The sequence below is a fragment of the Pimephales promelas genome, chromosome 11 (genome assembly GCF_988280905.1).
Source record: "Pimephales promelas chromosome 11, fPimPro1.hap1.1, whole genome shotgun sequence".
Taxonomy (NCBI): domain Eukaryota; kingdom Metazoa; phylum Chordata; class Actinopteri; order Cypriniformes; family Leuciscidae; genus Pimephales; species Pimephales promelas.
In genome coordinates this window covers 2,536,735-2,588,258 of record NC_142779.1, presented here as the reverse complement: position 1 = coordinate 2,588,258, position 51,524 = coordinate 2,536,735, and the positions used below count along the sequence as shown (strand labels likewise).

General features: G+C 36.9%; 1 protein-coding gene across 1 annotated transcript; it reads left to right on the top strand.

The window, feature by feature from the left end:
* The first annotated feature begins 7,148 nt into the window (after positions 1-7,148).
* On the top strand, positions 7,149-48,151 carry foxn2a (forkhead box N2a). The gene is made up of 6 exons (XM_039659031.2): positions 7,149-7,273; positions 34,780-35,330; positions 43,263-43,387; positions 44,516-44,565; positions 44,953-45,021; positions 47,315-48,151. The coding sequence occupies exons 2-6, from the start codon at positions 34,794-34,796 to the stop codon at positions 47,740-47,742; spliced, it is 1,209 nt and encodes a 402-aa protein (XP_039514965.1). The 5' UTR covers positions 7,149-7,273; positions 34,780-34,793; the 3' UTR covers positions 47,743-48,151.
* Positions 48,152-51,524: the final 3,373 nt, after the last annotated feature.

Here is a 51,524-nt window from a genome sequence, read left to right as displayed (position 1 = left end):
ATCTGCATAGCAACACTCTGACAACAACACAAAACTCCCAAGCATCTGCATAGCAACACTCTGACAACAACCCAAAACACCCAAGCAGCTGCATAACAACACTCTGCCAACCACCCAAAACACCCAAGCATCTGCATAGCAACACTCTGACAACAACCCAAAACACCCAAGCATCTGCATAGCAACACTCTGACAACAACCCAAAACACCCAAGCAGCTGCATAGCAACACTCTGCCAACCACCCAAAACACCCAAGCATCTGCATAGCAACACTCTGACAACAACCCAAAACACCCAAGCAGCTGCATAGCAACACTCTGACAACAACATAAAACTCCCAAGCATCTGCATAGCAACACTCTGACAACCACCCAAAACACCCAAGCATCTGCATAGCAACACTCTGACAACAACCCAAAACACCCAAGCAGCTGCATAGCAACACTCTGACAACAACACAAAACTCCCAAGCATCTGCATAGCAACACTCTGACAACCACCCAAAACACCCAAGCATCTGCATAGCAACATTCTGCCAACCACCCAAAACACCCAAGCATCTGCATAGCAACACTCTGCCAACCACCCAAAACACCCAAGCATCTGCATAGCAACACTCTGACAACAACCCAAAACACCCAAGCATCTGCATAGCAACACTCTGACAACAACCCAAAACACCCAAGCAGCTGCATAGCAACACTCTGCCAACCACCCAAAACACCCAAGCATCTGCATAGCAACACTCTGACAACAACCCAAAACACCCAAGCAGCTGCATAGCAACACTCTGCCAACCACCCAAAACACCCAAGCATCTGCATAGCAACACTCTGCTAACCACCCAAAACACCCAAGCATCTGCATAGCAACACTCTGACAACAACCCAAAACACCCAAGCATCTGCATAGCAACACTCTGACAACCCAAAACACCCAAGCATCTGCATAGCAACACTCTGACAACAACCCAAAACACCCAAGCATCTGCATAGCAACACTCTGACAACAACCCAAAACACCCAAGCAGCTGCATAGCAACACTCTGACAACCACCCAAAACACCTAGCAACATAGCAACACTCTGACAACAACCCAAAACACCCAAGCATCTGCATAGCAACACTCTGACAACCCAAAACACCCAAGCAGCTGCATAGCAACACTCTGACAACCCAAAACACCCAAGCAGCTGCATAGCAACACTCTGACAACCCAAAACACCCAAGCATCTGCATAGCAACACTCTGACAACCCAAAACACCCAAGCATCTGCATAGCAACACTCTGACAACCCAAAACACCCAAGCATCTGCATAGCAACACTCTGACAACCACCCAAAACACCCAAGCAGCTGCATAGCAACACTCTGCCAACCACCCAAAACACCCAAGCATCTGCATAGCAACACTCTGGCAACAACCCAAAACAGCCAAGCAGCTGCATAGCAGCACTCTGACAACCACCCAAAACACCTAGCAACATAGCAACACTCTGGCAACCAGAGATGAAGGTGATTGTATTCAGTATTGTGGATGCAGAAAGAGGAAAAGCCTAAACATTCAGGATGGTGTGGAGGTCAAGCAAGTTTGCATGTGAGATGATGAGATGGGTCTAATGTGATACTGAAGACTGCAGAGATGGGCTTGCAGACTAGAGTACATTAAAGAGCTGGTTTAATTCAATAACCCTCCACTTCCAGATACCATGTCACGTCTCGTTTTGATGAAGTACAGCAACAAGCGTATCCATGCTCGCACGAGAGCAAGAGGATAGCACAGCGAAGTATCTGGTGAGCAAACCGTGCTGCTCATTAATGGAGTGTTTTATTAGCTTAAAGCCACCTGGAACGGAGTGGAGGGCCTGAGAATTGGCTGGGCAGAAATGCAGTGTGTGTGCGGCGTGGAGCGAGGCATTTGTGCCTACTTTCCAATGGTCTGATTCATTTTCTGCATGAAAGGCTTTCAGTGAGCTGACTACAGCCGCCGCTAGCCTGCTCAGATTTATGGGCTATTAAAACAGCAGGGTATCTGACCACTACACCAGCAGCACACACACATATGAATATCATCCACTCCCAGACTGCACGGACACACCATCTTAAGGAACGTCCATCTGCATCTCTCCATCCTTTCCTTCATCACTTTCACTTACACTTCCAAGATTTATGATTTTTATTTGTCATGGCTCTCTGATGAATTGCTTTTTTCCCTCTCTTGTAAGTCGCTTTGGATTAAAGCGTTTGCTAAATGCATAAATGTATGTAATGAAATATCAATAAGGCAATGAGTAGCCAAAACACCCTTTTCAACTAAAAAACGTAAAAAAAATGTATGCATTTTGGCAGTTTATTTACACGACAACAGACGCCTGAAAAATGAAAACTTTTGAAAACGGGTTTCAAAGTGCAAGTTTTTGAAAACGATCCTGTTATCGTCACCGTGTAATCCACAAAAACATGAATTTGTGTAAACAGTGACGTGATGCGTACTGGCCTGGCATGAATAATACAGTGTTTTTAGTTGTTTTTCGCGGATCCGTGTGAACTGGGATCGTTTTGACATTGGTGTAGTCTGTACACAAAACTTTTCAGTTTTTACATCGTTGTCGTGTGAATGTGCCCTGAATCAACTCGCAACCTATTTTACTTAAAGGAGAACCCCAGCACAAAATGAACCTATGGTCTAATAACGCATCTGTACCTAGTCAACCGTTCTCTGAGATTTATTTTCATGATAATCGAATGTAAAGTGTTTTATCTCTAAAAACTGTTTAGTGTATAGTACTAAGTAATGGGGGCATATAAATGCAAGTAATGGGGGCATATAATAAGTTAAAAAGAAATCACTAGTTAATATCACAAACAAGGCTCAAAATAGCCCCACACTAACACAGTAACATAATGAGGGTCCAGACATGCAAAACGAAGAATTAAGATATTTTATTGGACAGTCCACTTTGTGTATATGGGCAGGAGCCGTCTTTGGAAAACAAGTCGAACCACAAACTACGTTCATACAGTTCAGCTCCGTGGTTCGACTTATCCATCCGTGACGTTAAAATGATTTTAAAATTTAGGATCTGTGTTTAAAGTGTGTTAACTCTAAGCGGACCAGGAGAACCGAACTACAAGCGTGAACACACCTTATACAAGCTCATCAACCAAGTCTGATATAGTGAAAACGTTAAGGATGTTGCATAGAAACGTTATTCAAGGACCATGTCTATTTGTGGATCATGTCCTGCATGGCAAATGGTGCTCAAACACCAACCCCAATGGCAAACAAGTGGCTTCTTAACACACTCTTTGTCCTCAGAAGCAACACAAAGACACATTTATTCTTATTCGAGTCTATTTACATGATTGCTCAAAAGCTTCCTATAGGCCAAAACATGTCGTAACTCAATTGCTCCGAGTCGGTCTCCTTCAATTCTTTTAGTTCCTCAATCTGATTAGATTGGACCAGTCTTTTTAAAAGGCTGATCTCCAATCAGCTCTATTGGCAAGTTTAGTGTTATATCTTGTCTCCCAACCACTGGCACTGCAACTTCATTATCTCTGGGAATTATGGCAGGGCTTGTGGGAGAACGGGGAATCTCACAAAGTGCCTCTTAGCTCTATGAATAGCTCTGATCAGGAACATAATGCTACAGTAAGGACTGAAAGGACGTAAACGTCCTCCGACACTTCACAATAATCCTTCTCGGTGACTTTGATTTTGCTTCGGGCGAGTTCCTCGATCAATGCTTTTTTTTTAAAGTCCCCGTGAACCGGAAGTTGCAAACGACTTTTCTCCAGTGTTGTGACGTATTTCGGAGAGAAACGGAATACTAAATGAGGCAAAATAGTGGGCGTGGCTTTTTTTTCTAACTAGCACCTGATTGGATCTAGAACGCAAGTTTACACACGCTGTCAATCAATGCTCGCTCGGCGCTCGCAAACACACAGCAGCTGTCAGTTGGAGGGGTGTGGTTATGGATGTTAAGGAGACGCCCAAACCGTAAAGCCTACGTCATCGGGCAAGGTCCTCCAATGCAGAGGGGAGGGGCATTTTCAAACTTTGATTAAAGATTACGAAGCCAAAAAATTTTTTTGTGTGGATTGACTTGCATGTATGAATTGTTCACCACAAAACGATCAATTTAGGCAAACAAAGTAAGTATGGTCAATTCTGATTTCATAGGGACTTTAAAGCAAATATGAAATAATACTTCCAAAATGTAAAATATTATTTACTCAGAACCACATGCTTTTATTTCTCTGTGGAAACTTTTTATAAAATCATTTTTCTCAAATCTAAGGCCCTGTTTTTCAAACAGCATATTTGGATTATTTGGATTTGCATTGAAAAAAGGTGTGAAGCAGTAAAGTTAACTGATGCTAAAACCATTGGAAACCATTTGTTTATAATAAAATAAACAGTAGCTGAAATGTAATACTTATTTTATTTCAGCTAGTCGCCTTATCAGCATTTATCATTTTCATTATCATTTTCAAACGACCGATAGATCTGTGAAATCCCTAGAAATACAGGAAAAAAAAGAAGCCAAGATTTTCACGAAAGCCCAATCCGGAACCCTAAGCCTAAACCAAACACTACAATCTGATTGGCTGACAGGTATGTTGTTCCAGGAAAAACATATACGTGTCCTAAAAAAACAAAAGATCTTTTATTTTCAGCATGTAAAACAATATCTCATCTGCAAAACACATTAAAGAATCTACGCACTTTCAGTTTACCACATTTAATTTACGAGTGACAATGTGTTGCATAGACACACACACTGAATCACACGTGCAGTCCTGTCACGCAAGATGTGAGAAAATACATTCAGTCCTCTTTAAGTGTTTAAAATGAACAGTAATGCAAATAATAAAACATCATATGAGCCAAAGACGGCGCGTTTGATATGATATCCCATGATACCAGCGCCTAAAATAAACTGCAACAACAGAAAGGGTTCGTTTCCATTGCGAAAGACTCGAGAAATCCTGTTCGTCCAGTTAAACGACTAGATAAGTGTCGTATTTCATAAGGACAGACTGTTACAATGACCTGAATTCCTCTTGGTATAAATCCCCCCGGGATTATCATTAAACTATGGGTTTCACAGCACGTAAGTACTAGGCTAGTGGTGCTTGAAACCTCCTTATCATCAATCATCCAATCAACAATACTGTGGTTTTCTTTGCCTGCAGTGGCTCGAATAGCGGAAATCCAGACGTCTTGCCTCCATTTGAGGCGATGCTAGCGTTCTCGCTGCATGCCGTGAGTGAGAAGCCTTTGCAACCCTGTGTGAGAACAGCACTTTGGTGAGATGAGGTCATCCAGTTGTTGTCTCCTCCAGCCCTGTTGCTTAATCCTCTTGTACGCGTTTACGGGTTACAGTCAGTCTGTGAAATAATTTCCCCTGGAAAACACTGCCTGTTTCATAAAGTCATTTACGGTTGATTAAACAAGCACTTGAGGGGTTTACTGTGCTTTTAACCTTTAACACCGGGGCTTTTTACAGTGTGCTTCACCTTGGGTTAAAGTCCTGTTAAAGCTTGAGTAAAACAACGTTTCACACTTGTAATGTGCACCAGCCAAAGAAATGTTATTTAGTTGTTTAGGTTCACGGTTCACTTTCAAAGTCACCATGAAATTAAAATAGATAATTCTTATTTTTATGCAATATTATTATTATTATTTTGAATTAATGTGCCTCATAATGTTTCATCAAAAATCATTTCCCCTCTCTCGAGCGACATCTTTTCTCTTGAGGGCGGGGCAACCTGTCACTCACATGATCAACCAATAGCAAACCACAATCATCCACATTAATTCCACATGGGCAAAATCAAGCCCCGCCCTACATTTATTCTTGTTCGAGAAGCCATTTCTTTCAAAGGCTGACTGAAGTGCCTTCAGCATTATTTAATGTGTTGGTGTACTGAAACAGGAAAATGGGGCGGGGCATATTGACAAGCTCCTCCCCTTTTTAAAGATAGCCAATAGCGTTTGGTTTATATCACAGATCCACCAGAGCCGTTAATTTCGGTAAAGCTTCAGTTTCCTCCTGATCTTTAAATCGTTTCTCCTGATCTCCTCCATATCGCTTTAAAATACAACATTCAGTGCAGAATATCAAACAGGTCCGATCTGTTTTCTGGTCTGAGCGACTCGATATGATTCGCTCTGTGTGTCTTGTCTCCGGAAACCAGACTTCATTCGCCTCAATGGAAAGAACCCTATCCCCTATATAGTGCACTATGTTCACCATGTAGAAAATAGTAAATGTGTGAACAAGTGACTGATTTCAGCCGCAGGTTCAGAGTCTATTATAATGTAGGGGGTGGGGCTTCAGATTCTAGAGTGCATTTGATTGGACAGAAAAGCTGATGAGAAGCTGAAGTGCAGAGTGATGTCATCAAAATCATTGATCCATATTGGTGGAAGTGAGAAACGTGAAACGTCTTCTAAATGTGAATTTTGTCATTGTTTTGGAGCACACAAGCATATAGATAACATCATGGGGACTGAAAGTCACAACATAAGAACACTATCACAACTTTCGCTTCATGCCTACTTTAACAGTGCTTACCTCGTTAAATATTCACACGCCCTGTATCTGTTACAGACACTTTCACACACACTGTGTTTAGTTTCACCATCTGAGAGAAAAATAGTACCAATAACTCAGTTTACAACATGAAAGAAGATTTCATGTTAATAACATTTTAATAATCTGAAGAACCTTTTGCACTTTAAAGAAGCTTTTGTGCAATGGAAATAGTCCACGTGTGTCCTTAATAGATCCATTGATACCAACAACAAAAAGGAACCTTTATCTTTAAGAGCGTGTGAAAAGGAAAAGCCCAAATTAGTTTACATCAAACTCAAACACTAAGTTTGGAAATATTTAGGTTTAACTACAAATTAAATGGAAAAGAACAGAAAACAAACAGCCGCTGAGATTAAACAGCGGATTCGTATTAAGGAAGAGAGGTGGAAAAAAGGTGAAAACACATTAAATAGAGTGGAATGGCGCGCGCCAAGAAGCTTCACCACTAGCGCTCGCGCGCGCTGCTGCAGTTGCCAGGGGATCTCGAAGGGGAGGGGTTATGATTGGCTGAAGTGGGTCTGTTGCCTTGGCAACGAGAAAGGGGTTTGGTAGCGTTGCTGTGCGGCGTGATCTGTGCGCAGCGCGGATGGAGGAAACAGTTTGAGGCTGAAACACTCTCCGACTACTGACGCGCTTCAGCGGAATACGGGTCCGCGCGCTTGCATGTGAGTAACCAAATCCAGTTCGGCGCTTTCTGTGGTATCGATGGAGTTTATATGTGTGTGACTAGCGCAGAAAGTTAACATTCTACAGACAAGTTCACGTGAAAAAGCATGGGCGGATATCAGGCTGAGCTTCGGAATCGGTTCCTGTATTGTTTCTCAAGTGCTCTTGTTTGTTGTCGTTCACATGTCGAATTTCACGGCATTCTTAAACGGAATCGTTAAAACGCGCGAGCATTCCTTCGCTTCTGCCATGTGCTCGAATCCAGCAAACAACTTCTTTTGTGGTCGAGGACACTTGCTCAAGTGTTCTCACGCACTTCTGAGTGGAATACCGATATGTTAAATCATTTTGAGCGTTAGTCTTTGTCTTTGCTTCTGAAATCGAATTCGCGCGCAACAACTAATCGATTTAAAATGTTTCAACGTTCCATTCGTTTTGTGACGAGATTCTATTGTCTTTTCATATTTGTATATGTGAGTAGGTGATTAATAACCTGAATATGAACTTTTTTAAAACATTTTTTTTTTACTTAAAGACCATAATATGTGATATATTTGGGTCTAAAATGATTCTAATGCGCATCATAATGTTACAATTATATTTATTTGAATTAATAAGGGAAAGTGTATATGCTTTAGATGCTTGCCATTAAGTTTATTTTAACTAACGTTAGTTTAATCAACTTATTAAATAGTGCTTTGGTGAGACCATTTTTTAAACCCCATGTTGTTGTTTTTTTTTAGTTAAAAACATGCATAATACTTACGGAAAATCACGGTTCTTAATGTCAGCTATTAATGCTTGATATTTGCCATCATGTAAATATTTTTAATTGGAATAAAGTGTTTTAATTTAATGTGGTTTACATAAAGATGTTAACTTAGTAACACAACAGCAAGACTCTTAGGGTGCTTTATCAAGGATGGTTGGGTTCATTATTATTTAGCTATTTTTTAGATTATCACCATTGGGCCGTAACTGTGATCAAATAACAGTGTCTTGTTGATGAACTGTGCACATTTTCTATTGTCAAATATTGTTTTGTGAATTGGATGAGTAAATAAGTGTTTAGTTGAATCTGTAGCACTTCCTCATTTCTAGATATTGCCACTGGCATTTATTATCAAAAATAATAAATAAATGCAGATGATCACTGCTGTTTTAGTGTAAATGAAACTATAATGTGTTACAAACATTGTACTGAGTCACTGTCATGGGTTATGTGAGTCATAACACCTACACTCAGTGTCAGGGATGTTTTTGACAGGAAACATTTGAGTTAACTTAACTGGGTAAATAACGTAGGGCTAGTTCCTCTCAGGTCTTGGTAAACATCAAGCCATTCTTGCAACGCTTTGAAAAGAAGCCAGTCCGTTGCCTGCTGCGGCGTCCATATGAGCTCCATTCACTGGAAGCTTGACCTCATTGACATGATGCAATCTGTTCACTGGATAATCGCTTTCAGATCAAGTCTACTCATTGATTGAATATCCTTTGCTACTTTTCCCCAAGGCTCAAGTCACGACAACTTATTATGTCAATGATCACATCTCCAATTCATAGCCCGTTTTTCTCACATCATTCTAAAGTGATTTTGAATCCCTTAAATGCCGAAGCTTAGGTCTTGGCATGGCATTACTTCAGGAGAAAGTTAACAGCTGTGGGAATTCTCATCTCAAGATGTTTTTATGACGCTGTGGTCGCATGCATTGTGTAGAGGTTAATGTTTGACACCAGTAATTGCAAAAGATTGTCGGCTGGAAAAGTAAGAAACCCCAAAATATTGAGATTTACCCCCAATTAAATTCCTTTAAACTGGGGCTGTCAAACGATTAATTGTGATTGATCACATCCAAAATAAAAGTTTGTGTTTTGTTTACATAAATATATATGGGTGCACTGTGTATAATTATTTTGAATGTATATATGAAGAGTTCAGATGCAAAAGCCTCTAAATGCCATTTGAAATTTTCTTCTTTAATGATGATTTTTATCAAACTTGTATATTTAAGTTCAGTAATTTCACTTAAATGGCAATGATAATTACCTATTAATTGTTATTTAAGTGAAATTACTGAACTTAAATATACAAGTTTGATAAAAATCAACATTAAAGAAGAAAATTTCAAATGGCATTTAGAGGCTTTTGCATCTGAACTCTTCATATATAAATACACAGTGCACCCACATATATTATGTAAACACAAACTTTTACTTTGGATGCGATTAATCGCAATTAATCGTTTGACGGCCCTACTTTCAACTGAACAATTTTGTGTAGATGGGATTGGTTGTGTATTGGTTTCTCATTGAATGGTATTATTATAACGCTCAGCCCTAATTAAGAAGTGGTACCTCATGGATGTCAAATAGATTAATTGAGTTAAATGTAATTGTGAGGTTAATAGGGTTGAGGGTTGGTCAGTTTTCCAATTTCAATAGACGTTGTTTACAGACGTTGGCGTTGCACACAAAGACGACACTATAAAAGATGTTGTTTAACTGCCAGCTGAACAGACTCCCAGTGGTTTTTAAATTTGCAGTGAGTCTTTGGTTTACTTTTGGAAGTTAAAAGGTTTTAGTCTCCTAAAATTTAAAGGGATACTCCACTTTTTTTGGAAATAGGCTCATTTTACCACTCCCCCAGAGTTAAACAATTGAGTTTTACCGTTTTCAAATCCATTCAGCCGATTTTCTGACATTTAGACAAATATCAGTAACCGGACAGTTTCTGGTCTCATTGACTTCCATAGTAGGGTAAAATATACTATAGAAGTCAATGAGACCAGAGATTGTCTGGTTACTGATATTCTTCTAAATATCAAAAAATCAGCTGAATACATTCAAAAATGGTAAAACCCAACTGTTTAACTGTGGGGGAGTGGTAAAATGAGCCTATTTCCAAAAAAAAGTGGAATATCCCTTTAAGTTCCACGATATTTTTTTAATTGTGTAATTCTTTAGGAAACGAGTGCTTTAAAGAACCCAAAAACCAATGCACTGATCTGAAGAGCCTCTAATGAAACATCAAGTTCTTTGCTCTCCAAAGAGCCGTGAAGCTCAAATCGCAGAACCGTACGAAAACGTATGGAGAAAGTGCAAAAACCTATTTATTTTGAGAGTGTTATGGTCCGATTTAGCCTTCAGGTCAACATGAAATCAAAATGGACACGTTTTTACTTTTTTTTTTTTTTTTTTTTTTTTTTTTTTTTATTTAACAGTCAGACATACATACAAACAAACCAACATAGTGCAGTAGTGAGCAATCTTGTAAATCCATAATTCCAGCAGTGGCAAGAGTGATTAAGTGTTTGATCTAAGTGTGTAAGTGAGCGTGTATGAGCGTGGGTATGTGTATGCGTGTGTACACAAAGTAACCATTTATTATTTATTACCATTGTCATTACCATCACTCCCCACTACCACCATACTGCCCATATTGTTTTTGTAGATTTTTATTTCCATCCTTCCTCCTATGTAACAATTGCCATTGTCAATCCTGTACAAAATATGATAATATAATAATATAATATAATAATATAATATAACATAATATAAGACAACCTTCCCCCACATCTCATCAGTCCCTATCTTTTCTATATTTTTCTTTTTTTTTTGTGTGTGTGTTATGTGCAATGTCTAAAGTGCATTAAAAGAGGGAGTACAGTGCGAGAATGTCTCAAATTGGGCCAGAGATGCTGTCCCGTTGAAACTACTTCTCGCCTGTCTTGCCTGCCTTGGTGTTTGCGATGTTTATCCAAATATACTTTTTTTTTTTTTTTTTTTTCCCTTTTCTATGTTGTGGTGCATTAAAAACCCATGAAGAGATAAGGGGGAAGTTATTGCATTAGTGATGACAATGACGCTTAATTCTAGTTCTACATTCTAATTCTACAGCATTGACAATGGCAATATTGATGATGATAATAATAATAATAATAATAATAATAGTAGTAGTAATAATAATAATAATAATAATAATAATGAATGACAATGATGATGGCAGTGGTGATCACAACGGTGAGAGCAAAAGACAGCAACAACAGCAATTACAACAATGAAACAACAAAAAATTAAATAAAAGTGAAAATAGTAATCATAACAGTGACAGTAAAGATAGCAATAACAATGATGACAAAAACAAGTTCGAACAACTAAAATGCACAAATATTCGTGGGTTGGTTATAGTCTGAGTTAAAAACAGAGAAGGGATTCATAGCTGTAAGAGGTCAGAAAGTGTTGGACGGTAGAGGTCAGTTTCAGATGTGTAATTATGAAGGGGAGATGCGAGTTCCATTGCAATGAAGTCTGTAATAAGATTTTTCCAAATGTTAATGTGTAATTTATTTCTGGTTTTCCAGTTCATGAGGATAGTTTTCTTGGCGATGGTTAGCGCTATGAGGAGTATTTTAGAGTTTATAGTTTTATCAGTGATTATTGTAAGGTCCCCCAGCAAGCAAAGGGAAGAAGACAATGGGATGTGGCAGCCAACTATAGTGGATAGTGATTGTGTGACCTCTTCCCAAAAGTGTTTGATTGGAGTGCAGTGCCAGGTTGCATGGATGTATGTGTCTGTAGAATTTTGATTGCAATGTGTGCAAACTTCTGATGTGAAACCCATTTTAGCTAATCTATTGCCTGTGTAATGTGTTCTGTGGAGTATTTTGTATTGTATTAACTGAAGATTCGCATTTTTGGACATGAGATAGACATTTTTACAGATTTGGGTCCAGAAGTTGGCATCAGTGGCTATTGAAAGATCATTTTCCCATTTTATTGTTGGTAAGTATATAGTCTGAAGTTGATTTGAGATAATTTTGTATATTTTAGAGAGCAGTTTTTTTGGAAAGGAAATGTTGACCATGTCTGATATTGCCGGTGGAAGTTCTAAATTTGTATCTCTGATGTTTATTTTTGCCAGGACAGAAGATTTGATTTGTAGGTATTTTAAAAATTCGTTGTTCCCGATGCCATACTCCTGAGCCAGTTGTGGAAATGGTTTAAATGTGTTGGCTTTGAAAATATGCTTAATGTGGGTGATACCCCTTTCCGCCCATGTGTGAAAATTCAATGTTTTTTTATTGCTTATAAAATCACGGTTGTTCCATAGTGGAGTGAGGTTAGATGGAGCTAATGTAGAGTTTGTGATTTGGTGAAATTTCCACCAGGCTGTCAGAGTGGAGGCTATAGTTACTGCATTAAAACATGTGTGTTGTTTAATTGATTTGGTGAGGAACGGTATGTCAGCTATATTTAATTCTTTGCATAGTGATTGTTCTATATCTAGCCATATAATATCAGATTGGGTGGGGTGAATCCATTTGTATATGTATTGCAGTTGGTTAGCCATTGAGTAATATTGGAAATTTGGTGCTTCTAGTCCTCCTTGAACCTTACTCTTTTGTAGTGTAGTGAGTTTTATCCTTGGTGTTTTATTTTTCCAGTAGAAGTGAGTTATAATGGAGTCTAGTGATTTAAACCAGGTGAGTGTGGGGTGGGTTGGAATCATTGAGAATAGGTAGTTAATTTTTGGTAGAATCGTCATTTTTATTGCTGCTATCCTGCCGATTATGGAGATTGGGAGGTTGAGCCACCTGAGCAAATCGTCTTCTATTTTTTTTAGTAGTGGTGTGAAGTTGAGTGTTACCAACTCTGACAGTCTGGAGGAAATCTTAATGCCTAAGTAAGTGATGTGATCCTGACAAATAGGTATTGGTGATTGATGGGGTGCCACATCCCATTTGGTTTTATGTAAAGGGAGGATGGAGGATTTATTCCAGTTTATTGCATAATCGGATATTTTTGAGAAGGACTGGATTGTTTTAATTATTTCTTGAGTAGATGTTAGGGGTTCTTGTATATATAGTAGGATATCATCTGCATAGAGTGAGATTTTATGTATTTGTTGTGGTGTTTCAATACCTTTGATTGCTGGGTTTTGACGGATAGCTGCTGCTAAAGGTTCAATAAAAATGGTAAATAGGGATGGAGAGAGTGGACATCCCTGCCTTGTCCCCCTATGCAGTGCGAAGCTTTGTGATGTTAGTCCATTCGTTGTGACTGTGGCCGATGGTGATGTGTATAAAATCTTGATCCAGTTAATAAATGACTCTCCAAAGCCGAATTTTTGTAACGTGGTGAATAAAAATTTCCAGTTGACCCTGTCAAAAGCTTTTTCGGCGTCTAATGTGGCAATGAGAGTATCTTTCTGTTGTGTTGATGAGTAATGCATTAAATTGTATAATCTGCGGGTGTTATTAGATGCATGTCTACCTTTTATGAAGCCAGTCTGATCAGGATGGATTATATATGGTATAATTTGTTCAATTCTATGGGCTAATGCTTTGCTAATAATTTTTATGTCGACATTTATGAGTGAGATAGGGCGATAGTTGGATGTGAAGGTATGGTCTTTGTTAGGTTTAGGAATGAGTGATATAAGTGCTGTATTCATGTGGGGAGGGAACTTTGCATTGTGTTTTATTTCTGTTATTGTTCTGCTAAATAGTGGGTATAAGGTTGACCAAAAATGTTCGTAAAACTCAGCAGGGAAGCCATCTGGACCTGGTGCTTTATTATTTTGCATGCTTTTCAGTGCGGAGTGAAGTTCTTTTTCTGTGATTGGTAATTCTAGTGTGTTTATTTGTTCCATGTTGAGTTTTGGTAGAATGATGTTATCGAGGAATTGGGTTATGTCTTCTTGGTTCGGATCAAGATCGGATGAGTATAATTTAGTATAGTAATCTTGAAATGTCCTGTTTATCTCAACTGGTGAATTGGTTAGCTTCCCTGCCGAGTTTCTGATGGAGGTTATAGCTGTTTTTTCTTTATTTCTTTTAATTTGACTGGCTAAATATTTTCCGGATTTATTGCTATGGTGAAAAGTTTCTTGACGGAGCCTGTGAATCAGAAATTGGTTTCTTTTGTTTATTATTTCATTGAGCAAAAATTTGTTTTCTCTAATTTCTTTATAGATGCTTTCTGATTGATTATTTGCGTGTAAAATTTCTAGTTCCTTTATTCTTTCTTCCAGTTGTGCTTCTTTTTCTCTGTCCTTTTTCTTTTTATGTACTGAATATGATATAATTTTCCCCCGTAAAACAACTTTCCATGTTTCCCAGAGCAGTGATGCTGACGACTTTGGAGAGTCATTTATTTCATTAATTATTTTTTTAATTGTGTAATTCTTTAGGAAACGAGTGCTTTAAAGAACCCAAAAACCAATGCACTGATCTGAAGAGCCTCTAATGAAACATCAAGTTCTTTGCTCTCCAAAGAGCCGTGAAGCTCAAATCGCAGAACCGTACGAAAACGTATGGAGAAAGTGCAAAAACCTATTTATTTTGAGAGTGTTATGGTCCGATTTAGCCTTCAGGTCAACATGAAATCAAAATGGACACGTTTTTACTTTTTTTTTTTAAAACACATTTTTGGTTTTATTGAAAAAGATTCAAGTGCACATCATAACGCAAATTGTTACATTTCAACTTAAAATATAACTATTTGCATCATAAAGACTCTGAAACGGCTTTCCTTTTCCGCTGACATCATCAAACACCATCCAATCAATTCTTGATGCATATATTTAATGCATGATTTTTTCTTCATTCAATAACATGTGTCGCTCAAAACGTCATATTATGGAAGAACGTTTTGTTATAGTGTCATCTTCATGAAAGGTGAATGTATCAAATGATAGTGTTCATTTCATTCAATACATTCTTCGATAACAATATTGATTGTAAATACCTCTGCAGGAATTTAGAGATAAGATGACGGGTCGATCTATGAATTCTGGGATTTTTTTCAGTCCCGGTCTCGTTCTCGAGTGAATGTTGAATGAAACCCCTCACTGGTGTGTTTTAATGGGTCACTCAAGTTAGTTCTGCTTTCATTTCTTTGTCGCCTACATCACTGAGGCACAACACTTTTGAGATGCATTCAGGAATGCCTGTAGAGAACGGAAGTGTTCACTATGAGGATGTGAATTGGCTGAATGGGTATTTTTTTCCGGATGGGTGTTGCAGACATTATGGGATGTCCTGTCTTAGAAGTGGAACTAAACACACAAGGGAAACTCTGGGTCTGTCATGACTCATGTTTCACCCAAAGCAAAATATGTCATGCATGTTGAGAACTGAAACAATGGCGAATATGCCAGATGATGATTGGAAACCATAATACGTGGTTGCATGTTAAGTCAGTGACGAAGACAAGCTTTTGTGTGGCTCACTTAGCTTTAGAGATGATAGACGTTTAATTCTTGATGTGCGTTTATTGAGCTTATTCTTTTTTCCTAGTTTAAATTATCACTGAAAAAAATAAAGCGTAATTTTACTTTAAACTTTACCGTCAAAAATACGGTAGCAGCGTTATTGGTTTTACAGACTTAACTTAAAATTTACAGTAATAAACTGTATTTCATTATCTGATGTTAATTTACCAACCCATTGAAGTATTGATATCTGTTTTGTACCATTGTAATACACTGACAACCAACAATCACAGCAGATATGAGTCACATGATCAATCAAAGCTCATCACAAGCAGCTCTGCCATAAGAAGGTTAATACTTATATAAAATATAGTTTCAGCACACAAAAGTATAGTAAAAGTACATTAAACACCATCATGGTAACACGCATGCAATAAACATTAAATGTAACAAAACCCAAATGTACAACAACAAAAAAGATAATTATGAGGAACTATATCTCAACAAAAATTCATAAAATGTGAATTGTCACTCAGGGAATTGTGGGAATGTCAATTTACGTTTTTTCACTGTAAATTATACAATGAGTTGTTCTTTTTCCCTTTCAAAAACGGTAAATTTAACGGTATTTTATAGTAAAATTACATTAAATGTACCATGAGATCTATCACAGTTATTTACCGTATATAGTAAATGTAAAAAGTAAAATTTTTATAGTAAAAATGATTATTTTTTAGAGTGATGTCGTTGACTCGGATTGGGAATCCCGTTCTCAAAGTGAACTGGAATTTTAAACTGAGCATTTCTAAGATTTACTTTATCAGAAGCTTTTAAAGAAATCCCAATCGGAGTCGTTAAGTAAATTGCGTGTGTAATTCTCATCACTAGTCACGCCTCATCCACCCAGTTTGTTGAATGCGTCACCGGCCGTGTGTGTCGATGGTATCTGGCCTTTGTTTGCAGGTGACTGTGTAACGCCTGCAGCTGCTCGTCACTTATCAGCTAGACGTCTCCTCCTCCTCATCCTCCGCCTCCCTATTATCTGTTTTCTTCTTTCCACCCGACCAGGAGGAGGGAAATACCCCAAGATCTCCAAAGGCCGCAGTTGTCTTGGTTACATGTGGCACTAATCCAATAGGTGGATGCTCCAAAACTGGGTTGCAAATGTAAAAATAGTGCTTTCCTCTTGAGCTGAAGTACTTCCAATCTTCCTCGAGCTCCATTAGAAAGGCAGGTTCTTACTTAGAAGTTACGAAATATTAATTATGATGTGTTTTTATTCAGAATGCATTGGATACTTACTTTGGGCAGGTCCATATTTCTTCCTCACTTCCCGACAAAGACAGGAATCTTTTTAACCGTGAATGAACAGCAAATGATGTGTTTCTGCTGACACTTCAAATATATTGTATATTTCATACGGCTGTCATTGAATTTCATGTGCGATTATTCATTTGGATTAATTGCATATCAATATTAGCTAAAAAAGTGCCGAAATCAAGATGATTTTGACGTTTGAGTAAATCATTGAATTGACAAAAAGTCAAAACTCAAAATCCACAGCAATCCATTTTACCGTTGAGTCATTCACACAGTTTTTTTTTTTTTTGCATTCTGGTGGAAATATTTGTTGCTTTTCTACATGCATAATTTTTTTTTTAATTATTTCGCATATTTTTAAGTCACTAATCATGCATAATTTTTTTTCATAATTATTTTGCATATTTTTAAGTCACTAATCACACTAAATTAATGTTACACTTACAGTCCTAGTGTTTTATCATTTATTAGTGAATGATGGGAAATGTAGTTTGGTCACACACTTGAAAAATGGATGGAATGAGAAGTATTTTCAGGCAATAAAATGTTTATACAGTAAATATTCACCTTAATTGACACACTCCTTACTCAGAAAGAATGAGTTTTTCCGCTGATAATTATGACATTCGGGTGGCGCTCAGTGAGCTCATAAATACGATGACTTTAAGGCAGCGTTAGTGCATTTGATAGATTAACTAGCAGGTTTAGGACGAGTCATCCATGGCTCATTAAATTCCTAAGGCTGTTTATCTGGGATGAGAGACGCTTTGGTAGTCAGTTGGTTGCAAACGGCGTTGTTTGCGGAGAATCCCACGTGGCGGGCCCTCGCCGTGCATCTCCCTCCCTCTTCGATCGCCGCGTCTGTCGTGTCTCTGCGCAGGGGATTTGATACATGCTGCCATTAGTGGCCGTTCTCCCATTGAAAGCGATGCTAATGTGACCGTTGGCCTGATTGCGAGGGAGAAAGTGAGGATCTGGACGTGTCTTGTGTGTCACTGGTAACAATGGCCCTTTGTGTAGGTCAATCCTTGCTGAATACATGGGTTTTTTTTAATTGAGATAGCAATAGGACAGGAACGTTAGTCTCGGACGAGACTGGATTACACACACCGGTGCAAAAACAAGAACTACCGGATTGGCAGATAACAGTTTTTGTATTCTTCTCTGTGCAACAGTTTAAGAATGAGTGCAAGAAATGGGATGGGATTCACAAGGATTCATACTTTAAATTGCAATGTAAAAATGTCACAATCAACCATTAATTACATGCGCTGATGCAAGTCTCAAAAGCCTTAAAGGAGTAGTTTGCTGATAATTTACTCACCCCCGTGTCATCCAAGATGTCCATGTCTTTCTTTCTTCAGTCGAAAAGAAATTAAGGTTTTTGATGAAAACAATCCAGCATTTTCTCCATATAATGGACTTCAATGGGGTCCAAACAGTTCAAGGTCCAAATGAGAGTTTCAGTGCAAACTGCAAACTGTTCAAAGGGCTTTAAACGATTCCAGACGATGAATAAGGGTCTTATCAAGCGAAACGGTCATTTAATCGCTCATTTAATAAATAAATAACAAAGTTTAAGTTTTATAAGCTCAAATGCTCGCCTTGCTCTGCACTGTGTGACTCTCCTGTTCAAAATGAACTAATCTTTTTCCGAGTCAATTCGTTCGTTTCGACTCGGAAAAAGATGAACGAGTCCGAACAGGAGAGTCATGAACGCTCATCACAGAACAGAGCAAGGCGAGCATTTGAGCTTATAAAACTTAAACTTTGTTATTTATTTTTTAAATGGCTGATGGTTTCGCTAAATAAGACCCTTATTCATCGTCTGGAATCGTTTAAAGCCCTTTGAACAGTTTGCAGTTTGTACTGAAACTGTCTTTTGGACCTTGAACCGTTTGGTTCCCATTGAAGTCCATTATATGGAGAAAATCCTGTACTGTTTTAATCAAAAACCTTAATTTCTTTTCGACTGAAGAAAGGATGACATGGGGGTGAGTAAATTATCAGCAAAAGTTTTTTTTTAAAGTGAACTACTCCTTTAACTTACCCAATATTCATAATGATTCATCTGTTTGAATCAAGCTGCTCTAGTCATGCTGAATATTTGCACAATATAGATACTAGATAGATATTGTTTGTTGTTCTATTATTTTGCTATAAAATAATACATTTTAAGCGAAACTGGTTCTTGATTCCAAACCCTGTGTTTACTGGTATCAATATTGCAAGAATGAATTGCTGAGATATGAGGAAACTTAAATGCTGTTGACCATTGTAAAAACAGTGAACAAACACTTTTGTAAGGATACCAAACTGGATCATTTAAGTGAGCACTGAGGTGACTTTAAGGTCATCTTTTCTGCTAGGGTCAAGAAGTGGCATGGCAAGTCTATTGTCTTTGGGATTTTAGGGCACGGTGTAAAGTTCACACTCTTCTAGCTGTCAAAGCAGAATTATTTTTGTGAAATGGTTCACAGTCACTTCCTCTTGTAGTTGCACTGAAGCTTGTCTTGTCAGTGCAGTCACATGTAGATTCATGTTTCCAAAACAAAGTCGACTGATGGATGGCAGGCACTCAAAATACAGGAAGTTACTTGAACCATGTTCATTTCACAAAAAAAATCACTACAATTTCAGGACACCTTTTAATATCTAAGCTTCTTTGCTCTGTGTTTGAACTTAAGTGGGCTCGGTAGGTTTAGCCTACATACCCAGTGAGATCATTTAATATTTCCTCTTGATTCATATCTCTCTACTTAACACATTGAGACTGAGAAAAAATCTGATCTGAAGAAATGACTCATTTCCAGAGAGCCTTTGAACACTCATTGTAGGACTCATTTCAGTATTGACAGCATTAACATTTACCATCTGCTTTTATTCAAAGTGATTTACATGGCATTTAATATATGCAGTTTATGATTTCATGGAAATTCCCTGTTGAAATAGGTAATGCTTCAAATCAAATGTTCATTGTTGAGATTACATGTGTTTGTATGTTCAACAAAATACTGATAAAAAGCAATGTTTGTTGCTAACTAGCTCAAAGTATGTATGTAAGTATCGTGTACGTACTGTCTTTGACTTTGACTTTTAAAACCCTTAGTGTTGAGTTTTGGGGATCTTGCACATCGTGAACCCTACTCGGAAATTAGTTAAATGTATTTAATTTTTCCTTTGCAAGTTTTTGCACAGATTTTTTAAAAGTAAACTTCAAAAATAAGTAGGGATGCACCGATATGACAATTTTGGCCCATACCGATAACCGATAATTCTTTGTATTTGAAAGCCGATAACCGATATTTTGGCCGATAAATCTAAATCCAAATTTTTAGACAATTTTCGATTTTCCTCATTGAAAGCCAAGATACAAACACAATTATGATGTTCTTATTTTAATGTTGTGTAGCTGATATGACACACATTTTGCACTTTAACTGGATTTTCCTTTTTTAAAGTGATTTCAATCGTATTTCAAGCAATTTAAAAGCATCATGTTGAACAGTGCACATCTAAAGTGCCTCATAAATACATTATTTATCGGCTTTTAGATATCGGTTAAATGTTCTTATTGGGCCAATAATGATAAAATTAAAAATGATCATATATCGGCAGATACCGATAATGTGGCCGATATATCGTGCATCCCTAAAAATAAGTAACTTTAACGTGGCCAGTTTGAGTAATTTCTACTTAGTTGATGTTTACTTTGCAATTCCTTTTTAAAGTACAGTATATTTTACTCAAACGATATACTGTAACACTAGCCACGTTTTCCATTATCCTTCACATTGCGCAAATTGAAATTGTGAATTGAAAATACGCACAATGGAAACGCGCCAATTTCCCGATTATCGCAAAAAAGGTTGCATGAGGTGGTTTTTCAGGCAATTCGAAAAAGGAATATTTCACAAAACTGCAATGGAAACCGTTTTTGCACGTTTACATTCACCTGACGTAGAAGCCGCGGTGTGTTTGGACAGAATACGAGACTAAATTCTTTATTAAATTCATAAAAGACAAAAAAAAAAATACAGGAATACTGTATTCCTCTAAACCTCAAAGAAATGCCACAGAAATGAGGGAGAAACACATTTTATTCACTGAATAAAACCATGGTTTTAAAGTGTATGCTCTATTAAGAACATCTAAGTAAATAATACAGATAATGTAGACAACAAATATATAGATAATAGAAGAAATGTGGTAAACAACAGCAAGTTACTAAACCCAAAAACAAAAGGAATGATAAAACCATGTAAATACAGCTAGAAAACAGTGAAAATGCAACCTTATTAATTATTCATGCCCCAATGCATGATGGGAGCACCAGTGGACCAGGTTTTACTTAATTTTATAATGTTGCTATTTACGTTTTAATTTCTACAAGCTAAATTGAGAACTAATGGAGAATTCAATAAATAGTTGCATTAGGTATTTTGTTGCGTTTTCTTCGCCACAGAATCTTTTTCATCAGTTTTGCTGAAATGCCTGAAATAAGGTCTGTGGTTAACACAAGCTCAATATATTTCCATAATCAGGGTGCTTAAAATGCTTTAAGTACTTGAATTTGACTTTTTGAAATTTAAGCCCTTGAAAACAGCCATATGAAAAGGTCATTGAAAAGCACTTGAATTATTGAAAGACAATAAATGTACAGTTAGTGTTTAATTTGAATAAAATTTAATTTTAAACAATCTTTTCACACACAATTTCTGCTGCAGCTCGCCTGATGTAGATACAGAGCCGTTTCGCATGGCTTTGAGTGTGGTGTTGCTCATAATTATCCATGTATATGATAATTTTTCAGGTCAATCATATAGTCATGGGGGAATCAGTTTGAATATGGAAATATCCTGTCAATGACTACAGTTACCGCAGCTGAAATAAATAACTTTATTTGTACTATTTTGTGTTATTGGTTTATTTTTCATCTATTTACCTTTTTTAGAATTTAAAAAGATAATAAAGATATTTATAAGTAAGTTCTTGAAAACATTAAAGTAGTGAATTTCATTTCACAGCGTCTGTGCGAACCCTGTATAATATAAAGTGCGTCAGTAATACCCTCATGCTTTTATTTTGTACAGTTTTACACGTCTTGAAAAATGCATTTGCTACAAAGTTACATTAACCCTGCAGAACTCTATTAAATAAGGTGACAGATTCATAAGGGATCCCAGAAATGACCAAACAAATGTCTTTTACATGTATGACCTTTCTCTGATAAAAGAACATCTTAATCAGCACAGTTGGTGTTGGATAAAAAAAAGATAATTAATTAATTGATTTCCTTCTTTTTATTCCCAGATCTTAAACGCGATCAGGCAGTTTTCCCAACACATCTTTGCTCTTCGTCAAGCCAGAAATCAGCGGCTGATGGCGTGCTGCTATAATGAGACATATTAGGGATAATATATCGCCTGACCTCAAACAACCGCTTGTTTCACGTCTAAGTTAAATGAGTGTCAAACTATTTTCCAAGCACGGCTGTATTTTTAGTCTCTTTTCTCTCTCTGAACTTATTAGCCTACTTCTGTGAAAGACTCCAGCGGTGCGGCGTGGGAACGCTTGTCATAATACCTGGAGTATTGGAACATGTTCTTAGCCAAACGTCTTTGTGAAAGTCACCAGTGGTGTTTGCACAGGGCTTTAAGACACACCTGTGTGTGTTTGACATAGAGGCGGGACGGTGCGGTGAATGAGCCGGGAGGTTCGTGGCATGATTGAGAAACGGTTTTAACACGTCGAAGCAGCTGATAAAGGGTGTGGTGACACCCTGTAGGGCACAACGGCACAACTCTTATCTTTTAAAGGCACACTATGCAAGAATTGTACCTTAATATAACAGCTTCAAAGTCATGTGGGTGGTAAACAAACTCATAGTAGGGAGAATCTTCTTGGGAGTAAAGCTCAGGGGGGACGTTGCTGGAAAAACCAGCAATGCAAGTTTGAAAGGACAAATCTCGCGAGAATCACGACGCGCTTTATGGCAACGACGTCGCGCACATCAACTACAACATGAATCAATCAATCAATCAATTTTTATTTATATAGCGCTTTACAATAAGTTGATCAAAGCGCTGGACAGGAAAAAAAAAAAAAAAACGGACAGAAACAACAATACAATACAAAAAAACCCAAAAAACCAAACACTTCTATAAAATCATTTTGCTAATCAGCTGTCAAGCACGAAGACACTCATTTCGCGCATTTCTGACGGGATACTCGTCGATGGAAAAAGCAAAGAAAACGCGGTCAGAAGAGACTAGGAAAAGGAAAAGAGAACGAGCCTCTATGCTCAACCTAGTGTTGTCACGGTACCAAAATTTCAGTATTCGGTACCGATACCAGTAAAAATTCACGGTTCTCGGTACCAATTTCGGTACCAAAGCTTAGTTTAAATTTACATATATTTAAGTGTTTATCACGGTTACAAGTATGGAAACTGTACATTTGTATTATAAACACTTTAGAAAAAAATTAGATAAAATGACCTAAAATAAACAATAGTATACACTAACACATTTTTAAAGTTGTTTGTAAAGTTCTAATCCGTTAACATTTATTTAATGCACAATGAATGAAGTGAACAAACATGAACAATCAAGTGTTTCTATTAAATAACATTTACAAACATTAATCAATGTTGTAAAAATATATTGTTCACTCAATGTGTTGATGTGAAGTAGCTAATGATAAATGGTATCTTATTGTAGCATTACCAAACTATAGGCTACAGGAGAAAAAACATGTTTTATTTGATTTGACTGTACTTTTATTTAATCTAAAACTGCATTCATATTTAATTTTAAAAAGGCTTTTTAAACCAGCTGAGTTATAAAGGCAAGAATACGCCTAGAACTGGCACTGACATTAAATGACATAAATAGGGATGCGTCGATACTAATACCATAGTACTCTGGTGTCGGTTGGATACTACTGTGCTCATGTACTCGTAAAACTACCCCGAAAGCACTTTAGAGGCCGTTCACATATCGCACGTGTTTTTTTTAAATTATATTTTTGCGCGTGCTTATTCTCTCCAAAGCGCTTGCTCTCACGCGGCGTCTGTTGTTGCTATGCAACGCCAACGAGTTTTTATTATGAGCGCGCTTGCCTCGCGCCTATATTTGAAATTGCGAATTTGCATGTATTCGGCCTCTTATTGCAACGTGACATTAGCCTAATCCAAAATATTTCCATATGTGGCTCTTTCCTCCTTTCGTGTCAACAAGTGGATTCAGAGAGAGAGAGCATATCAGCGTTATGAAGAGGACGCAACTGTGCACCTTTCAGACAGCGCGTCTAGAACTGGATTAACCTGGTATTCGGTACCTAGAAAAGCTGGTACCGTAACATTTTTTTTTTTTTACACTAGCTCAACCTATAAATAAATGCATCGATCCGCAAGTTTTGTTCGAGTTCTTTAATGATCTAGTGGGAGATCTTTTGCCAAGCGTGTTCTAAGTTTTTTTTTCTCTCATCATGTTCATCAGTGGTTACCGTTTATAATATATCGTCACAAAATAAAATTGAAATCACAAAATAAAATGCACAAAAACGTGTCCCTGCTTGATATCAAGCAGGGACACGTTTTTGTGCATTTTATTTTGTGATTTCAATTTTATTTTGTGACTCTAGGGGTCGCTGTTTGACAAAAACGGAATTCCTGCATAGTGTGCCTTTAAAATGCTGCTTTCTATATGTTGCTGTGTTTATGCTTTTGCTCTTTCTTTGCCCATGCAGTTTATTACAGGGCTAAGAACTTGGGCTGTCATTTTATGCTCGAAAAGCGATTGCACAATAGATCGGACCATCCAACATAAGTTCGAAAACGAAAATTGGGATCGATTTTAACGGCGATTAATTTTAACGATTTTTTTTTTTTTTTTTACAAAAAATGTGTTGTAGATGGGGAGATCAATACAGTACACAGAACATGTAGGATTTTGTAAAATAACAATGTCTTTTCTGTTAACCAAATGCTTTTTAATATTCGCTAATACTTATGTGCAACTGAACAAGCTAGGGATGGGCAACGATTAATCGCATCCAAAATAAAAGTTTGTGTTTACATAATATATGTGTGTGTAGTGTGTATAATTAATTTGTATATATAAATACACACACATGCATGTATATATTTAAGAAAAATGTGTTATTAATATATCAAATATTTATATTTATATATAATATTCATTGTGAATAAATATATATGAAATATATACATGCACATATTTCTTAAATATATATATGCATGTGTGGGTATACAAATTAATTATGCACACTACACAAACATATATTATGTAAACACAAACTTTTATTTTGGATGCGATTAATCGCGATTAATCGTTGCCCATCCCTAGAACAAGCGTGCCGTTATTTGTTGCGTAGTGACTCAAGTAAGCCAGAAATTTGCGTATTTGCACTAAATCCGCACAGATTTGGCTTACACGAACTTCCCCAGCAAAGTGAGTAAACACAGAAACACGCCAGATTGGCTCGTGATTTGACAGCGTTCATTTTTACGCGCATTTGGCGTGTTGGAGGGTGTTAATTTCAATGTTGCACTCCTGTTTGTCATTGTGCAGGAAACGTCACGCCATTAAATCATCAGAAATATTGCTAACTTGTGCGCGTCTCAAACGCTCTCTACGTCCGTCCTAATGCCTGTTAGTTGTGCGTGGATTTGCCTATATTTGGTGTTTAAAAAAGGAAAAGTCTAGACATTTTTACACTCGATTCAATGAACACTTGTCTCCAATCAAACAGGATTTTTTCACTAAAGTGACAGCACTAACTCAGAACTGAAGAGCAGCCAAACCTTGTAATGCTCGCCTCAGCTTTTCCAGGACGTATGGATCTCTGTCCATTAGAATCTCAATCCTACTCGATGAAACATCACCCCACCTGACGCCGAGGGCTAAAACGGTCCTTTTCTGATGGCTTTTTAGGTCATCGGCTTCATTTTTCACATTCTTCACAGCCGTCACAGGTTGGTGACCTTGGCAAAAGCCAGCTGGATTCATGTGTCATCGACTGAAGACCAGAAATGGTCTTTGGTGGTACTAGTGTACAAAACTGCCAACCTTTTTGATTACTCAATTGCAAGTTATCAATAATTAACAATTACGTAATGCAGTTTACGCAGGATATATGAGCTTTTCTGAGGGTAGAAAGGACTTTAAAGGCTGGACTTCCATGAATTATGGAGCAGGCTATCAGTTTTCCTCCTGTGCAAAATCTCTTCTCATGCTCCCAGATTTGTTGGGAAAAGCTGACTTGGTTTGCCTTTAAATATTGCAAGAGATCATTAAGATGAAAGGAAATATGTCTTAAGTAGGAAACATTTTCATTAGAAGCACACTCTGTGGGTTCTCACCGAAAGGATTGTTAGGAACACCTGTTCAGTTTCTCATTAATGCAATTATCTAATCAACCAATCACATGGCAGTTGCTTCAAGACAATCTCCTGAACTCCAAACTGAATGTCAGAATGGGAAAGAAAGGTGATTTGGTTGTTGGTGTCTGAATATTTCCCAATCTGCTCACTTACTGGGATTTCTGTTGAGACATTCAGATGTCAGAGTCAGACTTTGGCGTAAACAGAATGAGAACATGGATCCATCATGCCTTGTTACCACTGTGCAGGCTAGTGGTGTTGGTGTAATGGTGTGGTGGGTGTTTTCTTGGCACACTTTAGTGCCAATTGGGCATCATTTAAATGCCACGGCCTACCTGAGCATTGTTTCTGACCATGTCCATTGTCCATGCCTTTATGTGTGGTTAACGTTCTTATGTTCTAGTTAAATAGTTCAAGTGTTCATTGAATCGATTGTAAAATCGATTTTGCATCAAAAGACGTTTCCATTTTCCACGACAAATATAGGCAAAAAGAAGGCCCGTTAAAATCGATTCCCTATTTTCGTTTTCGAAAATGCAATCGATTTTTAGAACGTAAAGTGACAGCCCTAGTTTCAAAGAGGTAGTTCACCCAAAAATGAACTTTTTGTCATCATTTACTTATGTCCTCATATTGTTCCAAATGCTTTTTTTCTCTATATTGAAAGAGGGTGACCAATAGTCCTGTTTTCCCAGGACATGTCCTGTTTTCACGTCCTGGATGTTTTTTATAAAGTGATGAAAATGTCCTGGTTTTCAAAAAACTGCTGGGAGAGATCAGCTCTACAGCAAAATATAGATGGACATAAAGGAGGATGAGGAAGAAAAACAGGATAAAGAGGAAGAACAATAAAGATATAAATATATTTCGTTAGTTTGTGTTTGTAAGTTTGTGAGAGCTATTTTTGTTCAATTTTATATATTTAGTTTTCTAATACAGAAGAGACATTATTTCTATCATTATTTCATTAATTATTTTTGAAACAATAAAACATGTTGAGTAACCTCTGAGAAGCCTTGTCTTGTAATATAACAATTTTCTATCCATACTGAGGAGGCATAGCCTTCTTTAAAGGGATACTCCACTTTTTTTGGAAATATGAAGAGTTCAGATGCAAAAGCCTCTAAATGCCATTTGAAATTTTCTTCTAAAATGATCATTTTTATCAAGATTGTATATTTAAGTTCAGTAATTTCACTTAAATGGCAATTAATAGGTAATCTTCATTGCCATTTAAGTGAAATTACTGAACTTAAATATACAAGCTTGAAAAAAATGACCATTCTAGAAGAAAATTTCAAATGGCATTTAGAGGCTTTTGCATCTGAACTCTTCATAGGCTCATTTTACCACTCCCTCAGAGTTAAACAGCTGAGTTTTACCGTTTTTGAATCAATTCAGTCGATTTTCTGATATTTAGAAGAATATCAGTAAGACAGTTTCTGGTCTCATTGACTTCCATTTGTATATTTTTTTTCCTACTATGGAAGTCAATGAGACCAGAAACTGTCTGGTTACTGATATTCTTCTAAATATCAAAAAAATCAGCTGAATACATTTGAAAACGGTAAAACTCAACTGTTTAACTCTGGGGGAGTGGTAAAATGAGCCAATTTCCAAAAAAAGTGGAGTACCTTTAAATGTATTGAAATTAATAAGGTATCTTTGAGTAAACTTTGAGTATCATTTGAGTTTCTGTTCGCTGGACCGAGTGTCCTGGTTTTTGGTAATCAAAATATGGTCGCCCTACATTGAAAGGTAATAAGGTCCAATATTGGTGCAAAAAATATTTCTTTTTGGTCTGCAGAAGTAAGTAAGTCATACATGTTGGGAACATATGGAGCCAATAAGTGCATGTAATGATAGAGAAAATTATGGGGAAAATTGTCAATGTTTTCGTTTTTGCTCAAACTTTTGAGAAGGAATGCTAAAGCATTGACATCTATTTTGTCCTCTCTTCTCATTTCCGTCACCAGAACTTTTGTGTTTCCTGTAGAAAATTTGTGTTCACTTGTAAAAGTTTCTTGGAGGAAGTTATTGGAAAAGAATTAGGGTTGGGTATCGTTTGAATTTGAACGATTCTGATTCCGATTCCGATTTCTTGTTTCGATTCCGGTTCCTAACGATTCTCGATTCCGATTCTTTTAAGAGGCAGGGTCAAAAAAGTTTAGCTAACCTTGCTAACCAACGGCCTTTCTGAAGGAAATACTCCATTTGTCACAAATTTAGCATTTTGCCGAGATTTCGTTATTTTTAGAAAAGTGAAGCCACACTTTGGACCGCCGACATAAGCTACTCATGTTCGACTCGCGCGGTTATGCCAACACTTCCGGTAGACGCTTCTTCGTTGGTGTTGTTCAGCGGTTTCTTCTTCCGCTCGGCGGACTGTGAATATCGAAACTAGGAATCGAAATTTTAACTTTTGAACGATTCCGGGAAAAACGAAAAGTTAGTCCCGGTTCCAATCGATACTCGATTCTCGATACCCAACCCTAAAAAGAATTGACTTGTGATTTTACCAAGCATCTCATTTCCCCCCCATCACCAGAACTTTTGCATTGCCCTGAGAAACTCTCGTTCTCTTGGGGAACTCCAAAAGTTTTGCAAGCAAATTCACACCTTCTGAGGGAATGAAAAGATTTGCAAGCAAACTCCAAACTTTCTTCCTCTTTTCCATCACCAAAACTTTTGCATTCCCCTGAGAAACTGTTCTCTCACAAAAAAAAAACACATATTTTACCCATCACCAGGTCCCTTCAGGGGGAACGACATGAAACGATGACAGAATTTTCCTTTTTAACGGAACCGTCCCTTAAAAAACGATTGCATGCAAACATTTAGTTTGAATCCGTTTCTTTATAATGGAAATGGGTTCTTTTTAGATTTTCAAAATGTTCTTTTAAGAACTGTTGACTGAAAGGTTCTTTGAGGAACCAAAAATGGTTCTTCCATGACATCCCTTTTTTTTTGTAAAGATTTTGCTGAACATGATCAATGCAGGAAACAAGCTGGCGCTTTAAGGCTGGGAGAGAGTGAAAGCGAGCCGTGTCTGGCACCTGCCTCCCTCTCTCTGAATGAAAGGCTTGGCATTGAATGGGAGTTTTAACTTGCAGATAAGCCGGTGGCATCTCTGTGATCAGGCCCTGGTGTCGTCTTCCCCACTACAACCATCCCTCATTAGCGTTCGCTCTCACTCCCTCACAAGTGTGCCATTACCGACCGGCGCTTTGATGCCGTTTGATAAGAGCACGGATAATTATGATAATCACAACGGCAATGATAATCGACTATGAGCTAATGACATAAAAACCTCTTCCCCGGTTGCACGACGGCGGTGCTCAAATGTAGTGGCCGTCTCAATTGTCGAGTAAGTGTGTTGTGCTTTTATGGGCCACCGGCTCCCATGCTACTTCCCAGCAGCACCTGGGAGTATTAGGGCTGTGCTGTGCGGTTCAGGTCAGAGTTTGTGTTGCTAATAGGGGTTAATGAACTATCCAGAGGCTATAGAGTGGAGCGCGATTGAAGTTAATGGGTTAACAGGAGCAGCTTTGTGTGAATGGTAATGACGCTGGCGAGTTAAGGGTGCTTGGACAATTACAACACAGTAAAGGCAGAGAGACGCATCAACATGTCTAGTAAACCAAACCGTTATGCACGCTTGACTGTCCAAAAGGTGAGCGTGCTACACACACTTGACTCTGAGCTGCATTTATTGAAAGTTATTTTTTTGGTCATTTTTTTTTTAAATATATTTTTTTATAATTTGTAATGATATGATTTAATAATTATATTTTTTGTTTTATTATTTATTCATTGTTTTATAGTATTTGTTTCTTTTTTAATTATTTTTGTTTAAGGTTTAATTTAATTTTGTATTTTTGTTGTTTATATGTTCTTGTTTTTAATTTTAAATAATGTTATCACTGTGAAGCTGCTTTGATACAATCTGTATTGTGAAAAGCGCTATATAAATAAATGTAACTTGACTTGACTTGTTTTTAATTTTAAATTGAAAAAAAATTTTTTTTTTAGATTTATTATTCATTTTGAGAATCGGGATGTGCATCTCAAAACATAGTTTTTTTTTGTAAGCATGTGCACTACGAAGTGAAATTTATTTTTTGTTAATTATTTAAAATATTTTTGTAATGATATAATTTAATAATTATATTTTTGGCTTTAGTATTTATTTTATAGTATTTGTTTCTTTTTTAATTATTTAGTTTTATTTTTGTTTAATAATTAATTTATTTTTATTTATTTTTGTTTTTATTTTAGCATTTAATTTTTTTTTGTTTTATTTTATTTATTTTAAGCTTTATTTTTCATCGGGATGTGCCCGATGATCTCAAAACATACTTTTTAATTTATTTTTTTTGCAAGCATGTGCACTACGCCGTGTGCCATTGCTCTGACTCTCTCAAACCTTCGATCCTTTCTCTGTTTGAGTTTCGAGCTTTGGGGAGAAGCTTTGCTTTAACGCATTCGGGCAGTTCTGTTGCTGCCTGACATGTCTGATAACTCCACTTTCCTGAGAGTTATGATTCATCATGCACTGCTTATGACTTATTTATTAATTTTACTGTTTCCATGGCGCTCCTCTCAACCTTTCATTTGCTCACTCATTCTCCACTCGCTCTTTTCCAGTTGCCTCTTCATATCTCTCTTTCGATCCAGGGTTGAAATGTCCCTTCAGCCCGTCTGAGTCTGTTCGTTCCTGGACCTGAAGTTATCCGACTTTAATTATAATTTTTTTTTATTTCTTTTCAAAGACAGTTTTCCCACAAAACTTATTTTACTCTCACATATACTAGTGTACTACTTACTGGAAATGCACAGTAAACAAATAAAACTAAAAAAATTAGAATATCGTGCAAAAGTTCATTTATTTCAGTAATTCAACTTAAAAGGTGAAAATAATATATTATAGACTCATTACATGCAAAGAGAGATATTTCAAGCCTTTATTTGTTATAATTTTCATCATTATGGATTACAGCTTATGAAAACATTTTCACTATATTCTAATTTTAATTTCGGGACTTTTGTATATTGCACATTTCATGCATACAGAAAGAAAATGTATTGTGCATATGCATAGATGCTGCAAAACAGCACTAGTATTTTGATCATACACCATTGCAAATGAAATGAGTGAAACGCAGTGTGATCGGAAAGTCTCTTCTAGGCTAAGCATCGGAAACTAACTCTAACAGTGTTGTGTGTTTCACTTCTGAAGTTGTTGTTTTATGCATGACCCGTACCAGACTGGTCCTGTCTGACCTAGTTCGGCATAAAAACACTGGTAAACCCTTCCCAGAGAGATCTACACCCCCCACACACACCCCAGACCGTCTGGTGTCAGTGTACAAGTGGCGTGTGTATGAGAGTGATGCCATTTGATGGACTTTCCCTGCTCTTATTCAATCCGCTGTCTAATCCGCCCTCCTAATTGAACTGACGGAGCGGTTGTCATGGTGACATCGGGGCAGGATTGAGCATGGTGTGACTAGGCGGCAGGGATTTGCCAATTCGCTTGACGCCATTGACCCGCTTTCTGCCGTAATGCCACGGCTGGGGCTCATCTGTCCCTTTTACATTAATATATTTGTGTTGTGCAACTTAATGCTGTGGCAACTGTTGGAGAACGATTACGCACGACACTCTGGAACAATAGCTGGAAGCGTGGATCCATATGATGATGATGGCTTTAGAGCATCCACACTTTAAATAATGCTGGGTTGTGTCAATCCGTTGGGTTAAAAATGCAATTAAAAGGTTGCAAGTTGAAGTTGGGTTAAAATTTAAATTACATTTTTAACCCAACATTTGGGCTTGTCCATATTTGACCCAAATTTGGGTTCAAACAACCCAGCATTGTTTAGAGTGCACACAAATGTGATCCACATCAGATGAATTTTGTTATTTAGTTATTTTAGGTTTTGGTGCACAATTATGACTGATACTCTGAAACAATAGCATGAAATGTAGATCCATATGATATTATTTATTTTATTTATTGTTTTTAATATTTATTTGTATATTTTGTCACTTTATTTTACTGATATTTAAGATTTTAGTTATTTTAGTTTATTTTATTATTTTGTTTTTTAAAGTTTTAAATTTTGTATTTTTATTAGGGCTGTCAAACGATTAATTGCATCCCAAAATAAAATTTTGTGTTGCATCATATATGTGGGTGCACTGTGTATGATTATTTTATATATATATATATATATATATATATATATACAGTATATATATATATATATATAAATACACACATGCTTGTATATATTTAATACATATTTTCATGTATATATATATATATATATATATATGAAGAGTTCAGATGCAAAGTGCCATTTGAAATTTTCTTCTAAAATGATCATTTTTATCAAGCTTGTATATTTAAGTTCAATAATTTCACTTAAATGGCAATGAAGATTACCTATTAATTGTCTTTTAAGTGAAATTACTGAACCTAAATATACAAGCTTGATAAAAATGGTCATTTTAGAAGAAAATTTCAAATGGCATTTAGAGGCTTTTGCATCTGAACTCTTCATATATATATATATATATATATATATATATATATACACACACAAGCACAAAATAATTATACACAGTGCACCCACACATATTATGTAAACATAAACTTTTATTTTGGATGTGATTAATCATTTGACAGCCCTAATTTTCATGTACATATTTTCTAATTATATTTTATATATATATATATGCATGTATGTGAGTGAGTGAGTGGGTGTATAATACTAATAATTAAGAATGATACTCTGTAAACCAGATGGATAGCGATTTCCCACTGAACTGTTTCATACAAATGCAGATATCCGGCAGCGATGCTCTTCTGCTTTTATAGGCAATAGGTTGCCAAAGCAACACTGTCACCTCTCTTTCCTCTGTAATGGATGAGCGGAGACGCACTGCTTTCTGGATGTGTTTTGTCCTCCTCCACTGGTTGTGAGCATCCGATTCTCTCCTCAGCCAGTGGCTTCGAGGGCTTCTCGCGGTGGATGGCTAACTAGCGGCTGCGTGAGGAGGTGGGCGGTGATGGGGACGAGACCGGGTCATCTCAGACACACTCAAGAAACCTCAAAAACCCTCAGACACAAGAGGCGCTCCTTCACTGCGAGCGCTGAGTGACTGCGAGGAACGAGGCTTTCTCAGAAAGAGAGATTATTGGATGGGAACGAGGGACTTTAGAGAAGAGAACGTAGCGAGAACTTTGGCTCAGAGCTTGAAAATGGTTGTAAAAAAGGGGAAAGGCTTGAATTAACCAATCACTCGATGTGTGCCATGAGTTTGATCAGTTTTATTCCCAATCCTGTTTTTTGTTCGTACTTGACTTGATTGAGCACTGTTTGCATGAGTTTGATGCACTGATCTTAAATTTTGATCCTAAATCTGATACTGATAAGCTGATAATTATTTTCACGTATTGGCCAGTACAATTTAGCGTAAAAACAGTAAATAAATTTTAATAATAATGAAATATTAGTAATTAGTATGTTATGCACAAATATTTGAAAATATATACATATTTGAAAGTATATAAAATAAATATTAATTGCTCAATATATTGCATTTAATTGCATGCTAATTTGTTCATTTAAGCAACTTCATGCACGTTCTTGAGGATGGCAAAGGTCATTTAAAAATAGATGGAAATTTGTATGCACAATTAAATATTCAATATTAAGTTACACTAATAAATAAAATAAAATTGCCAGATAATTAATGTACGTAGATATAGTATATATTGTGCATAACTAGTTTGATCAGTTGCATTATTTGGGATTGCACTTAAAATGATTCTCCACGGATTAACAGTTTTCTTCACAATAACTATTTTTTGTTCGTACTTGACTTGATTTATCACTGTTTGCATGAGTTTGATGCACTGATCTTAATTTTATCTTAAATCTGATACTGATAAGCTAACAATTATTTTCACGAATTGGCCAGCACTATTTAGCATACAAAAGTTAATACATTTTAATAATAATGAAATATTAGTAATTAGAATGTTATGCACAAAAATTTGAAAATATATACATATTTGAAAGTATATAAAATAAATATTAATTGCTCAGTATATTGCATGCTAATTTGTTCATTTAACAGTTATTTATAATTTATTAGTGTTAAAGTTTAAGCAACTTCATGCACTTTCTTGATGATGGATGGCAAAGGTCGTCTGAAAATAGATGGAAATTTGCATGCACAATTAAATACTCAATATTAATTTACACTAATAAATAAAATAAAATTGCCACATAATTCATGTAGATATAGTCTATATTGTGCATAACTACTTTGATCAGCCGCATATAGTTGCATTATTCGGCATTGCACTCAAAATGATTGTCAACAGATTAAGTTTTCTTCACAATCAAATTAAAGTGTCTTTAAGTTTGATTAATTCACTTCATCCGTTCTCAATTGCGTTTCAAAATAATTTTTCTACCCGATAACCTTTTTTGTGCAGCCATAATTTAGCCATTATCTCACTTCTTTATTCCTCCTCTCCGCAGACGTCCTTGATTTAATGGGTCCAATCATCGGGATGTCGCCGGATAAGAAAGCAGAATCCCCGGGTGTTCTGGGGGAGCAGCGGACGGGCCTGCGCGGGGTTTGCGGGACGTTGCCCGAAGCCGAGTGTGCCGCCAGTCCTCTCGCCACCAGCTTGGACCGCAGCTCCAGCTCAGGAGACGAGGAACTCACCAACCTCAACTGGCTCCACGAGAACCTGCTCCAGAACTTCACGCTGGGCGGCCCCGAGGCCCAGTCGAGCCCGAGTCCACTGTTCGACATCGAGGGGAACCGCGGCAGATCCGTCAGCTCCTCGGCGGCGTCGCACGGGGGAGAGTCCATGAAGTCCAAGCCGCCGTTCTCCTTCTCCCTGCTCATATACATGGCCATCGAACAGTCTCCCAGCAAGTCTCTCCCGGTGAAGGACATCTACGGCTGGATCCTGGAGCACTTTCCGTATTTCTCCAGCGCCCCCACTGGCTGGAAGAACTCGGTGCGGCACAACCTCTCCCTCAACAAGTGCTTCCGCAAGGTGGAGAGGAGCCTTGGGAAGGTGAGCTCATAGTTTTGCTTGTCTCTCTGACTGGTTTAATTTTCTGCACAGCATCATGGGTAATGTAGTTTTTCACCAAAAATTCCCCTTAAAGGAGTAGTTCACTTTTGAAAAAACTTTTGCTGATAATTGACTCACCCCCATGTCATCCAAGATGTCCATGTCTTTCTTTTCTCAGGTTTTTGATGAAAACATTCCAGGATTTTCTCCATATAATGGACTTACATGGGAACCAGACGGTCCGAGGTCCAAAAGACAGTTAATAACAGTTTCAGATGCAGCTTCAAATGTCTTTAAACGACACCAGACGATGAATAAGGGTCTTATCATGCGAAACGATCGGTTATTTCAAAACTTATTCCAAAAATGTAACTTTTCTAAGGACAAATGCTAGCCTTTCTCCATTCTGTGAGGCGCGTTTGTAACGTCACGTAATACGTAATTACGTTCAAAAGGTCACGGGCGACGTAGCCGGAAGTACAGAGTCAGTGTTTACAAGTTGAACGCATAGGTTGAACGTGCAAACTAACTCAAACGCCGTTTACAAAAAAAGGAATTAAAAGGTAAAACAACGATGTCGGACGATTTTTGGTTCTGTACTTCCGGCTACGTCGCCCGTGACCTTTTGAACGTAATTACGTATTACGTGACGTTACAAACGCGCCTCACAGAATAGAGCAAGGCTAGCATTTGTCCTTAGAAAAGTTACATTTTTGGAATAAGTTTTGAAATGACCGATCGTTTCGCATGATAAGACCCTTATTCATCGTCTGGTGTCGTTTAAAGACATTTGAAGCTGCACTGAAACTCTCATTTGGACCTTGAACCGTTTGGACCCCATTGAAGTCCATTATATGGAGAAAAATGCTGGAATGTTTTCATCAAAAACCTTAATTTCTTTTCGACTGAAGAAAGAAAGACATGGACATCTTGGATGACATGGGGGTGAGTAAATTATCAGCAAAAGTTTTTTCAAAAGTGAACTACTCCTTTAAATACAATTATTTGTAAATAATGGGGGTTGACTGCTTCAGGAGAAGCAAATACCATCGAATAACATCTTCCACGTGGTGCAAGCGTAAGTGTGACGTGGATTTCTTCTCTCCGGTGTGAAAAAGAGGCGGGGAATCTAGTCAAGGTCACTGCTCCTCCCTGAGAGCAAACACACTCCGATAGCAGCTTATCTCCGCGCAGAGATCCACTCACACACACTCTGCTGGAGGAGACCCAGAGCCAAACACAACAGCTCCTCTTCCTCGGGCTCCTGTAGAGGCAGTCAGTGTGTCAGTGGCTCCACACACTCGTTAACAAGTAGAGACAATTAGGTGTTTCAAATGCTGCTGGATATTTTCACTTTGGATAGTTGTTATTTTGGTGATTTTTAGTGGATGTGTTTTACTAGCACACATGTTTTAATACCAAGGACCCCAAAATATGACGGTCAAAATGTGAAATAACCCCTTATATTTAATATATAAATAATGATATAAGATGAAGTGTGATAGAATTAAAACGTCATGTTGTGTGAAAATGAAATAGTTGGCGACGTCATTGTGTTTAAGCTAAAAGCAAGTGAATACTGATGTTATCTGGAACATTTAATTATGAATTAAAATTATTATTATTTTTAGCACTTTTACTTTTTCTTTACTGCAAAACAAAATATAAATTAATTAATCCTAAATTTAATTACCTTTATTTTAACCAGATTTATTGTTGCAATATTTTGCTGTACAGAAAATTTTAAATAGATATTACCGTAATGAGAGAACCTTGTGTTAATGAGATTTGATAATGAACAAAAAAAATTATGTTAATTTTTTTTTTTTTCAGTCATTAGTCTGCCACTTTAAGTAAAAATATTGGTCCAAAGCGTTCTCAACACTAGGGCTATAATACTATTCGAATTCCATTCCTTGTTTTATTTAATATTCGAATAATATTTGAAAATTAAATGCTAAAATTTATCGTATTATTAATATTTACAACATTACACATGCTTATGGATCGCCAGTGCCACTATAGCATGTGGTTGCTGTTACACGTTTGGTCCGACTAGAGGGACATCTAATACACTTTTTATTCGTGCTGAATTTTGTTGAAGCGCTTCCGATGGTTTTCGGCTGATATTTCGATGCGCATCGAATCCGTTGAGATATTTGCGGGGTTTTTTTTCTTTTCGCTTTTTACGTCGTTTAACATTTATGCTACCATTTTTTGACAGTTGTTATGATGATACACCGTGGATAACGTGCACACTTTTGTTACGATTCAAAAATGTTATTGTTCATCAGACGAAACGTGTAAGCCAAGGCGGCGAAAAGGCAAGATTGCATATAAAAGAACGCAGAAGAATAAAAAATATACATAAAAAGCAATATTCGAACAGTAACTTCAGCATTCTAATAGTTAGGGTTGGGTATCGTTTGAATTTGAACGATTCTGATTCCGATTCCGATTCTTTGTTTCGATTCCGGTTCCTAACGATTCTCGATTCCGATTCTTTTAAGAGGCAAGGTCAAAAAAGTTTAGCTAACCTTGCTAACCAACGGTCTTTCTGAAGGAAATAATCCTTTCTGAAGGAAATACTCCTTCTGTAAAAATACTCCTTTTGTCACAAATTTTGCATTTTGCCGAGATTTCGTTATTTTTAGAAAAGTGACGCCACACTTTGGATCGCCGACGTAAGGTACTCATGTTCGCTCTCGCGCGGTTATGCCAACACTTCCGGTAGACGCTTCTTCGTTGGTGTTGTTCAGCGGTTTCTTCTTCCGCTCGGCGGACTATGAATATCGAAACTAGGAATCGAAATTTTTACTTTTGAACGATTCCGGGAAAAACTAAAAGTTAGTCTCGGTTCCAATCGATACTCGATTCTCGATACCCAACCCTACTAATAGTATTGATTTTTTTTTTTTTTTTTATATATATATATATATATATTTGAATTATATTCGAATTTTGGAACAAGCATGATCAACACTAGATCTATAGTTTTATTTGAAACCAACAAACCTTTGTTTTAAACATTTTAATGATGTTTGCTATGAAATTTTGATCTCTGATGTTTTTATTAGTGCTGTCAAATCAGTTAATCGTGATTATTCGCACCGAACATAAAAGTTTGTATGTTTGTATATTATACATTTACAAACTTTTATGTTAGATGCGATTTAATCAATTTGACTGCACTAAATTTTATATATGACTTGCACATGATTTAATTGCTCTTGCTAGGAATAAAAATTGTAATTTATTTTGCCATTTTTGTATTTAGGGAAGCGTAGAGAGCGTATCTGGAAATGTTGCGAGCGGAGTTTAAACTTTAAAAAACACGTGTGTGTGTGTGTGTGTGTGCACTGACCATTACGCCACAGCTTTTTGTTTGTCCAAACGGTTTCAGACTCTTCCTCTGACTGTACGGTCCGTGTCATCTCCTGCGTTAGGAGGACCCGACGGCGTAATGTTGAGATGTATTTACTAATGGCAGCGAGAGAGATTGTGTGTAATTGGCTGGCTGTGAAATGATCTTTTCTCGACCCGGGAGAGGTCAGCGGGCGAGACACTCCCAGTGAGAGGCCATCCGTCAGACACACACGCAACGAGAGAGACTGAGGTTTCGGATGACACCAATTGGTTTCGGTTGCCATGACGACGTTTCCTCCTTCCTGTTTATGAGCAGGCTGGTAATCTGAGTCAAGGTTATAGCCCTCCTCCTTCCTATTCCTCTGTGCTTCTCTCTCTCTGTGTGTGTGTGTGTGTGTGTGTGTGTGTGTATATATTTGAGCTGTCAAAATTAAAGCGTTAATGTATGCGATTAATTTTTTCAATTTAGCGCAATTAATGCAGCATCCTTTTTTCCCATCATCCTTTGGCTAGTGTTACCTTCAGAGCTTGACATTAACACCCGCTGACCCCTCCAAATGGGTGTGTATTGCAGTCTCTCCTAATAGACATTTTTGCTGGGTTGAATTTTATATACATTTTTCAATTAATAACTGAAATAATAAACTAAGTGCAATGTATTTTTGTCGAAAATATAGATTTTGACTAGATCAATGCATAGCGATACTAATAACTCTTCCAATACTAATTTTCCGCAGAACAGATACACACAATACCAGCTTCTCTATCTCTCTCTCTCTCTCTCCTCACTCACTCGTTTCATACAAACCCGCCTCTCCTCACTCGCTCGTTTCATTTGCTCCGTATCAATATTGTTGGTGTGTTACGTGGCTTGAATTTCGGCGTGGTATTGCACTTGATTTGACTCATTCCCGCAGACTCAGAACTCAAAGTGCGTTCACATAAAACTGCTTGATGTCAAAATGCTGAATAACTGAATAACTTTTGCAGTTTTAATAAGGCAATTTAATAAATAATTGTATATATAATTTTTTTTTTAATATATCCTACCTGTTAGACCTCCCTGAAAGTCTAAGGTTACAATGGTCAAAAACAATGAAAACTTTGTGCATTTTGATAGAGCAAGTTAAAGAAAAACTGGTCTGACTGGGCCAGTAGAAAAAAACTGTGTGCTTATACTGTATATTGAAGGGCAGGTAAATTTATTTATATTTATGAATCTCAGAAATCTCTGTATGGTTTTCTACCTTTAACACCCTTGACTCCCGGCAAAATCCATCCATTAGGTGCAATAATAATCAGTCCCTCCAGGATTTCAGGATTTTTTTTTGTGATTTTTGCGATCAAAATGACTGATTTTGTGGTGGTAATTTCCAAAAATTTGTGAAAAAATTTGCGATTTACATATAACATTTACCATAATAGTATTCAGTCCTTCCAGAAAAACGCTGAGTTTTTTTGTGATTGTTGCGGGCAAAAATCCTTGATTACGTGGGCCGTTTTCTTTAAAAATGCAATGGAAAGAATATGCGGGATATTTATGCAATTTTATGGGATGAAATTGCAGGAATTTGCAAAAATTGAGGGAACTTGCAAAAATTGCGGTTTGATGAAAAAGAGAAAAAAAGTGATTTCCCCCAACATCCTGTTCTCACTAGGCTAATGTAAGAGTCATTTCTTATTACTTCCTTTGATAAGCAAGCATACTACATCATAGAAAGTGCTGGGAATATTTAATTTCTCATCTTGTTTTATTTCAGACTGTAATGAGTGTAAATAAGGTGTGGCCCCTTTAAGAGCTGCGCGCTCCCTGTTGAACTCTCTGCAGTGTCTCGAACACCCCATGTGTGCGGGTAATTTCTGTTTCATGCTACTCCTTTTATATTGTTGTTTATTAAGGAACGACGTGGCGGTAGAACGTGTGACAGACAGTTATACGAGTTCGATTTGTGAGATGTCGATCGCCTCCGTGAGTCTGTCTGGCGTCGCGTAATTGCGTCACAACAGGGGGAAATGGCTGCTCTTTTGTGAAGCAAACGCACATTTTTCAACTTTCTGCTAAGGTACATGTGACTTTTTTTGCAACGAAAATGCGAAGATTATGAAATTATGCAAACCCCACATATTTTGCACGGAAATCGTCAATTTATGCGGCGAAAGTGCGGCGTATTTGAAAAAATGCGGCCCCCGCATAAATATGTGGACTTTGGCTGATTTTGCGTTGAATTCAGCGATCGCATAATCGCGTTTTTCTGGAGGGACTGAATAATTGAACTGATGCAGTAATTGCGAGCTGATCCTGTCATAAACATCCTTTATGCTGCTCACAACCACATTCTGCTGTTAATCGGGCACTCTTAAGCGCTGCTCATACACTCCCAGCAGGGCTATATTGCCAATCTCATGCTTAGATGATCATGTGTTCAACAGCGAGGACTTCTCATCGGCCCGTTTTGTCATTTTCTTTGTGTGTTCAGTGTGAAATGTGCCGCTACATAAAGGGTGTTTCTTGCACACCTGCCATTTTCTGACGCCTTCAAACTGCAGGTTAATGTCTGTGGCTTATATTGACAGGAGAACATCTGACCAGTGTAAAGTGACAAACCACAGAATATTTATCCACACGTGAATCCAGTCATAAAAGTGGAATCTACTGTATAACGTCGAATGTCATAGAATTGGCCAAAATATAAAGTCTGTATCAGGATGAACACAAGAACTTCAAATTTCATTTGATAAAACTTTCTAATTCTATCTATCACTCATTCTATTGTTTATTATATAATTTAGGGTTAGGGTAGGTAACCCTTCTATCATTTGCTCTTTCTATAAATTATTCTATTGGTCTATCTTTCTATTTGTCTATCGTTCATTTTTTAATTTGTTCAAACAGTTCTTTCTTTTGGTCTATGGTTCTATCTATCGTTCTAACGATCTACGCATCATTAGTTTTATCATTCGTTTGTTTCATCTATCATTCTATTGGTCTATCATTCTACCGTTCTATCTGTCTGTCTGTCGTTCTATCTATCTGTCAGTAGTTCTATCTACATGTCTGTCGTTCTATCTATCTGTCAGTAGTTCTATCTGTCTGTCTGTCGTTCTATCTATCTGTCAGTAGTTCTATCTGTCTGTCTGTCGTTCTATCTATCTGTCAGTAGTTCTATCTATCTATCTGTCTGTCGTTCTATCTATCGGTCAGTAGTTCTATCTATCTGTCTGTCGTTCTATCTATCTGTCAGTAGTTCTATCTGTCTGTCTGTCGTTCTATCTATCTGTCAGTAGTTCTATCTGTCTGTCTGTCGTTCTATCTATCTGTCAGTAGTTCTATCTATCTATCTATCTGTCTGTCGTTCTATCTATCTGTCAGTAGTTCTATCTGTCTGTCTGTCGTTCTATCTATCTGTCAGTAGTTCTATCTGTCTGTCTGTCGTTCTATCTATCTGTCTGTCGTTCTATCTATCTGTCAGTAGTTCTATCTGTCTGTCTGTCGTTCTATCTATCTGTCAGTAGTTCTATCTGTCTGTCAGTAGTTCTATCTATCTGTCTGTCGTTCTATCTATCTGTCAGTAGTTCTATCTATCTGTCAGTAGTTCTATCTCTCTGTCTGTCGTTCTATCTATCTGTCAGTAGTTCTATCTGTCTGTCTGTCTGTCGTTCTATCTATCTGTCTGTCGTTCTATCTATCTGTCAGTAGTTCTATCTGTCTGTCTGTCGTTCTATCTATCTGTCAGTAGTTCTATCTATCTGTCTGTCGTTCTATCTATCTGTCAGTAGTTCTATCTATCTGTCAGTAGTTCTATCTATCTGTCTGTCGTTCTATCTATCTGTCAGTAGTTCTATCTCTCTGTCTGTCGTTCTATCTATCTGTCAGTAGTTCTATCTGTCTGTCTGTCTGTCGTTCTATCTATCTGTCAGTAGTTCTATCTATATGTCTGTTGTTCTATCTATCTGTCTATCATTCTATCTATTTGTCTGTAGTTCTATCTATCTGTCAGTAGTTCTATCTATCTGTCTGTCGTTCTATCTATCTGTCAGTAGTTCTATCTATCTGTCTGTCGTTCTATCTATCTGTCAGTAGTTCTATCTATCTGTCCGTCGTTCTATCTATCTGTCTGTCGTTCTATCTATCTGTCAGTAGTTCTATCTATCTGTCTGTCGTTCTATCTATCTGTCAGTAGTTCTATCTATCTGTCTGTCGTTCTATCTATCTGTCAGTAGTTCTATCTATCTGTCAGTAGTTCTATCTATCTGTCAGTAGTTCTATCTATATGTCTGTTGTTCTATCCATCTGTCTATCATTCTATCTACGTGCGTTCGCTCACTCAATCTAGCGGTCTATCTAAAGCCCAGTTCTATCTATCATTTTAACATTCAATCTGATTATCTATCATTCTCTCGTTCTTTCTGTCTGTGTCTATCCATCATTCAGGTTTAGAGTGTGTGGTTCCAGTCAGAGAGACCTAATGGTTGTAATAAGGCAACTATATTTCTAACAATACGTCAGATGTGCTGAAGTCTCGTTTTGTCTCTGACCACCTGTGTGTGTTTGTGTGGTTCTGGTAGGTTAATGGGAAGGGTTCTCTGTGGTGTGTGGACCCTGAATACAGACCCAATCTGATCCAAGCCCTGAAGAAACAGCACTTTCCCACAGCCCACTCCTTCTGCACTCCCCCTGCTTCCCCGCCCAGGTAACACACACATTTACTGAGTCACCTTTATTTATATAGCACTAAATACAATACAGATTTTACAGACTTTACAGAGATAACAGGAAAATGATGCTACAAAGTTTGTTTCCAGAAGATAATAGTGTCACAGTTTTTGTTTTAAAAAACTTAATTTAGTTCATTTATATAGTATAGGCTATAGTACCAATAATTATAGATGCAAGATGCTTACTATTATTCGTTGGAAATGTCTGTCCCCCTAAACCGATCTGTTTCTGTACATTTCCATTCTAGAAAAGGTGGAAAGCTAGAAAGATGCCAAACAGAACTTCATAAACAACCATTCAGTTGATATTCAGTCTGATATAAAATCATTTTAATTGCAAATATGGTGTGTGAATTGACCGTTTCGGGTTTTTTTTATTCATTTCAATGACGTCTGATTGTTATGCCAAAGAACGGCATAAAGATGCTGAATTAAATTACGCCTAGTTTCTTAGATTTTACCATCTAAAGGAAAGTTTGTTTACACCATGAAAAAGATACAGTTATAAAAATGACTTTAATTGTAAAAGAATAGCAGAAACCACAACCATAACGACAACTGCACAGGGAACAATATTGTCTTTCAGAGGGTTTTTTTCCAGCTTTATTCAGACTGTCGGTCCAAATCAGATTTTTTTACATATCCAGTTGGAATCTGATCATATTTAGCAAATGTGAACGGCATAAAATTACATGAAAAGCTTTTTTTTAATATATATATATATATTAAATGCGTTTAAGCTACATTCTAATGTGGTTTGAAATCACATTTATAGAAATCCGTTTCTGCTCCTCTCTAATCAGATTTTGCATCATTTGTCACTTTCTCGCGCCACGAAAACATGTAAGACGTTGTTATAGGAAACATTTGAAAGTCGCTGCGGAAACGAGGGGCTTTCGCACCAGGAAGAGAGGAGAATATGTGAAAAATAATGTGTTTCAAGCTAGAAAACCTGTTAGTAGACCTAGTAGAGTCTTAAAACCAAAGGGAATCACAGGTCTCCTTTAAGTTGTCATTCGGCGCTCAGGTTGGTGGAAATCATTATTTCTGATCCTGCTTTGTGTCTTACGGTCTGTGTGTGTGTGTTTCCGTGTGTGTGACAGTGCCTTCTCACCCGCACGCCACCTCTTCCTCCAGGACTGCTCTCTGAAAGGTGAGACATATTTTTTTTTTCAGGTAAATGAGTAAAAATTATAAGTGCCGCTTTGAAATCTTATTGGTTAGAATATTCTCATCTCTCTATAAAAATCCAGGAAATTCATTGGTCAGAAAGTTTGAGAACCCTGTGAAATGTTCTTTTTTTTGGTTTACAATATTTTCATTGTTTATCTTGATGGAGCTTCTCTTTGTCTGTCACCTTGAGTTTGGTGGCAGTTGTTCACTCTCTCCTCTGTCTGGTTGGTAATGAATAATTCAAACTTTCTGAAGGGTTGCATGGAAACAGAGAAACTCCAGCCCCTTGAATTCCTTCATAGACACACACACACACACACACACACACACTAACACTGACCGCTGTGTGTCTTGTGTCCTTTTATAGAGTCGGACATTGATGCGGCGACTGCTATGATGCTCTTAAACTCGGCCCCTGGACACCACGCTGACCCATGTAAGAGAGGACCTCAATCTGACACGCTATAGTCCTGTCTAACCTTCTATATATATATATATTCTATTTCTGTTATCTAACCTTTCTGTCTGTCTGTAGTTCGTTCTATTTATCAGTCATTCTGTTGTTCTATCATTCTAACATTCTATCTTTCTATTTCTGTCTGTCTGTCTATCTATCTATTTATTGTTTGTTCTATCATTAATTCTATCATTCTATCTATCTATCTATCTATCTATCTATCTATCTATCTATCTATCTATCTATCTATCTATCTATCTATCTATCTATCTATCTATCTATCTATCTATCTATCTATCTATTGTTTGTTCTATCATTCTATCTATCTAACATTCTATCTATATTTCTATTTCTGTTATTCTATCTATCTATTTATCTATCGATCTATCGATCTATCTATCTATCTATCTATCTATCTATCTATCTATCTATCTATCTATCTATCTATCTACCGTTTGTTCTATCGTTTGTTCTATCATTAATTCTATCTATCTATCTATCTATCTATCTATCTATCTATCTATCTATCTATCTATCTATCTATCTATCTATCTATCTATCTATCTATCTATCTATCTATCTATCTATCTATCTATCTATCTATCGTTCTATCGTTCTATCGTTCTATCTATCTATCGTTCTATCATTAATTCTATCATTCTATCTGTCTAACATTCTATCTATGTTTCTATTTCTTTTATTCTATCTATCTATCTATCTATCTATCTATCTATCTATCTATCTATCTATCTATCTATCTATCTATCTATCTATCTATCTATCTATCTATCTATCTATTATTTGTTCTATCATTAATTCTATCATTCTAACTATCTAACATTCTATCTATATTTCTAATTCTGTTATTCTATCTATCTATCCATCCATCCATCCATCCATCCATCCATCCATCCATCCATCCATCCATCCATCTATTGTTTGTTCTATCATTAATTCTATCTTTCTAACATTCTATGTATCTTTCTATTTCTTCCATCCATCCATCCATCCATCATTTGTTCCATCATTAATTCTATCTTTCTAATATTCCATGTATCTTTTTATTTCTGTTATTCTATCTAACCATCCATCCATCTCTATCTATCTGTCTATCTCCCTGTCTTTCTATCTACAGTTCGTTCTATCATCCATGCTATCTATCGCTCTATCACTCTTTCAGTCTATGTATCTGTCTGTCTCTCATAATCATATTTCCTCATAATGTTGATGTTGAGAGTCTGATGTTCTGCCCAGTGTCTCCATGTGCAGTGGATGAGTCCGTTTAGTTCAGGTTCACGTTTGCATCTTTATTTATGGGGATGGATTTGCAAATATGTCTGTGTGATGACTAAAAGCTCTTGCTGGTAATTAGTGCAGCATTGCACTTCGTTCACACGTCTTTATCCTTGTTAAGCGTGTCACTGTAGTGTTCTCTACCTCTAATGAGCCTTAATCACCCATAGCAGAATTAACCATCACAAGAGTGCTTCATTAAGACAGGCGGATGAAAGGACTTGATGACGCGTTTCAGAACGCCAGTTTACAGATTGACACTTAATACGTCGTCAACTAAATGAAACAAGAATTTTCAATCTGGCTTGATCCAATGTTCAGATTTCTGTTCTGGATCTTTATGCAAATTAATGCATATTTAAAGGGGACCTGTTATGCTTTTTTATTTTAAACTTTCTTGAGTGTGTGATGTTGAAAAAGGTTGTTGTTCTTCTGTATATCAGTGTCAGTGTTTCTGAACTCCTGAAACGCCTCCATTGTAGTCTTGAGTTTCTTAAACACGTCACAATATTCCTCATTTAAATAATTAATGCGCAGAATAAAGGGGCGGGGCCTGGTTGAGTTAGTTATAGTGTGTTGAAACTGGCGGTTATGTTAAGGGGCGGGACATTTCCCAAAGCGCTCGACCAATCACAACGCACTGCTCCAGCCGACCAATTAGAGCACAGTGTGCTTTTCAGAAGGCGGGGCTTCATAGAGACAGGAACTAAACAGAGCGTTACTGACAGACTGGGAAGAGAGGAGCCGCAACAATGGAAAATATGAGGAAAATAATGTGTTTTTTGAACATCCAAGCATGAAAACTTATTCTAGTAGAGCCTAAAAACTAAATCAAGACTTAAACATCTTTTTGTTGCATTTCTTATTGCAATCAATGAACTGGGGAAGTATGGTGATATCTGTTACTTAACCTGGGGTGACACGAATGATGATGTCAGAAACATTGCATTACAATGACTGTTGTGTTTTTGGTCCTCAGGTGACCCGGACAGCCCTATAGACCTCTCGCGCCGGGACTCGGTCCTAGTGAGCAGTGACCCAAAGCAGGACCACAACTACAGCAGCTCGTCCTTCCAATGCTGCTCGTCTCGCTCTTCCTCGTCCTCCTCGTCCTCACTCTCATCCCTGGACGAGGCCGGCTGTGAGTCCGGCCAGGCCCGTCGCGCCGGGAGCGAGGGTTTCCATAGCGATGAAGACTCGGATGAGGAGAGGAACCCACGACTGCCCTCGCTCACCGTCAAGTGTCCTCTTCCGGGAAAACGGGCCCGGCACGAGTCCAAACCGGAGCTGGACGAGGAGTTGAAAGAGGCGGCCGGGTCTCTCTTGCACCTCGCCGGGATCCGATCCGGCCTGGATCTCTCCAAGCAAAGGGCCAAGAGTAAAAAACTGGAAAAGCACCGGAAATAAAGCCGAGAAAAATTCCTTAGTGACGATTTGAACCCTCAGTGACTGTGCCTCCTCATTTTCCACATCATGGAAACCTTCTCTCTTGTTTTTGTTTTTCTACATTTTTCGTTTTATACGAGAGAATTTCCCTCCCGGACTCAAACCACGGCAATAGCAACTCTCACACGGAGGTGAACGAAGCCATACTGAGCGCGAATGGAGAAACGTTCACGATGAAGGAGAAACCGAGGAGAAATTGTCGTTTTTTTTCTCTTAAACGTTTGCATGCTTCCTCTTAAAGTGGGTGTCCTACTCTTCCAAGTGAATCGGTGGTGTTTCTGCAGAGAACGAGTGCATGTCCGTGTTGTTCCCGGCACTAACCTCTCCCGTCGTCCAACGAGAATTACACCAAGAGTTCCCAGGTTTTTTTCTCTCTCTCCCTTTTAATTTGAATTTTTTTTGAAGTACAAAACAATGAAATGCAATAATTATCATCAGGCGGCTGGCGTGATGAGGCACTGGAGATCACTGCGGATGGCAATTTATGGATAACGGATATGTTTTTCTGTTTTATTAAAGGCTTCATAAGTGGTGAATCTCATGAAAATATGTTAGGGTCACACTTCACTCCAGAATCAAAAAAGAAAAATTGTTTAGCATTAAAATAAAACTTTTTGAGATTCATTATTCCCATTTTTCTCAATAATTCTCATTATATATTTAAGTTTATATGGATTTTTCGTTTGTGGTAGCACATCTAATATTACCATGCTCTAGAAATATTAAATTTCAGAGTTTAAATTAAGGTAGAAATTGTTTTTTAAACTTAAATTTTTTAAACTTTTTTTTTTTTTTTGCTTTACTTTGATTACAGTAATGAGTTTCTAGGAAAAATATATGAATAAATAATATATATAAATATATAATAAATATGTTAGGGTCACACTTCAAAATCAAAAAAAGAAAATAAATTGTTTAGCATTAAAATGAAAGTTTTTGAGATTCATTATTCCCATTTTTCTCAATAATTCTCATTATATATTTAAATATTGTATATTTAAGTTTATATGGATTTTTTTTTGTGGTAGCACATCTAATATTACCATGCTTTAGAAATACTAAATTTCAGAGTTTATACAAATCTGAATTTACAAAATAAAAATTTCCTTTTAAAATCAGCCAAAATTGGCATACAAATAATAAATTAAGGCAGAAATTATTGTTTTTTTAAACTTTTTTTTTTTTTTGCTTTACTTTGATTACAGTAATGAGTTTCTAGGAAAAATATATGAATAAATAATATATATAAATATATAATAAATATGTTAGGGTCACACTTCAAAATCAAAAAAAGAAAATAAATTGTTTAGCATTAAAATGAAAGTTTTTGAGATTCATTATTCCTATTTTTCTCAATAATTCTCATTATATATTTAAATATTGTATATTTAAGTTTATATGGATTTTTTTTGTGGTAGCACATCTAATATTACCATGCTTTAGAAATACTAAATTTCAGAGTTTATACAAATCTGAACTTACAAAATAAAAATTTCCTTTTAAAATCAGCCAAAATTGGCATACAAATAATAAATTAAGGTAGAAATTATTGTTTTTTAAACTTAAACTTTAAAAAAAAAAAATTTTTTTTTGCTTTACTTTAATTACAGTAATGAGTTTCTAGGAAAAATATATGAATAAATAATATATATAAATATATAATAAATATGTTAGGGTCACACTTCAAAATCAAAAAAGAAAAGAAATTGTTTAGCATTAAAATGAAACTTTTTGAGATTAATTATTTCCTTTTTTTTCTCAATAATTCTCATTACAATAATTATTTAAGTTTATATGGATTTTTTTGTGTTAGCGCATCTAATATTACAATGCTCTAGGATTACTAAAGAAAAAAAATCCTCCAATATGTTTATAAAAATATAAACTTACAAAATAAAAATTTCCTTTTTAAAATCAGCCAAAATTGGCATACAAATAATACAATAATTTCTACCTTAATTTATTAGTAATGAGAGTTTATAGGAAAAATGTGCTTAGTTGTCATGACAATGTTTGAAAAATAGGCAACATTTTTACAAATAAAGAGTATTATTTCTTATTATATTTTCAAGTTTTGGGGTGCATTATGATTTGGACATGTTCTTGACAGGTTTCATGAGATTTACCCTATGAGTCTTCATCAAATTATAAAGTTAAAAGCATTTCGATGCTTGACTGACTGGAATTAAAGCCTAATCTTGAATATCAACACCGGATCGACCATCACTGGAACAAAACAGCCTCAAACGGCTCTGAATCGACTCCGAAGAGGACTGGAACACATTTTCCCATCATCCTCGTTTCTTTCGTCCGTGATCTGTTCAGATGCTCCATCAGTTTTGTGTGTGTGTGTGTGTGAACTGAAACAGGCCTTGATTCCCTCTGTCCAGACCCTATGCAAACAACACAAGCCGTGTAGCTCTATATTTCCTCTTGCTATATATACATATATATGTGTGTGTGTGGTTCTGTGCCCATGCGTTGCGTGTTTTAACGCAGTCAGCTGACTTTGGGAGGTCAATACTGGAGTTGAGGTGTAGATGTACAAATGCATGTGTTCATATCATATTTCTCCTCAAAATACAAGGAAAAATAGGATTATATTTTGGATGAAGAGAATTGAAGGTTGAGATTTTAGTTTTCTTGATGTGACATTATTTGCTTGAGCGTTTTCCGCCCTCCAAATGACCACAGGGAATTCTGGGGGAAAAACCCACACAGTGAAATCGCATTTATTTTCAAAACTGTAATGTGAAAACAAAAATGTATATATTATGTAAATTGTAAAATATTTATACTTCATGGTAGTTTTTGCCTCTAATTTATACTGATTTTAATTTTAAAAACTAGTATTACAGTATTCGTTAAGCATAATACAGTTAAAAACGCATAATTAGTTTTACAAACAAACTTAAAGAATTCATTACAGTATTGGGATCTGCTTCATCATCTTTTTGTCCAATATTGTGCTTTTTCTTCATTTTATTTTGGGGTGAAATATGATCCACACATGTGTTTTCATGTGAAACTACTGCCACATTTACAAAAAGTGATGTTAGCACAGGAACATATGAATATTTCTTCATGCTGTATGTTTGTCGAGACTCACTGGATGGTTTGCTCCTGGTTTGCTGTTGTTTTGCCTCGTTTGACCCTCTGTCGCTTTTAAACCCCCAGAACCCCAGCAGCTCATCTGAAATGCACGACCTGTGCCAAAACATGTAAATCACTGCCTCAAAGACACCTAGACGAGTTCATTGAGACGCCACATCTGAGAAGGAGGAACAAAAGGCTCGTGTTTAATGAGCTGTTGAACTGTTCCTTTCATTTGGACCCACATTGTGTTGTTGAACAACATCAGTGTCACTGTCTACTAAACCTGTTTCTGTTCCTCGTGTGCCAAAATATCAAAGATGATTTAATCACTGCCAAGGCTGCTTTACTAATCCTTTCTTTTTTTAATTTTTGTTCTTTTTTTGTACATCAGGTTCAGAAGTATTGACTATAAACTAATAAAACTGCCAAGCGCCTGCGAGGGCGAATCTCACCACACACACGTCAAGGAAACTATTCTTGATTTTGCCTTAAAATCAAAATAAAATCATTTATGAAATGATATTTTACTTACAGAAAATAAAACCTATTCTAGGACGAGTAAGATGGTTTGTTTTTGGTGCATTTCGACAATATTTTCAATTCTTCATTATTGTAAAAAAAAAAAACCAGTGAGTTAAAATACATTA

Bases quoted from the DNA above. Each gene is read 5' to 3' on its own strand.
- foxn2a (XM_039659031.2), top strand. From the start codon at position 34,794: ATGGGTCCAATCATCGGGATGTCGCCGGATAAGAAAGCAGAATCCCCG. The intron at 35,331-43,262 runs GTGAGCTCATAG...TGGTTCTGGTAG, and splicing joins TGGAGAGGAGCCTTGGGAAG to GTTAATGGGAAGGGTTCTCT. The intron at 43,388-44,515 runs GTAACACACACA...TGTGTGTGACAG, and splicing joins CCCCCTGCTTCCCCGCCCAG to TGCCTTCTCACCCGCACGCC.